General features: G+C 39.9%; 3 protein-coding genes across 10 annotated transcripts; 1 reads left to right on the top strand and 2 right to left on the bottom strand.

Moving 5' to 3' along the window:
• Positions 1-17,788: 17,788 nt before the first annotated feature.
• C1H3orf38 (chromosome 1 C3orf38 homolog) lies at positions 17,789-24,841 on the bottom strand. 2 transcript variants are annotated; one of them, XM_085239720.1, is made up of 4 exons: positions 24,591-24,841; positions 22,880-23,100; positions 19,044-19,256; positions 17,789-18,077 (listed from the first exon to the last, which is right to left on the bottom strand). In XM_085239720.1, exons 1-4 carry the CDS (start codon positions 24,721-24,723, stop codon positions 18,066-18,068), a joined length of 579 nt encoding a protein of 192 aa, XP_085095846.1. In that variant the 5' UTR covers positions 24,724-24,841; the 3' UTR covers positions 17,789-18,065. The 2 variants fall into 2 exon arrangements, with proteins under 2 accessions (XP_085095846.1, XP_010719171.2); XM_010720869.4 differs by having other exon boundaries at positions 17,789-19,256.
• Positions 24,842-25,073: 232 nt separating this feature from the next.
• ZNF654 (zinc finger protein 654) lies at positions 25,074-63,889 on the bottom strand. Of its 2 annotated transcripts, XM_085239675.1 has the most exons (9): positions 63,677-63,889; positions 54,255-54,400; positions 45,901-45,982; positions 43,212-43,347; positions 38,892-39,094; positions 37,999-38,138; positions 33,098-33,239; positions 29,474-31,772; positions 25,074-29,048 (listed from the first exon to the last, which is right to left on the bottom strand). In XM_085239675.1, exons 1-9 carry the CDS (start codon positions 63,806-63,808, stop codon positions 29,041-29,043), a joined length of 3,288 nt encoding a protein of 1,095 aa, XP_085095801.1. In that variant the 5' UTR covers positions 63,809-63,889; the 3' UTR covers positions 25,074-29,040. The 2 variants fall into 2 exon arrangements, with proteins under 2 accessions (XP_085095801.1, XP_085095807.1); XM_085239681.1 differs by lacking the exons at positions 45,901-45,982; positions 54,255-54,400; positions 63,677-63,889 and adding an exon at positions 43,526-45,297.
• Positions 63,890-64,227: 338 nt separating this feature from the next.
• On the top strand, positions 64,228-70,935 carry CGGBP1 (CGG triplet repeat binding protein 1). Of its 6 annotated transcripts, none has more exons than XM_085239819.1 (2): positions 64,228-64,354; positions 66,709-70,935. In XM_085239819.1, the coding sequence occupies exon 2, from the start codon at positions 66,738-66,740 to the stop codon at positions 67,239-67,241; it is 504 nt and encodes a 167-aa protein (XP_085095945.1). In that variant the 5' UTR covers positions 64,228-64,354; positions 66,709-66,737; the 3' UTR covers positions 67,242-70,935. The 6 variants fall into 6 exon arrangements, with proteins under 6 accessions (XP_085095945.1, XP_085095919.1, XP_085095935.1 ...); XM_085239793.1 differs by having other exon boundaries at positions 64,307-64,445; XM_085239809.1 differs by lacking the exon at positions 64,228-64,354 and adding an exon at positions 64,464-64,604.
• Positions 70,936-71,761: the final 826 nt, after the last annotated feature.

Genomic DNA, 71,761 nt, shown 5'->3' with positions numbered 1-71,761 from the left:
TCATTGCCCTATATTGACTTGGCTACAGGGGCAGAGGGGCAGAAGAAAACAGAGTCTTTCAAATACAATAATAGTGATTTTCAGTTAGTGGATTCTCTTCTGCTTTGGGCTCAGATATCAGCCAAAGAAACTACAAGCACTGATCTACTGACCTCTAACAGCCATCAATAACAGCTAGGATCATGTAAATTCTTTCTCATGGAACAAAACACTCAAAATACAACTACTAAACCCACAGCACCCTGTATCACTATATAACAAAAATAATACAGGTGTTGGTATTTCAGTATATTGCTACCTCAGTGAGACCAAACTAACAGTTACTGTTTCCATTGCATCAGTGCCCAAGAAGCCTAAGCCACTGGACACTTGTTAATTATATTTTACAGCCAAAGAAGATAAAAACACTTAGTTCAGCTGATGTTTATTTGACAGATTCAGAACTGAGGGGTCAACTCTGCAGTGCCTAACTAGGCAGATTAAAAAGATATCAGTGAATTATAGAATCATTAAGGTAGGAAAACCATCTAATCCAATCACCACCATCCATGCCCACTAACTATGTCCTAGAGTGTCACATCCACAGAGTTCTTAAACTTCTCCAGGGATGGTGACTCTACCACTTCCCTGTGCAGCCTGTACCACTGCCTACTACCCCTTCTCAGAAGAAATGTTTCCTAACATCCAACCTGAACCTCCCCCAGAACGACTTGAGGCCATAATCTCTCATCCTATAGTTAGTTACGCAGGAGAAGAAGCCAACTTCCACTTCATCACATCCTTTCAGGCAGTTGTAGAGAACAGTAAGGTCTCCCTCACCCTCCTCTTCTCCAGACTAAATAATCCCACTTCCCTCAGCCGCTCCTCACTCCTTGTTTTCTGACCAGGAATTGCAGCACTGTAACCCTTCCAGACATGGAAGGCTATCCTGCACTTTTGGTTTGACTCCTCACACACCCTTCTTTGCCCATGAACACGAAGACATACAGAGGCTGTGGGAAAAGTTCCTTTCCCCAGCAGAAGGCTTGTTGTATTTGAGAGTCCCACATCTGATTTTTCCAAAGAGGAATATTTCCTTCTCCATCTCTCCTCCCTGGAAATAGTGTCAATCATCCACATTTTCCCCCAGAAGAGATGAAAGCTCAACACGTTCCCGTCAGCACGGCGCATCTGAAAACAATGTTATCCATGGTTCATTGCTTTACTTTGACACATTTAGGATTTTTCCCCACAGATGTAAATTTTCTTTAGGGGCAGGGAAAGACACCATGATTTCCAAGATTGTATAAATGTTTGTTTAAATCTGTTTGCTACAAACAGAAGGCAGTTCTCCTATTACCATTTGTATGCCACCCTTATCCCAATGTCTAATTTACACTGCTAAATTCACATTGCCATGATATATCAGTAAAAACAAAGCCCAGAACCTAGCTAAGATGATCAGTGTCAATGCTCTTATGGGCAACATATAACCCTGAAGGGGATTTCACTCATGTATACAAAAAGCTATATTCCATCTACTGTAAAAAATACATGCACAAATACATGCACTTCAGTCACTGTTTTCACAGTTTTAAGCAGAAAAGAAGTAGATGGAGACTAGACTAGTAGATGAAGGATTCTAACTATTCTGTTAGCATGCAAGATGCAACTCTGACTTCTCTCACCTTTCTCTTGCGCAGTGAAGTGCTTCCCAGTCCTTTTCCTATTTAAAACACAGATTGTCTTGATCTTGAGCAATACCACTAATAATTTAAGTTACAAAGGAGTAGGGAAACTAAAGGATGAGAGCATAGGGAGAGAGAGAGCCAAGACACTACAAATGCACTTCTCATAGATCATACACAAGAGACATTAAGGTTTTAGAAAGGTCAGCAGCCGTATAAATGCACAAGCATAAGAAGAGGCTATATTTATTTCCAAACAAAGCACATAGTCAAGAATGCCTCATACCCAGCAATATTGTGACAATAGCAGAAAACTAAGCATTCACTAGCTAATGAATGCAGAGCTTTATTGAATTAAAAAGCCCCACAGCAGCCTTTACCTCCATTACTCCCAGGTAGGCATTTCCCCAGGGTCTCAAACTCAGACAATTTTAAAGACAATTTTAAACACAGAATTCTGAGTTTAGAATACATTAGAATCAAGTAAGACTTCAAGACCAAGTTTCTGCCTGTAGTTTTTAATAATTTCAAGAGTACCTTACCTCAGTGTCACTAGCCACTGTTCAGATACCGTTTTTTTCCCCTGCAGATAGGGGAAGAACAAAATTACTACATCTGCTCATCACCAGGCCTCTTCCCGAAGGGAAGAGCTTTACCATGACAGTGAAGACCAGCTCAGCAAGAAACACATTCAGCACTCCAACAAATATGGTCATCAGCTCACTAAGCCATCCCTTGAAGTTTTATTTCAACTCCTTGCTACAGAGAAGTTCTAATCAGACTTTCTACCTCTGAAATGACCACATAGGCTCTTTCTAATGTCAGTGCTTTTCCCCGGCCATGACTTCAGCCACTACAGCCATCCTGATAACCAGACCCACCACACACTCAAAAGTCCGATGAGCATAGAAGAAGCACAAAGGGGTCAGTTCAGTCTGCACTAGTAGTTATAAGGTGTCATGATTTAATCATTTTTGGTTATTGGTATTCCACATCATAATATCATGTAGTGCATTAACTCCAGTTCCAGGCATCTGTCCCAGAAGAACTACATACCTCAGAGGACCTTTCGTTCAGAGAGGAGGTATAACCCCTGGCAAGGTCACGAGACCTTCTCTTTTTCCCCTTTTTGGCTCTCCTCCTTGCTCCTCGACCCCACCGCAGTCTCACCTCAGCATTAGTGTAAGGCCTTCGGATACTCTCTCTCATTATATTTGATTTATTAGCTTCAATTCTAATTATACTGTATTATAGTGTGTTATCTTGCATTCTGATATCTTATTTAGTAAATTAGTTTGTTTCTCCTCAGATCGTTGCCTCTGTTTTTAATTATTCGGAGTCCCCTGTTTCCTCTTCTCCAGAGGCGTGGATTCATAAATTCCTCCGCCCCGCTAGTCACAGAACTGGGCCGAACCAGCCTGTAAACCATTGACACAAGGGCTCTGCAGAAACATTCCCACCATAAGCTTCTCCTCCCCCAGTCTGGATTCAATTCATGCAAACCATGTAGGACAAGATTTTATACCACTTGAAGTGAGACATGTATCATGGGACAAGGGTGTTGGAAAGTTCAACCCACAAATGTCCCCTACTCTGTAATTTTCACCTATGCCCTCAGTCATCATTCCCTGCTATAAAACAGTGCAGAAATAACCCTGGCGCCCTTCATAAGGGGCCTCACTCACTGTTTCAGCCTTCTTTCCACCGTTGCAGAGGGCATGCTGGGGGACAGGCAGGCTCCATCCGCTGTTTGGCCTTCTGTTCAAATGGCGCAGCTTCTGATGAACTCAAAGTAAGTATCCAGAAAAACACTTTCTACTCTGTGAGAAAAAAAGAACTTGAACTTGACTGCTACTTAATTTTTGTATTATACCCCCATCATTCACTGCTATTGATATCAGCTGTGATTAAAAAGACGTGACTGCATAAACCAAAACATTCTTCAAAATAATAATTAGTAGATTAGCATATACATGTAACTTTGCACTTCACAAGCATTAACTAACTGGTGTTTCTTAAACTTCTTTCACCTGTCTTTAGCTCCTTTCCATTTTCCCTCCTCATTTGCTCTGTCCTTGTTTGCAGGGACACTTTTTCCCTCCCAGCTGTACTATGCCCTTCCAAGCTACACCTTCCTCCCCAGTTGCTCCTTCTTTCTCCCTTTCCTTCTTTTTACCCTCAGGCAAACTTGTTCCAATTAAAAAAAGAAGAAAAACAGCTGAAGGAGGCCCAAATACCCTCAATGAACAGCAAGAATTAGCAGAAGAGATATTTGCATCCTTTCAACAAGGCGAGTAACAGAGAGGAGGGGAAACACAAATGACAGAGAATAGATCAGGCCGTCAGCCTGCAAGTGAGGACAGCAGAGAGCTATAAGAAAGAAAGAGTTTGGGGAATAGAGGAGAAGAGCTGTGCCTACAGCGTTTGCCTTTTCTTATCACCAAGGTTTCAGGTGCGGTGAGTTCTCTTGTTACTCAGTGCCCATGGAGACTACAGAGCCTGTAGCAAAGACCCAAAACTGATGCTGACAAACATTTAAAGTGCAACCAAATTTAATAGCTCAGGTTGCATTCTCTATCAGTTTCCAGACATCCAGAGAATTTAAATGAGAATATTTTTTATTCAAGAAGGAAGGAAAGGAAACTCTAAAATATATGCCCTTTTTTTTTCTTTTTAAAGGCTGAATTTATTTTCTGTTCAGTACAAGTTTAAAAGAAAATAGACATTTCAAGGAGAGATAAAAATCAATCTAAAGGCAAAACATACACAAAATCAGACTTTTATAAATTGCTTATGAACAAATATTTTGAAAATTTCTCAGAAAAATGAAGTTCTCAAAAAAGCCTGTTGGGTAAGATGAGGAAGGGCCTCTGCTGCACCAGCTCACATTTGAGAACCCGATGTAAGGGACTGTACAATAGAACAGAGGAATCCACAGAGAGCAGAGCTCAGCCATCCATACCAGACCCCAGAGCCTCTGAGGAGGTCTAGAAGGAAGTGGGTCCCCCTTAGCTTCCCTTTAATTATGCTGCAGCACTTCCACATATTCAGGTGTGCTGTGGCCAGGCGCAGGGGCCAGCATAGATTGCATTTCTTCCCTTGATACATAAGTTCACGTTTTCAAGAAAAGATTCAGGGCTTCTGTGATGTGCTGAAGACACATAAGGCAGGCTTTTCCTTGTGCTCATAGCACAGGCTCCTACTGCTTGATTCCTGGCTGTAAGGCCTTCCCTGAGTGTACCAGAGAAGCACATCAAAAGCCCTCCCACTCTTCTGCTGGAACATATTTCTGGAGATGCCTGTGCCACATGGTAGCACTAACTGAAAGTGACGCGTGAGGCGTCACTCTGAGAAGGACTTCTGTCCTGCTGGTGATGGTAAACAAAAATGGTACTGTGGTCAGACTGGCTCAATAAATTACGTGCAGCGGAGGTAATGCAGGTGTTCTTTCTTGGCCAGGGCTTTGCGTGGAGCAGACAAGGGACTCAAGTAGCAACTCCAAGGCAGAGAAATTTGAGATTAGTGGTTGTGCCTTCAGCAGAAAACTGATTATTTGGAATTAATGCTAATAAATCTAGCTTTCTTTTCTGACACACACCCCCCTCCACCACCCCTTCCACAAAGGCTTCCCTGCGTGCTGCCGACCGATTGCAGCAGCCGACACAAAACGAAGCTCTCTCTTTTTCTACGTGTCACGTACACCCAACTGGTGCACAAAACCCCAGTGTCTTTTGCCACGGCTGACATGCCAGTCAGCACCAGCAATCTTCACTTGGCAAGAATTTCCATGTGAAAGGAATATTCTGAAGAAAGCCTGTGGGTTGGAGCCAAGGTGAAGGCTCCTTGCTCCTCTGGCAAACGCTCCTTTTCCAGTGTGAAAGCACAAGGCTCTGCCCCACAGCTGCGTTCCCATGGATGTGCCCCAGGTTGAAGCTTGTCATCTTCGCAGCAGGGCTTTGCAGAGGGATGTGGAGTGCCAACAGCACCAATGTTGTTTCTCTGGGGAAAAAAAAAAAAAAAAAAAAAACCCACAAACTTGTGTTTGAGGCTTCAGGCAGTAACTTCTCTGCAGTGGAGCACACATTGCTTTGCAGCACAGCAGATCTTGAGGGGAGGCAGCACCTGGCAGCCACAGGTGGGTCAGCCCAGCAGTGGAGAAAGATGTGATGGCAGAGCTGGGAGTCAGGTCCAGATGGGTTAAGATGTAAAGTGAGTTGTCCACTTTTAATAGTTATCCACTGGATTGAGCTGCCAAGGGTTGGAGCCGGGCTTTTTGGTTGGTTAGTTATGCTTAAAATTCCCAGGTGAAGAGTCACTGCCCATCTCTGTGCCAGTCACTGCACATGGAGGGAAAGCAAACCTGAGAGAGGCTCAGCGAGCTGCAGACATCCTTCAGTGGGGTAAGCTCTTTGAAAGAACAACACTGCTGAGACAGTTTCAGCAGCAGTATCAGCAGTGAACAGCCTGGGCCATTATTTGGGTATGGGTGCTTGTCCCGACCCATGTCACAGGTTCTGCACGAGGGGGAGATACTGCTTGCATCCTCCTCTGCTCTGTGTCATAACTTGGGGAAGCAGCGCAGCCAGGGGCAGCTCTAAGAGCACTTGCCCTCACGTGGGGATGGATAACACCCTCTGCCATTTCCTGCCCTTCTTATACACGGAACAGAACTCGGCTGAATCAATAACCATAGGTGGTGGATGTTGTAATTACACTGCAGATATAATGTATTGTTCCATATGTTAACTGCAATTTTTTTTTTAATTTTTTTTTTCTGTAGGGTGAGAGAACATTATACTCCTCGTACATTTTTCTGTCCACAGCAGCTCCTCGCCTGAGCTTACCTCGCACACCGGGGTTGGGCTCTGTCGGAAGCTTCCGTAGAGCGGCGCCGTGCGGCAATGGCAGCGCGGTGGCGGTGTCACAGGCCCCGGTGATGGCGGCCCGGCCGCGGGACAACACCGCCGCTCGGCGCCCGCTGCCGGCACTGCCCGCGCCGCGCCTTCACAGAATGATCCGGCCGCCAGCCGAGGGAGGGCTTCCCTTCCCCAGCTCAGCGCCTGCTGCTGACGGGCTCTGAGCTGCCCCTTGTGCAAGGGGTTATCGAAAGCTTTCTGCAGGTAGCTCCGTGCCCATTCTGGGAGCGAACTTCTGCCGTGCAGCACGTTATTCTGTGGTGGTAAGCGACGAGCTGTGCATGGTAGCTCATCCATTCTGGGAGAGGTTGTGAGGTGCACTTTTTCTGGAAGCTGGTTTGGCCTAGCAGCTACATTGCTCACATGGACTGAAGGACCAGACTTCTGCCTTAATGGTTTTTAACTAAAAGAGGGGAGATGTTAAAGAGACGAGGTTAGATGTTAGGAGGGCATTCTTTACTCAAAGAGCAGTGAGTCCATGGCACAGCTGCCCAGAGAAGCTGTGGGTGCCCCGTCCCTGTAGGCATTCATGGCCAAGCTGGATGAGGCCCTCGACAGCCTGATGCGGTGGGGGGCAGCCCTGCCCATGGCAGAGGGTTGGGGTTGGATGGGCTTTAAGGTCCCTTCCAAGCCAAACCATTTCATGATTCTACATTTAACAAGTACAATCAAGATTTTTTCACTAAGGGATTTCTGTAGGTAGGGCTTTTTCTTACTTATGAAGTAGTGTAGATGAATGATCCCATCACACCATATACACTGTGATTTCTGCCCTCACAATATCTGCCAAATAGAAGGCAGTCAGTTACAAATACACACACCTCACTCGGATACACGTGAGGGCAAGGTTCTCCCCACCATCCTATAAGTCCACATCGTATGTCTTTTCCCATTAGCAATCAGCCCAGCAGAGTGCCAGCACAGTTAGCAGATGGCTGGCTGAGGAGATGGCTTGGTGCCCTACACCCTGGGATCCCCCACACCCTGCTCACTCCAGCCTAACAGCCAGGGGAATCCCAAGGGTTCTTCATCCCCGTGGCCTCCTGAACTGCTTCATGTCCTGTCCCTCACCTGCTGAGATCGGCTGCTTTCAGAAAAGAAGAAAAAAAAAAAAAAGAAAGAAAGAAAGAAAGAAAAGAAAAGCAAGTAAAAAAGAAGAAGAAAAATGAACTCTGGGAATAACAAAGAGCTCAGAAAGCTTTCAAGTACAAAAATAAATAAATAAAGAGCGGGAGGGAGGGAGAACCGCATGCTTCTTCTGATTAATTCCCCTCCTTCCCACCCCAAAAGACTGTGCGGTAAATAAAATGGAGTGCAGCTCTGACAGACACAAACCTGGACTGTCTGTTTATAGACAGCATGAGTGCCAATGTTCCAGAGGGACCGCGCAAGGCGAATCTGTCAGTGAACTGGAGCACATGTTCTGGAGTGTGAAGGTACATGCTTCACATTAAAAACAAATCCCTCAGAATGTGCAGACTACCCTAAATCTACATCTGTCACACTAGTTATTTCTATTACGTTCTTAAAATTCATCCTGAATTTTATTTTCCACATCTTGCAAGTGTTAGATCTGCAAAACTGTGTTATAACCACAGCTGTTGTGAAGCAGGGCTCTGAAAAAGTGTCTAGCTGAAGACAGGCCAGGATCCTCGTCTTTACCTCTCAGTATTTTTCCAATCATCTCTGGGAGTTGCTCTCTTTAAGAAAGCCATCCCTCCTGCCTGCCAGCACAGCACCTACCATACGATGGGGTGACAGGAGGGGGCTCCAGTTCCACCATCATTTTCTCCCCAGTACCAACCCACTGCTCCCAATTACTTTGACCCCAGGAGCCACGTTCAATGCCACCAAAGACACAGCCATTAGAATGAGCTTCAAGAAACAGAAAGAAGCCTGATGTCACCAGGCAAATGGCTACATTATTTCTTGATATCCTTTTGTCACCAGCACCAACTGCTGACAAAAGGGAGCGGGTTGGAGGACTGTTTATCCCTCGTGGCAATTTACAGTGTAAATTTCGTGTCAGGTCTTTGATCACACCAGAATTCATTCATCTGTGTTACCAGGCAAATACAACAAGAGGAACATGTCCAATTATCAAAGATGTTTTAGTATCATCTAATAACCCTACACACTAATTCTTTTCTTAATGAGTTACAGCTACCTCCATGCAGTCACACATGCCAGATTGCAGTTTAGTTTTCCAAGCCTCATTTTTCAGGCATGAGATTTTTATAAAAGCTTTCCTCCCAACACCACCACACATTTTCTGTCTAAATAGGATTGTTGCAAGCTTGTCTCTACAGTCTGACAGCAAATTAAAACACTTTTTTTCCCTTCTCTGCACAAATATGAAAGCAAGCTGGACCAGAGCAAAGCCAAAGCCTTCTGTAGCTGAGAGCTACAGAAGACAGTTTTGTCCTTCTGATCCCAGTTTTACTTGGAGCTGTGGAAGAAGGGACCTTTCTTCTCTGCCCTTACTCACCAGTGGAGCTGGGAACTGCCCTCTCCTCTGGCTGGGTTTCAGATTGAAATGGAACAAAACATTTGAGCTCGATGCTCCCATTTTAGCTCAGCACTCCTAGATCACAGCTCTTCCAACAGCACTTCACCTGAAAAGTGTCCATTTCCTCAGAAAACAGTCCAGCCCTCAACCTCCCTCCAGCCAGGGCTGCCCAAAGGCGCCAGTGCTCATCAGCCAGGTGCAGCCTGCATCTCTACAGGACCCCACCATGAGGCAACGCCTAGTAAAGACATAAAAAAGACACCTCCCGACACATACACTGTTCTTTGCTCCTGTGAGTGACCAGAACCCACACAGCACAGGGTTTGAGTTTTCCCCACACAGCAGTGGCACAGCAGCGGCCCAACCTTGCCACTGCAGCCTGTGAGGATGGACTCCTTGTAATATCTTCTGAAAGACCTGGTCACACAGACAGCACCAAGTGATTGCACTCCAGCATTCAAACAGGCATTTGTGGTTTGGCACACTCCCCCACAAAGCAGCTTCCTTTCAGTGGGAAAGCTCTTGCAGGCCACCAAACCCACCTATCAGGGGTGCACTGAAGAAAGGTAGGCTAAAGCACTGTGAGACACACAGCTGAGGGTGGTGGGAAATTACAAAAAGAAAGTGACACAAGTGATGCCCTATTTCATTTGAGAAGATGGAAGGGAACTTCTGGCTGTACGTTAAATATCAGAGGAAAAGCATTTGGACGCAGCATTTGACTTAACAGCCAAGCCAGCAACCACCAGCTCTATGTGAAAGCCAACTTATTTCCTCTTCTGTTCACCTCAGGTTGTGCGATATATCTCGAGAATAAAAAGTAAAAGATCCCCCAGTGAGCTTGCATAGTTTGTTGAGGACATTGCCCCGTGTGCACTCAGCAGCTGAGATATTCCATGGAGTGCAAAAGCTCAGGGATAGAAAAGTAGACAGCAAGCAAGTCCATAAGAAAACAAAAGACAAACAGAACAGCAAGCTGCATGTATACCTAAATAAAAGAATGACCTCAAGAAAACGAGAATTCGAAATTAAAATATATTAAGCACCATACATTAGGGGGCACAAAGTTCATCTGATAACTTCTACATGTAGAGGTCAAACTGCACCCTGAAAAAAAAAAATTACAAAGCAAAGTTCAACCCAGCAGCCCTTCACTTTCTGGGATCTGAAGCTGTACCTTTCGTCTAATTTTACTTTTGTTCAAAGACTGCAACACTGCTGAGAGCAGCTCTCTGCAGACAGCAGTACCTACAGTGCTCACCTCTGTACCTGGCAAGTCAACCTAACCTAGTTAGGATTTGCCAGGTTAAAAATAGAAATTGAAGACTTAGGAGCAGCAGGTGACTTGAACAACTACTGCCATTCATACAAAAGAACACTCCTTACAGGTGAGAGGAATTTTTTTTCCCCAAACAACATCCAGGACAGATATCCAAGGCATTTTCTTGCAGAAATGAACTACAGCCCGTGGTGCAACAAGGGAAATTCCATGCTCCTGGTGCTGCCCTATGCACCCAGTGCACATCAGCAGGAGATGCAGAGTTGTTCTTTCTTCACAGGGAGCACAAAGTTAGATCTGAGAGGCAGAAAGTTTCTTCAAACACACCTAAACACTGAGCATGGGACACAGTGGAGGTGTTAAAGTTTTGTCAAGGAGTGTATCACTTGCTTATGGTGACACTGGGAGCAGAAAGGTCTGTGAGTGAGGCAGAAAGCTCAGGATTTCCAGGCAAAAGGATTAATCCATCCTTCTTTTGTAGTGAAAACTTTCTCAGGTTGAACAAAAAAAATATACTCTATGGGGAGAAAACTTGGAAATGTACACAGTATGCTAGCGAAAGGGGTGAAAGCAAGAAGACTATGGCAGTAAAGGTAATTTTCTTTTAAGCCACATGTTTTTAAGCCTTTTCCTAATTAGTAGTGCTTTACTTAGTGTAAGTAGGCAGAAAAATGCAAGCACTCTGATCCTCTCTGGCCTTCCATAGGGTGGTTCATGAGGCGAAAGGACATGAGAAGTGCTTTCCAAAATACAGCACTGATTTAGGGCACTCTGTGCACAAATGCATACAACGCACAGCTGCCCCAAAACACCGCCCAGGTGACCATATCATCTTTATGCAAATGCAGCACAGCATAGTTATTGATTAAACCTCCAAAAGAGCGGACTGCTCCTGCTGTTCAAGACACAGGAAATCAGTGTGTTTCTTCGTGCATTTCAAAATACACATGAACAGGATTCAGCACATACCAAGAAAGTTAAGGAGACTTGTGTTGTGCAGACTTTCTACGTTTCTACCAGCTTGTGTCTCAGGCTCAGCAGCACCAACACCAGTTGTCACATAGAATAAGGCCTGCAGGCAGCCAAGGCACCCCCCCACTGCACCCCAGGTCACTTGTACTTAAAAGAGTAGAAATTGCCAGGGCTGGCTGCATCCTGGGAGATGCTGTAGGAGACATGATTGCAGACACCATTGGACACATGCTCAGAAGGAGGAGCTCCGTGCCGAAGGGGGCACAGCTGAGGGACCATGACCTACAGACAGACAGCCAAATCAGGGGTTGCAGCAAGTAGGAAGGGGACAGAAATGGTGTTTGACTGAACCTGACCCTAAGGAAGGGAGAGAAGGAAAGGGAGTCCTTTACCTGCTTTTTGTTTGTTTTCTTTCCTCTCAACTTATTTCTCTCAAATAAGTGATATGAACTTTGCATTAGCTGGTAGTATATTCATCTATATACAAATTCCTCAAATTGAAGCAGTCCGCAAAACACAAAACTAACTCACATTTGTCCTCACCTTGGAAGACTCCCAGCTTCTTTTCTTCTATTGCTTGTGAATCTTTTACAGAGGTGCGATTCTAACAGACACAGAACTACATAACATCAGCTGCTGACAAAGCAGGTTTGCAGTGTTTCAGCCTGTTCCTATATACCACCTTAGTAGTCAGTGCCCAAGGTGAAAACAAGTTATATCAGTCTCCACTGCTCCCCTCCAGCTGAGGCATAAAGGGTGTGCACATTGCATGATCCTTGCTGAAACTGGGGCTGATGAGGATTTACCTACCTTTGCAATAGGAAGTAAAGAGAACTTATAGACCTTGCAGTTTGGTCTCTATCAGTCTGTCCCAGCTGTGATAATGTGTGCCACAGATGAGCATTTAAAGCATTTCTTGCATTTGGAGTTTCTAATTGCAGAAGAAGAAGAAAAAAGGCTATTCATCTAGGCTTTTTCAGATGCATGTCTTCTAACAAGTAATTGAAGACAAAGCGTTTTCTTTTAATAAATTTCCACAATGAAAACACCGGAGTAAAATCCTAAAGTTCAGCTCAATACATCACACTAATCTTCAGAATGGGATTTTCTCACCACTAATCTTGTTAGAGCTAGAGTACTATGTAACTACATCTAAACCCATAATTGCTGAAGAGATATTAAAGGATCAATTTATTTCAATAAAAAATGCAAACTTTGAGAAGAATTCATTAATACCCAAAATCTGGCCATGCAATAAATAATACTAATGAACTGAGAAAAGGGAATAGATGAACAAGAACTGACATGATGTCTTATGCTTATTGCTGTTAAAGAAGAACTGACAATTACTGCATATGAAATGTAATTCTAGTGAGGGAATGTTATGAAGTGAGAGAAAGACTTTTTAAATATACATACACGCACATTTTAAAAATGTATTATGTTGGAAACTAATTTAATTTAGTCCTAAGAAGGCTATAATACCATTTTCAACACCATTAAGCTGTGTTTACATTAGCAAACAGTGCTGTGCAACAGGAGCATGAAACAGCTGTTGCTGAGACGCCGGCAGCGTACAAAGTACTCATATATGTGGGGGCTTGCTGCCAGCTAACTCCATGCTGGTCCTATGGACTGAATGCTTCACAGTGAGCAGCACACCTCAGGTGCAGTGCTGGAGCATGCCTCTACTTTGGCTTCATGCAAAAGGGAACTGGAATACATGCTTCAAGCATGCTTTATAATGAGAATGAAAATTTGCTGATTGTGTGCGTGGCCGCAGTCGTGATATTTGCTTCTAAAGCAGCCACCTGACTTGAACTAAAATGCTTCCTACATGAAGTACTAAGTGCTGTAAATGGTTTGCTTTAGGATAGCAACTGTGAGAATCGGCAGAAATGTAAATGCAAAACTCATCCACATTATCTAGATGACTGTGGGTAAATGGAGGGTATCTAAAATAACCTTCTAGGTACAAATTGGCCATGATAGCTGTCAAGACAAAATGCAAAAACATTTTTCTATATGCTTGTGAGCTTCTGCAGCTTCACTAAGTTCAAATACATGATCTGTTATCTTGGAATTACAATATGGTAATTTTAATTGCTCACTTGGAGTTAGCCAGGATGCTTGAACACAAGCTTGAAATATTTTTAATATATTTCCAGTGCAAACTGAAACAAATTCCATCATGTGTTCACTGCTTCTTAATTACAAGTGGCATTTCATAGAAGGATTTCTTGGTGCCTCACTAGTGACGCAAAGAACAGATACGCATCGTGGTGGGATCTGCACTGGCCACAAGGCGTTTCCTTGTGAGAGATTGACCTGGTCACTTCCCTTGGCCACATCTTTGAGGAATAACTTGAGAGAAGGAGCTGCAAATACGGCTGTAATAAGTAGGCCAATGATCTATTGTTACAGGAGCTTCTTCCCTAACCTCCCCTCTCATTTATTTCAGTAGTTGAAAGCATCCTCAGCATCTCTTCAAACTAGTCACAATCACAGAATCATCATAGAATCACAGAATGGCTTGGGTTGGAAGGGACCTCAAGGATCATCAAGTTTCAACTATCCTGCCACATGCAGGGCCGCCAACCTCCCCATTTAATACTAGACCAGGCTGCCTAGGGCCCCATCCAAACTGGTCTTGAACACCTCCAGGGATAGGGCATCCACAACCTCTCTGAGCAAAATACCCGAAGACCAAAAATACCTGCCAAGACAGATAAGGTACTGAGATCTTATCAAGAATGAAAGGTAAAGAAAGTAAGTGGGAAAAGTGTAGAAGACATATTAAAGGAAGAGGAAAAACGAGACTGATCACCTCTCCTGGTTAAGAAATACAAGTCTACTCACTCATTCCTCACATGAAGGCTGCTCCTGCCCATTTTTAAACATCGTAACTGGTTTTCTTTTTGAGGTTCTTAGGCAATCCATCAGGCATGTAGTGGGGTTCGTAAGCTCATGAGGGAGAAAGCTCTGAGATAAGAGATATGAGCCTTTCTTTTGTTTTGTTAAATTGCAGTCAAGTTACTAAAAAATGCTATTTCCTTTCTCTTGCTAGTCTCTTATGGAAATTGGCAAAGCCCCAAAACCTAATCTAGATGAGAAGCTTTGGCTTTTACAGGTTTTAAAATGAGTAATTTACTGCTGCACATGCACCATGATGCTATTCCCCCTGCAAGTAAGCTCTCACAGCGCAGAGAATTGGCAGGTGTGCACGAGTTACATGTCTCTTGCTCTTTGCACCAGATGCCTGCCTCTCCCAGAGCTGAGTCCAACCAGACAAAATACAGAAGAGGAATCTGTCTTCAGGCTGTATTCCAATCTCCCTTTCTCTTGCAGCTACATAAACCTGCCTGGCCAGTTCAGCAACTGCCTACATGAAAAACAGCTATGGCTGCTTTAACGACTAAAGACAGTGAATTTCTAGGTGCTTTTTACTTCAGTTTTACAACTGAAGCCAATACAGCTTGAACCATCACCTCTTCACAAAAATAAGATCTTTACAGACTACCTCTGAATGAGAGTGATCTTCCTTCCCTTGGCTCCAAGAGGTGATTAAGATTTGCAGTCACAGGCAATATTAAGAAACAGCAGCTGTGCTGCCTTCACAATCCCAGGCACTCGAGGAAGACATTCTAAAACAAACAAACAACAAAAACCCAGTATAACAGATGCAAAAAAAAAAAAAAAAAAAGCATGTTAAGTCAACTGAAATCTTATTGCCAGGAAGTCTTATCACCATAACATTTCCCTCCCCAGCTGTAGAACAACAGGTTTCCTGAGTATCACAACTTGACATTGCTGATGAGCTGAATGCTTCAAAACTGCCTTTTATCAAGGGTCAACGAGTTGCCTTCAAGCCTTCTCTTTGGTCAAGGCAACCGAGTCCCAGCTAATGTCCGGCATCTAAAACACCAAAACAGATAGGGATAAAACAGGCACTGTTCAGAGGAGTTCCTCTCCTCTCACTACAGCAAACCTTAAGTGGCTGTGCCTGCATCGCTGCACAGATTGCAAGTACTAACTACAGGCAAACAATGAATCTGCCACCAGATGTCACCAAAATGCTATTATACCTGCTGCAAAAAGCCCAACTGAATCAAGCCTATGGATTTCCTGGAGATAGGGCAAGAATTACAGCACTGTTTATTAACCCAACAGTTGTAAGAGGTCATTCCTTTCTAGTACTAGCAGCTGTGAATGAGCTTGAAAAAGAGGATCCTTGCAATTAACTGGCATTACTGTGCATTCCAAATTTATTTGTGTAACATACATGCTATTAACCTTTGCAGAGAGTCTGAAATTCACATCAGTCACGAGTTGAAACTCAAACTGAGGAGTTTAACACTAGCAGAAATTCTGTCAGTGTAAATAAAATCCTGCTCTTTAATGTTTTCCCTTTCTCCATTAACAAGGCACTCTGTCATCACAGCTGCTTGACTCTTTTCCTCCAGCCTTCCTGGACACAGGCCCATATAAATAGCCTTATTTACCTGCATTCTGTCAGTCTTTACTGATGGACAGACTAAATGAATTTACCTCTCACCTTTTACTGGATATACAGTTCCTACTCTTAACAGTGTTAGATTTGTCAACTTCTCTGTAATGATGTCAGCATTATAGAGAAGGTGGGATGATCGCATGTTGGGTTGGAGAATCCGACTCAAAACAAGAGCCTGACACTTTAAAATTAAATTTATCTGGAAAAAATTGTTTACAGCAGTTCATGTTAATGTTAAGCTGCGGGAGAAATAACACATTTAACTTAGGATTTTTATTTAGTTTTCTGAAAAAGAAAGTTTCCGCTTTCTCTTTTTACAGAGCTTGATTGCCTTACAGAGGTCACCTCTCCAGTTTTTCATGCATAACAGTCTGAAGTGTCTGCTTCAGTTCAGATTTAAAAGATCAAGAAATCAGTCACAAGCTAAAAAATGTTGCAGCATGTGATGCCTGAAGACTGATAGAAGAAAACAGTTAAGTTCCAAGTAATGTCATGCTGGCAAAACAGCAGCGTTTGCACATGTGATTTTAGACCTCTATACTGACTACTACATACAGTTGTGTCTCCTTCCCAGATGGAAAGCCTGAACCATCATTCCAAAACTGGTATCCTTTTTCCAAGTGAAGGCAAAGTGCATTTAGAAGGGATAGAGCATGCTTCTGTAAGAGCAAAAACAGGCTTGGGAGAAAAAAAAGAAGGTGTATCATAGGATAAAAAGTCACAGTTAACAACTGCAAAGCCACAATTACTTAACATTGCCCAAGTGTCAGTGCCTACCAGATACTCAGGGTGGTGAGACTGTAAAGAGCAGACACTGTACGGTTTCCTGTGCATTTTGTGGCAGCAACCTGGGATAACCACTGCAGTCTAATCAAGATCATACCAGCTTGATCGCCAACCACAAGAGCATTCAGCTGTACCACCAGGTCATCAGTAAACTGCACATCACCTATTCCACTCTGCTACAGAATAGGAATTTACACAGTTGTCTGATCACTCATTTAATTCCAGAGTTCAGGTTGACACTAAAAAAGGAAATCCTCTGTTCCTTTCCTGTGGGCACTGGTGTGGCCAGCCTTGTCACACAGCTGATCAGCCAGAAGAGTCACTGAGGATGCTAGTTTTAGCTGGGACCAGTCCTTACTCCCTCTTGTTCAGAGGAAGCACGATCAGTAATGCTGACAGAAGAAGGAAGCAAGGACACTTACCTGAGCAGAAGAGGACAGCTCACATCATCAAATCTACTTAAAGCAGTAATGAACACCACAGCCTTTATCACGTTCATATTTAATATACTGACTATAGTTATTGTGCCAGCTAGAAACTACAATTCTGCAAAAGACCAAAGATGATGTTTTAGTACAGATCTTCATACTGAATTTTGAAGAAGTGCCCATTTAGGCCTCTGGGTTGGCTTCAGTTCTCATCTTGCAAAGAACGCAAATCTCAACACATGAGGAAACCATTTCTTCCAAACTTTAATTTTAGGCTGATGTTTATTTATTATAAATTAGTAGCTGAGTAAGTCATACCTCAGCTGTTTATTGGGGAAGAACATTCCAACACTGTATTTGAACTTTTGCTTAGAAAATAAATCATTTCAGATTTTTTGTTTGTAAGTTGGTGTTAAAAACAACTTTAGATGCAGACTGTAAAAATCAGTTCTGGGTATTTCTTGGTATATCGCATATCTCAATCTTCCTGCTTCCCCTCATCCACCCAGAATTTCACCACTTGTCTTCTTTGATAAACACATCAAAAACACAAGAAGTATTCTCAGGCTACACGGAACATTTCCATTTTCACTACTTGTACTGGTGAAACTATAAAATAAAAGCAAAACTCCTAAATAAGTCAAATAAGATTCACCATGAATCACTTAAGAAAAAGGAAAAAAAAATAATTGTAAAAAGCAGTCAAATTCTACAATGGCAATAATTTCAGTAGTACTTAGATTCTTTATTTACTTTATATCATCACTTGTTGTAAATTCCCATTGTCTGGACAATATAATAAAGCAGCTAGGAGTAGACAGAAATTCCAATTTTGAGAAAACGTATAAAAATTACAATTATTATATTAGAAACTCTGTTGCAAGCATACACAAAATAATTATCAAAGCATTTGCTTCAGACACTAAGTCTGTAAGTCATAAAATCAACCATTTGATCCAAGAGAGGCAGTGCTAGAAACAGATGCCTGGGAAACCATCTCAGTGGTGGAACTGTAAAACGAAAGAAAATAGAGGATATAAATTTCAACAATGCTAACCTCTGCATTGTCCTGGTGAGCTACTACTACTACAGGCTAGAAAAGAAATCACATTCAGAATGAACAGGCAGCATCTCCATTTGCTTCATTCCGCCTGTTCCCTCCAAAAATTCCCAAATCAGCAGATGGTTTTCTTGGGACTTTTAAAAGACCATTCAGACATTCACCAGTCCCCATTTCAAAAAGGCAGAAGTAAGGACGTCCTCTTATAACACAGACAGGATTTTAAAATGGTTTCCTGAAAAGAAGCAACTTGTAGCTTGTGATCTCAAGATTATCCAACTTGACATAAAACTTCCCATCATCAAACGTACCTGCATTCTGTAAGTAACTCCATTCCCAACTATAGTTACAAAGTCTACAGTAATATTTTATTTTAAAAGTTTAAACCTTTGTTAGCTGTCTGAAAGGTATCCCAACCAATGAATACTTTAGACTCTGTACTTCCATTTGTCATCAAGCAACTCTGACTCAAGAAAGAGACAAAATCACATTGCTGCAATCATTTCAACCTTCAACTAAGCACTGTAAGTCAGTCACTCAATTTTGAAAGCGTTGCCCCATATTTGTGAGGTTCAAGCACTGCCAGTTTTTTCCCATCGTACCACTCTTGCAATTGATTTGACTCGTATTTGATGGTGGGTTTTTCAATCTGCATTCCAGGCTCCAGAGCATTCTGTCCAACTATTTTAAGATCCACAATTTTTATTTTCCAGGTATTCCCTCTAATTGGACACCTAATGAGTCCAAAAATTTGTTCAAAGATACCCAAACAGACATTGCCTCTATGTACTGTGCCAGCCACTGCTACCAATACTAACCCATGTCGAGACATGGCACATTTCAGTCCATCAGCAGTCAAGTTAGGGTTGAATAGAAGATATTCTTCTTTAACCAATGAGAGCAGACGAAGGCTCACCATTTCTGCGCCATCATATTCTTCCACGTTTTTTTCTACTGTGTTGTAACAGAACTTCATTTTGGCATTCTCCCAGAAATGCTGTGGTCCCCACGTTTCTTCAGATTTTACTCCCAAAGGATGCTGAGAATTCAGGAGTTCAAAGAACCATTGGCAGAATTCTCGTCCTAGATTATGAACATCATCCTGTGACTTCTGCCTCTTTTCATGACTCTGCAATTAAGAATAACATTTTCTTAGTACTATTTAGTCTTACCACGCGAGTTTACCAGTTTGAACAGTCCAAAGTCATTTAAATTCTTACTTTAAACATCATAAATCTTCAAGTACTCTGAGACAGAGTAGCTGAAGAAAACAACAAAGAAAAAAAAAATTAATTCTTAAGATAGTAATCACCTATTGGATAGAGAATCAGAGTAGGTTCTTTGAAATGTAGTTCCATGAGTCTGCTATTTGTAATCCAAGAGGGAAATCCTAGCTCTACCAGGAGGTTGCGAGGTGCTGGAACAGGCTGCCCAGAGAGGTTGTGGATGCCCCATCCCTGAAGGTGTTCAAGGCCAGGTTGGATGGGGCCCTGGGCAGCCTGGTCTAGTATTAAATGGGGAGGTTGGCGGCCCTGCATGTGGCAGGAGGGTTGGAGATTCATGATCCTTGAGGTCCCTTCCAACCCTGGCCATTCTGTGATTCTATGATACCACAAAAAGGGCAGGAGAAATTTTTTTGAACCACCTCCGTAAAACTAGGATTCTCACACAGTGCAAAAAGTACTTGGGCAAGTATGTTTTTGCTGGCCTTTGCACTTTGAAAAGAAAGATACAGAAAAACAAGGATACAGATCCATCCCTAAAAGCAGATCTCATATTAAAGCATATCAATTTACTAAAAATTAAAGTTAGCAAATACACTGATTTTTTTTTTTTTTCCGCTCTCATGTTGCCTTCAGGCTCTTGTTTCTTCCTAACTTTCAAGCTTGTGAATTGTGGAGCTCTCTGCACCTTCAGACAACTGATAAGAACAAATACTTTTGGAGAAGTCACCTTTTGAAAAGGCACATCCTACTACGTGAAACTGACAGAATATTTCTGATTTGTGGCCAGCAGCAATACTTCTGATTTAGCACGGCCAGCAGAGTTTGCTAACAAAACACACGAACAATTTGGGAAGAACCAAAATTCAAAGAATTAATGTGTTACAGAACTTTCTCAGCACCAGATTCACACGCCTGAATTTAGCTTTGCGTGGTACTAGGACTGCCAAAATCATCCAAAATGTGTTTGGTCACTTTCATAAGTCATGTTTGTAGTCTTCAGTATGTTTCCAATAGAAAAAAAACCCAAATCAAAGAAAACCATGGCTTATTTTCTGCTCTTGATGGCTGCTCTTCGAAGCAAACAAACAAACAAACAAAAGCAGAAGTCTTTGTGAATCTCAGTTACTTTTCTAATAGTAAAATGGATCACTTAAACATACAGGAGGGCTGCAGGGACTTTCAAACAATATACCTGCTCTGGGAATTAAGGCAACTCCATTCAGTCTGTCATAAAATTCTTTGTTTGACATGGAGTCTGTTAAGAAAGTATTTCGAAGTAGTGATTTAAACATTGCCAGCAGACAGCAAAACCTTCAACAAATAACCTGTAAAGGTTCAAAGACTCCTGACTTGCTTAGAAGCCTCAGGGAAGAACAGACTAGTGAAAGAATGTATGAAGCTACTCAAAATACACCTTCCTCCAGTTCCCTAAGGATCATGAACAAGCTGTGTGCTATCCTTTACCTTGTTTTACAGAATGCAACCGTCCAAAAATTCATCTAAGCCATAAGGATAAAAAAATACTTCATAATAATATCCGAGTTTAACGTTGAGTTGCTGAAAGTGACAGTCAAGCAATGGGCGTAAAATTTTGAAGCAAAATTCTCAAACCTGAGTATCAATTAGGAATCCAAACCAGAAGAGGGCGGCAAACCACTCCAGGAGTTCTGTCAGTATTTAGTGTATTTTTTTTTAACACCATTATGGGTGTACACGCAGAAAAGTAAAAATGAAGTGTGAGCAGATAGGCAACAAATTGGTTACCAATTAAATATTTAAGTTTTAAGTTGATTATAAAAACAGTTCTTTCTAAAGGAAAGGCAACAATTCAATGTTCAAGTACGGTTCCAAAAATCTATTTAATTCCTACAAATATGCAGTTCACTTACTCTCTTCTCTCTTTTACAACAGACAACATTTTTTAGTTAGGAAAAATCATTCAAATTTCCTAATGTAGAGACACATGACCTCCAAGTGTAAGGTGGAAAGGAACTAAATGCAAAGTTGTTTTGTAGGCTTTGTCAATCAGTCTGATCCTAGAATTAAGTATGAAAGGTTTGGAGGCTTCTATATAGAAATCCTGTAACTGTCAAACAAGAAACTATAACTTAACTTCTAATTCTGTTATGTAAGTTTCTGCTACTCACGTCTTCAACACAATGAGGACCAAAAGGATTAAGGGGGAAAGAAAAAGGCAAAGATGTTTCAGATCCATTCCAACCCAAGCCTTTCTATGATTCTATCATATGTATACAATAAGTAAAATACTTGAACTTCTCTTTCTTCATGAATGTTTTCAAGTGCTTTGGAGAAATTCATTTACTACCTTCAATCACAAAACTTTGCCATAGATGAATACTTGGAAGTGTTCTTGCAGAAGCAAAATTTTCTTTCCAAACACGCGCATAAAACATTGTTTTAAAAGCAATTTTCAGCTAAATCTTCATTTTAATCAGCTAACCCCAAAGGAAAGCTCCCTGCATTGAATTATCAACAGCTACAGAGCTCCAACAGTCCAGCTGGTGGGGCTGTTGCTCATTATGTCACTGACATACAGTACTTGAGAGAGCAAGGCTATTGAAAACTGCATGGTAAAGATCCAGGAATAATAAAACCATGAAATTTCATTGCACCACAGAGAGTTGGCAAATGTGGTAATTTGAACTTCAAATTAACTTGAGTGTTACTAAAATTGAAGGCAAAATGGCACAGAACTGGCACTGCTACAAACTTTACATTTCCGTGACACAAAATTCTCAAAAATGCACTCTATATTAACTGCAAGTCCTAAGAAGAAGCACTGCTTACAGACAATGCTGTTTTGATCACACTGCCTCTGCCTCTACTAACATATCTAGAACCCTTTCTAGCAAGCTCTTACAAATGCTAATCTTTGCCATGGCTGGCAGAAGACTAAAAATCCATCACATTAAAAATTGACAAGAGACTGTGCAGAGTTTCCACACCACTAACAGTGCTTTGAGTTATCCTCAAATCTACCTGCCAACATCCCCTGTTTTTAACTTGCAGTTCAACTTAAAAGCGTGAAGAATACTTGAAGGGAGCACATAAACAGGAGGGGCAACGGCTGTTTACAAGGGTGGATAGTGATAGGACAAGAGGGAATGGTTTTAAATTAAGTCAGGGGAGGTTTAGGTTAGATATTAGGAGGAAGTTTTTCACTCAGAAGGTGGTGACTCACTGGAACAGGTTGCCCAAGGAGGCTGTGGATGCCCCATCCCTGGAGGCATTCAAGGCCAGGCTGGATGTGGCTCTGGGCAGCCTGGTCTGGTGGTTGGTGACCCTGCACACAGCAGGGGGGTTGAAACTAGATGATCTTTGTGGTCCTTTTCAACCCAGGCCATTCTATGATTCTATATTCTATGAAGAACCCACACATTACAGTTCAAATGCACTCATACTATGCTCTTCTCAAATACATGCAAAAAGCCTCACTTTGGACCTGCATTTGAGCACTGGCATTTCTCGTTCTGTATCCTCAGGTCTTTCAGAATGTAGCACTCACCTCTACATGTGTTGTGCTGTCCCCTGACTCTGAGACACATGATGTGAGCTTCCCACCCCAGTACTGCCTTACACAGGCAATGAGTTGATGTTTCTCGGAGGAAGGTGGCACTGCAATTCCTTGTACTGACAAATACTTGAAAATTATTTCTCGATATACTTTTCTTCGTTTCAGAAGTTCTTCTGCACTTTGGCTGTAAACCAAGATGGCCTGAATGGCCTCTGCAAGTGAAGAAATAGAGATCAACAGTTATAACACAATTAAAACACAAACCTCTGCTATTTCTTAAGCTCTTGATTGGTACCTCTCAACATAGCCTAATGCTAAATGAAACACAAATTGCTACAAATTTGTTTGTAAACTGAAATCCAAAGTAACTAGATACAAGTCATGTTACACAAGGATACCAACAACCAGTACTGGTTTTACTGAAGACCTACCGACCTTGTAATCCCCGCTACCAGTATCATAACCATTTGGAGCTGTGTATTATTTAAGTTTGATGAAAACGATGCATCTTTCTCTTCCAAATGAAACTACCAGTATTTTTCAGGTAGGTTGAGATATTCAGCTCCAGGTGCCTTTAGAAGTATAAGGATTCCTGTTCACAACGCATTTCACCCACCATCCCCGAGACACAGCTTCCCATAACTTCAAAATAGGTTGATTAGATTCTAATGTGGCAGAGTGTTTAGGGCTTGCTGCTTCATGCCAGCATACTGCACCATTACTCAGCAGAAGCTCCATTTCATTTTCCATTTGAAAAATTCTAGGATATTTTGAAATAAGCCTGTCTTCTTGAAAGCAAGATCACATAGAGAAAGAAGAACCAGGCAAATCTTTTCAGGGTCTTCTAAACATGCAATTTGAGTCTTAATTTCCGCATCAAATGAGTAGTTTATGTGACCTGGCCAGAAAATACTGCTATTTTGAAGTACACTTCAAATGCTTCCTGGTAATGGACAATTGACAGAAAATAGGTCATCTCTGATTTCTCCTACGTTGAAAAACAATTCTGTACCACAAGTTTATACTTTTTAGACGCTGCAAAGTAGTTTGAGAAAGGGTGGGAAGGGGAAGGGGGACGGGTCTGGAAGAAAAGGGAATTATATCAGTTTTGTCTCCATACAAACCATATTAGGAAGCTCACACTCATAAGAAAGCATCATGCATAGCAATACAATGACAGTGCACCAAAATGCAGCATTCAAACGCTCAGCTGCAAGGTTCTGCGGCAGAATTTGGAACTCAAGATGAAACGTATTCTTACAGTCGTTGTTGGCAGCCAGTTCTCACCCAAACCGAGACTGGATTCTCAGCAGCTTATATATCAACAAACGCTAAGTTCAAACACGAAATGGAGCATAGCTGAAGAACCGACTGACTGCCTCTTTTATCTAAAATCATTAGTTAAAAATAAATAAATAAATAAAACAAATTAAGAAGGCTGGAGAAAACCTGCAAGCAAGGACGCAGCCCCCGAGGCGCTCCAAGCGAACCAGTGACAGCCGCGTTCCGCAGGGCCCGGGCCCGTTCCGCCTCCGCCGCTGCGCCGGGCGCTGCCGCCGGCCAGAGGCCAAAGTGAACGCACGGGCACAGGGATCGCAACCCTCGCCGCCGCGCTCAGGCACGGGGCCAGGCGCCCGTTTCCCCGCCCCGGGATGGACGCGAGAGGGCAGGAAGGCTGCCCGCCGCAAGGGAATCCGCACACCTTGGCGGTTCTCCGGATGTATCAGACGGTTAGTGACGGTGTCCGTCAGCGCCATCAGCTCCTCGGTCTCGAGAAACTCCAGTATGTCGCGGCAGCCGGCTTGCTCCCGCTCGCTCAGCCCCAGCGATGCCATCGTCCGGCCCGGCCGCCGGGCTGGAGCCGCTCCCCAGCCGAAGCTCAAGCAACGGCGCGCCCTAGCGACATGGATTTCCGGTACGGGGCTCCACGCAGTCCCCCTGCGGAGCAGCGTCCGTTAGGCCACAGACACCGGGCGGAAACAGCGGCCGGTACTCAGGTTCCGCCCCGGCTCACAAGCAGAGCTCAGGCTCCTCGGCCAGCCGCCGGCAATGAATTTACCAAGTGGCTTACATATTCGCAGTGGGGCTGGTGCCTAATAATGTTCAGAATGAGCTCGAAGCTTTTGCTGCTCGACCAGATATTCCAGTGGTATTTACAGAGCAGATCCCCAAAAGACAAGATCGCTTTCTATCAACAACAAAGACAACGTTTTATTGAACAAATCTATGTACAGTACAAAAAGTTTTTTAAAATGAAACACTACTGTTGATTTATTGCAGTTTGATGGCTCAGTTTTTAATTTGTACTCTCATATAAAATGCAAAGTAAAATAATTTAACATTCAACAAGGAAGCACAAATTTCCTTTCTTGCTGAACCTGTAACAGATTTTACAAATTAACAGAGTCCCAAAATGCATACGCTGCATTTAATCAGAAAGGTGTTATACAGTACCAAATAAATTAAGAAAATAGTAACACTACCACCCCCTTTGAGTCTTCTGTCCATACCACCGGTGTTAAACAAAAAAAGAAATGAGTACAGCTGAACCTTCAGTGTGATATTAAAAAAATCACAGAGTTTAATATTATAAATTATCCAAACTATACAATTTATATAGTTTCAATGAATATGGCTAAATAACCAAAGTACCAGTGACCTTTCCCCCACAGATATGACCACTTTCAATAATTATATCTTTTGTGAAAAGTGCCCACCAAGTGGCAACTCTCTGAGAATTAGAGCTTACATGACCTTTACAGTGAACCGTCATCAGGTTACTGTATTTCTTACAGTAAAAGTTTAAATCCAAATTGAAGCCACTTGAAGAAACATTATTAAAACCTGATTATCAGCAATAAAATGCACAAATTTTGATCCAGTAAAGCTCCTACGTTCATGTGTAACTTGAGGCAATTTCCGTAAGTGTCCATGCTAGCATTACACATGTACTCCTGCATTTACTGACTCAAAGCAATACATCCTGATGAATTATTTCCCATTACACGTTTAATGCCTGGGACTAAACCTTTCAATTCTAGACTCAGAACCTTTTTCAGTCCTAAAAGTTGCAGGTTTAGTACAGGATAATACTCAACATACTAAGGAATCCTAAGGAAGCATGTAGAATCCCACACACATTAAAAGATCTTTTTGCTCGTAACTGAATACTGCAACTATCTGAGAATACCAACAGGTATTAGAGAACAGTCTGAAGAAAATACAGTGTCTTCTGAAGTAAAATCATCACTTAAAACAAAAAATTTACCACCCACTTGCCACTTCAAGTCAATTTAAGATATTTCTGATAGGCATTAGGTGATAGCTAATGCTCACCTACGTAAGAATTCAGTCTTCCAGTTCTCCCATGTGAATATTGTTAACACGTGGTATAAACAAATGGTGGTGTCCAAGAAAAGCATCTTTGAACAAAAATGAGTTTAATACAGGTACAAAAAATTATGGTCACAGTTTATGCACGTACATAGATGCATTTATCTACACACTTTAACCCAAAAGAAAAAAATACAAGTTTCAATCATTTTTTTTAAAGCATATGCAAACACACGGAGCTCCAGGAAAATGTAAAATGCACCAAAGATTAAAAGTACACTTCAAGGACTTTACACAAACATTTGTCACATCTATTGATTGAGTTCCCAGGTTTTAAAACTGCAATAGTTTAAAATCATCTTTTTTCCCCCCCCAAATACACGTTAGCAAATTTAACAGATGTTAAGCAAAGAAAGGGGAGTCTGGGAACATTCAAGATGCTAACTGGGTCCTTAAAAATTACTCGTAGTTGGTAGCTTGAAGCAAAAAAATAGAAATGTGAAAGTGCATTTTGCTGATAACAGTTCCTTTTGTTTGAAGTTTTTAAATGTATTTATATATGTAAATATTCATATAGACTGTGTGTATGCAATATATATGAATGACACTTTAAGCCATTTTCTGCAAATGCAAAAAAAATTCTTTGGTGCCTCAAATGTCATAAAGATCTCTCAAAGTGGGCCAGCCATTGATATCAATGTAATGTACACATCTGTGATCATAATTTTATACCCTTTTATGTTAATCCAACATAAAGGAAAGGCAAACAAAACCACTAGAATTAAAAAAAAAAAAAAAAAAAAAAAGATTGTGTTCTTTTTACCTCTCAGGAAGGAAAGATGAAGCAAAATTAATTAATGCAAATATCTGGAACTTCACAAAGGATTATTAGCAGAGGCATTACTGAACTATAAAGTTCCAGAACTATTTAACAGCTTATTTTACAGTGAAACCTTTAAGTTTGCAAGTGTGAGCCATTACTATAATGAACAAATCTTTTATTTACCTCTGGGTTTTTTTTACTCATTAATTTTTATGCATCTCAATTTAAGCAAGCTGATCGTCTTACTAAGTGATACAGATGTTGTGGTGAACTATTCATGAAGCAAACTAGCTGAGCAGGAACAGCTGGTCTTCGCTGTCCTACATTTCTGTGCTGATTTCATTTGTACACTCCATTTTTCATCAATGGACCTTCTGTGACTATAATCACACATTTTCAGCTAACACAGAATATGACTTCAAAAATAACTTTTATGGCAAGATATTGTAAGACAGTTATTAGAGGATAAATTAACACATTAATTAGACAATGTGCATGTTTGCCACACCTCTGGAGATCAAAGACCGTAACAGCATCTTTTTGGTTTCATACAATCAAAGTGATTTGGAATGGAACATAAAGATCATCCAGTCTAACTCATGCTTCCAAACATCCTGCCTTTCTTTGGGATCTAGACAGGTGAAAGACTCAAAATTCTCACCTTCACAAACTTTGTGATTGTTTTTATGAACAGTCAGTTGCTGGATAAAGTGCTTAACATTAACTTAGCTCCTTCACTAACTTCTGGGAAAGACTATCTCCTCAAGAGATGCTGCTAGATACGGTTGTACTGTATCTTGAGGCTGAGTTGATGCACATTTTCTCCCTTTACTTGCTGTCTAAAGAATTTATTACAATATTGAGTTGTGACCTACCACCATTAGGTAATACCACATGTGTGAAATAAGCTCTTCCTGCTCTTTTTCCTAACTTGACACATATCCCCTGGTTTCATCTGTCATTGTTTCTTTTTTTTAAAACAAAGAAATAAAATTTAAAAAAAAAAAAAAAAAAACAGGAAAACTTTTCAAGTTCTCTTCAGTCATATCAACAACTGAAAGATCCCTGTATTTGCATAAAATCAATTAAACTATCCTCTGCAGTGCAAGTCTACCCCTCTGCACACTCCGCATTTGTTTCATTCTGCTTCTGTTAATATTCAAACAACTTGTGCATTTACTGTTTGTATTGGCCTTCCTGTATGTAAAACAGATGTTTTATGGGACAACCTACATGTATTTTAACCACAGACTTGTAAAGGCCTTCTCCTGCATGCATTTGATTTCTGCTCTGCAGAACTTAATATCACACCAACGCACTTTTTGCTTTCAAGAGTTGGGTTTTCTTTTTGCTGTTAGAGCTTTCCATCCATCTTAATTTTTTTCTCCATTATTCTTTTTGGATTCCAAGTACTAGTTTATTAAATAAGCTCCACACCTTTTAGCAGATAATGGAATCACATACTCGAACTCTTAAAAAAAGAACATTTAGTTCCTCTATACATTTCTTATACACTTCATCATAAAGTGACACATTCTTGAACAACTTCTTCTTAGCTGAGTGGATGAAGAGCCTCTAACCATATTTTATAACTAAAGCAGCTTACACAACCAGCTGTTTTTATTTATATAAGGCAATTAATGCCTCTGCTTTCTCTTCCTGTTCAGCTGTATGCAATGTTTTCCTTAGACCTTTGTGCTAGAAAGACCGTGCTGCTAGGCTTCAATCACGTATTTGGAATGGATGTGGCTTTTTGGATAACTGGTACTTTGGGGATTTTGTAGTAACCTTTCTGGATTCAAAAGCTGCAGAGCTCCCATTTTTCCTCTGTGAGTTCTGTCTAGAAAATGTGCTTTGTCTTTATCAAGGTCATGTTTTCTTTAGTAATTTGAGAATGCGTTATGATTTAAGGCCAACTGGGAAACAAACTCCTGCTTCTTCATGTAGTGTTTTGTTACACCACTCCTCATTTGATACATTTTCCCACAACGTTGAATCAGGCACCTGCAAAATAGAATAGATAGGTTAATCCTCATTTCATTCTCAGTGTAAATCACTGCTCCATTTGGAACATCGCTCACATTTTCCTACATGTGTGGTTTCAAACCTGCAAAAAAAAAAAAGTCAGACTGAAATTCTCTTGTTTTTTAATAGATCTTTTCTGTAAGACATGTCTACCAATTTTCATCACCTCTTTTTATTGTAGACAACGCATCTAATTTGAACTTCCAATTTAGTGCAATATTATGTTTCAAAGTTCAGGTCTCTATTGATGTGAGTGACTTCCTCTCTTTAAATTCTATCATACTACAATTGCTTACAAGTAGTATGTGTCATTCCTGGTCCATCAGACAGCCTGTTTACAAGAACCACTATCTATTTGGTATTTGCCTCCACACAAACAGATCCAGAAGAACTGTAAGACTTACTTTCATCATCTGAGTCGAATCCAAAGAGCGTCTGACATTTCTTTTGTGCAAGATGAGCCTCAAGTGCTTCTGAATTACAGTAGATGGTCAAGCAGTTGCCGCATCTAAATCTTTCTGTTGTTTTACTACAACATTTATCTTGTTCTGAATGAGCATCTACTTTATCAGTCAACAATTTTCTACGTTTTGGCATGCTAATGTATCGTTCATCAAGATAACTTGGAGGCAAGGGTCTAACATATGGTTTTGTTAAGATGACACCATATGAAGTGTTTTCTGTTGTCTGATTTGGTTTAGAAGGTAGTTGCGAGGCAGCAGCGTTATTCTGTGGCATATCGTGAGAATTCTGTAAAACTGGTAACACTGACCCATTCTCTGTCCTTGTTTCATCTACCACTCTGTCCAAAGGTGTTTCTGATGACTTTGATGATGTTTGATTTGGGTCACTGTGCCCATTGACTAGTTGGTCACTAACATTACAGTTTTCAGAATTTGGCTGTAACACAGGTGTCTTTTGGTCTATCAAAACCGTCGCAGTGCCCTCAGATGAATTTTCATTTCCATTCTGCATTACATTATTTGCTTTCTTCTCGATACTTTGAATATATGTCTTTGGTTCTGTAGAATCCTTCCTTGACTTCCAAGTTGGAATTGGTAGATCTACAGTTTCTTTTTCATTAACAGATTCATCATCATCATGGCAACTACCAAGTTCTGAAGGGTCATCTGAAGAATCCTTTTCACTGGCATCTTCTGAACATTCTGATGTTTTACTTAAGTAATGCTGAGCCTCATGTTCATACAGCAAAGGGAGCTCCTCAAATAGCTCACAGCACTCTGCAAAATTGCACTGAGCTTTAAAAACATTATGACTTTTTGTATGCTCTGCTAGCTCAGTTGACAGCTTAAATCTCTGATTACAATTGAAGTGTAAACAAAAGTAAACATTTGGATACACATGTCTCTTCAGGTGGTCTATAAAATGTTGGGAATCGGCAAATTTTCTCTGACAGAACCGACATTTTCCTTTATTCCATTTCATTATATGTTGCTGAACCTTCAAATCAGTTGGATGAGCTTTTCTTGCATGTTTATTGAGAAATCGGATCTTTTTAAACACTCTAGCACAACCATTAGCAGGGCACTTCAAGCTTCCTTCTTGATCCATAGCATCTATATATTTTTGAGGAGAGAAAGCTCCATTCACTTTATGCAGAATAGGTGACTCTTTACTGGAGTTCTCATCATCTTCAGGCAAGCTTTCTGTACTTAAAGCATCAGGAGCATTATTAAAGCAGCTGTCACAACTACTATTTTCAGTAACATCATCCTGGTCACTTAGATGGTTTTCCACTGCATTGAATACCTGTTTAGCCTTCTCCTGTTCTATGTCTGCATTTGCAACTATTGCAATCTCTCGTTCATCCTCTTTAGAACCAACAGAACTCCCATTTTCAAGAGAGGGACAAACATCAGAACGTTCTAGTTCATTACAAACCGGAGCCTGCTTACTGGCCTCAAGAACTGCAGCAAGATGTTGCCTTTCTATCTTTCTGACGTGATTCCTTAAGTGCTTTAGCATAAGTCCTTTTTGCCTGAATTTTCTGTTGCAAAGTACACAGGAAAAACTGCCCTTCTTCTGGTGAGCTTGTGCATGTTTCACAATGTGATCACCAAAGAATTCCTTGTTGCATATCACACAGCGGTGTCTTGGTAAAGTATTATCTAACATTTTAGATGCTTCGAGAGCTTCATGGTTCTTTTTGGCATTACCTTTGGACTGGGCTTCAGAGAGGTCTTCAGGGTCAAGCTCCCCATTGCTTACATCTGTTGAACAGACTTGTTCCTCACTCATAGCCCTATACTCTGTTATCTTCTCTACATTTGCAGTAGAGTTTTCCAGTGTACTTTCACTTAAGCCAGCAAAAGCTTTATCCTCCAGTAATGCTAAACAATTCTGCTTGATCATCAAGAAATTCCAAAACTCAGGATCAAAAAACAAACCTTTTTTCAAAATAGGAAGCAATTCAAAACGTACACGGTTTTGAACGGAACTAGCGCATTCATTATATTCTTCATCTGCACATTTATATAAATGTTCAACGGTGTAGTAAGATTCCAAAGTGCGCTCAAGAAAAAAGATCGAAAGCGCACAAATTCTGAGGATCTCCAAGTCATTTGGCAGAAAGTGAGCAATTGCTTTGTAAATAAGACTTTTCATAGTGGGATCTTCACGGAGGTCCAACTGTAGGGCGCACCCACATATCTCAACACATATCTGAAGACCATCCTCACCGACCTGCAGAAAGGAAACAATTATATATAGCACCATAATTCTCCTTATGGGCTTATTGAAGTCTACAGATTGAAAGTCAAATCTAAAGAAGTCTGACCTATGGTCTGAGTGTGAGGGGGAACTAGAATAAACAGTGCCCAAATATCAACAGCAGAGTGTAAAATGTAAAATATTGCCTTTGATTTTCAACAGTGACCACCAAGAAAGCTGTAACAGCCCATACTCAAGCATTTTACAGGCCTGAATTTTCAGAATTGACAAGATATCCTTCCAATTTGCAGAATTCCCTTTCCACACTTTAGGATGGGGGTCCCCCCCAAGCTTACAATTACAAGGGATGGTCAGAAACATACTACCTAACATACGGCATACTAGTAAGAAGAGTTTCAGTAAGCTTAATATCCACCCATGCATACATGTGTGTTAAAATATATTTATTTATATCTGGGCTATTTAAAAAAAAATGCAACATTCTAAAACTACTACATCAAATTATTCATGTCACTAGAAGTATTTTAGAACACAAACTATGATTAAAATCTTGAACAACAGCAAATAATTGCATTCAGAATTACAGACCATTAACCCTGACAAAATAATTTATAATTCATTTATGCAAATGTTTAGGGAACAGAATATAGAGCTCTGTTCAATCAAGTAAATGTTAAAAAGCAACGTGTTTAGAATCAGCTGGCACTCCTGTGCACAAAGGGTTGCACATTACATTTTCTCTTTTTTTTTTTTTGCAGATGTTCATAAAGAAGAGCAGAAAACACGTGAAGCAAGAAATACAGCATATCTTTCTGAAGCAAAATTATGTTTTCTCCCATCTTAGTCTAGCTTTTCTTTCATTTCTTCTGCGTTAAGCATTAGTTTACATATGGTTAGAAATTGTGGAAGGATTCAGAACTTAACAAGAGTGAAAAGATACAATGGCATAGAAGTCCTATTTCCTTACTAAAAGGAAAAAAAAAACACAAAAAGTGGGGAAAAAAACAGCCGCCACCCATCTTTCACATTTATTCCATGTATTTATAAGCAGTTTCCCCATATGTTTATATAGAACGCCATTCCTCAAATTTTCTGCAGTCAAAAGGAAGGAAAACTTACTTGACACAATTCAGTCAGAAAGAAGTTATGAAAACACACAATAGATCAAAAACAAAATTGATGTTGACACATTTGAGAACCTCATAAAGCTTTTAATTCTATGCCCTTCTCTGCCCCTTCTTCCCATTCTACAGAAACATCAACATTACTTCTGTTTACCTGTAACACAAAGTATGGAAGGAAAGAGTAAAGAAGTAAACAAAAAAAACTGAACTTACTTCATCCTTAATGACTTTCATGAAAGGGAAAATTACTCTGACATTTGTAGCAATTCTTAAAAGTTGGTAGCACTGGTCAACAAATACTTGTTTTGAGGGGTTAGATTTAAGCTGCAGTTTACTCCAAATGAAGATCAGGTCCCTATAAGCACAGAACACAATATTTTGATTATGTTGAGTATTAAAGAAGCCTATCAACAAGTATGACAGGTTACAAAGAGCAATGAGTTGCATACTCTGCAACCAAATTTGTATTTGAGGAGTTAAAACCAATCTAATTAACACAACTATATACAAAGTGCACAATGGAAAACGGAACTTAATTACTTTGTTAAAGCATTCAGGGTATCTCCTATCACTCAGTCAATTAAGCATGCAACAAAATATTAATGTATTCAGTATAGTATCAGAGAACTGCACGGTATAATCAGATGCTACAGAACTTAGCCCTTAACACCACAAGCAGCAAACATCAAGCTGCACAGTCTGTTTTCAGATTAAATTATGTTCACTGCAACAATCAGGAGTCCTTCAGGAAAACGAGTGGAATGCAAAATGTGGAAAACAAGACTATTGTCAAAATGTAGTCAGTAACATAGACTGTTGACAAGAAATGCTTTCTTCAGTTATTTACAGTACGTTTTCTTTTTTGTCTGCTGTCATCATCAGTCTTCCTAACCAATAGCAGCTACAGAAAAATAACAGGCTCCATCACTATTGACACATCTCTATACTCAAGTCAAACAATATTTCTAACTGATACAAGGAAATGTAGAACACAGTGCTAGACCCTACAGCAGAGCCCTTACACAAGTAATGTGTTCAGTATATAAAACAGAACTCTACAACCTGTAACAAATTCTATGCTTTTAATTCGGAAACTTCTACAATCAAATCTAACTCTTAGTTATATGAAAATTTGGCACCTCAAAGATTTTACACAGGACCTGATGCAGATAAGACTACACAGAAAGTCCCATCGTAACATTATGATGAAAAAAGGCAAGCAACTGACTTTCATCTTCTGAAGGAAGATAACTTATTTCTTCCATCAGCCTCCTACCTCAAAAGATGCAAACAGTCAAAACAAAACTGACAAAATCCTTGGCCGATATTCAAGAGTCCATAGTGTATGCCAGATATAAATCAGACACTTAAGTTTATCTTAGAGAGGTCAACATCTGCCTGAAGAGAAGTGACATGACAGAACTGACTATGTCAGAACTAACTTTGTTTTTAAATTTAGGACAGCTCTATAATTCTGTTTGACACGTTAAGCGTTAATTGAGCCAGATATGAGATCTTGAATACTTGCTTTCATCAGAAAACAGGAAGACTGAAGTCAAAAAGATAAGGCTTACACAGGGGAAAACAGTGAAAAGGGAGTACTACAAACAGCTCTAACAACAAAATTAGCCTTAGAGGTTTTCTAAAGATACAGGCTGTTCACCTTTGCCTCTACCTGGCTGGAAATTTAAGTTTTTAGTCTTTTTCCAAACTTTATACAGAAGTTTAAAAATAGTGTATTTGGGGACCAAGTCATACATTAAAAAAAATAAAATAAAAAAAAAATAAATAAATCAGTTAAGTCTCAACCATAAGTACCAGAAAGAAAGAACATTTTTGCTAAGGATTCTGTTTAGTAATTAAACTCTCTGTTTATTAATGTTGAATAGAATAGCAGATACTGCTCTTGACTTTTCTCTGCTTTGATTCATACCAATTCACAGTAAGCCATTTCAACATTAAACCCAGGAAAAACTCAGAATTGCTTTTCAGATAGACTAGTGGTTTAGAATTGTTCAGACAAATGTGAATGCCTGACACAAGAAAAGAACTGGAGAACAGAGAAAACTGAAAGAAAGAACAGCTCCATAGGTTAAGAGCAAGTCATTATATCAGTTTTACCACTGTTTGGCTAGATTGTGATAAGGAATATTTTAGACTTATTCCTGTGTAGACATGGAGGCTTCTCCTTCTCAGGCACATTTCTGACTTTCATAATTATTGTGGATTAAAGCAGTCTTGAACTTCTGATTGGACTCCATTTCACCTACTTATATACTTTTCATATCAAGTTTAATTAACACTGAAGTCAACAGCATAGAAGATATTTCTTTGGCACTGACCACAACACAAACAATGTTACAAAGTAGGCAAGGGTATGTTTTTTTTTTTATTTGCTTGTATACTACATGCATAATATAGCATAAACACTTGATGACATTCTCAAAACTTTTTGGTAAGATAACCTAGTTTGTTCTACTGCCCATGCCTAAGCTGTTATTGATATGCCTAGAGCAATTTCAATTGTTTTAAGTTCAGAGAGCAACTGGGTATTCCAGACAGTCAACCCACCATGTTATAACAAAAGCACTGAGTGTTCCCATAGTGACGTAAGAGGAAGGTTGAGCCTGCCCTACTTCAGCTAATCTAAAACATTTTCCACTGTTGATAAGTGGAAAGTCTGTCTTTCCTTGAGTATAAATTGCATATTTTACCAAAATGTACATGCTGAACAGTTACCCAAATCACTAAAACTGCCTAAGGGCCAAAGACTTAATGAACATGTGGAAAAGAGTTACTTGACTTAACGAACATTAATTACTTGTAAACAGCCAAAACATTTAAAGACTGGTTGGCAGAGAATGCAGGCCATTCTGCTATTCCTATCCAAACAAAATTCTGTCTTCCTGAAGACAGATCACTTTTTGATACGAGAAAGCCAATCATGTCATTACAGACTGATCTCTGATCAACAAATCATATACATGTACATGAATAATTCTAAGTAAGACCTATCCAGTTTTGTTTTTTCTTTCTGAGCAGCTTACATGTAGGCTTTCACTTCAGAAAAACAACGATAATTCAGATAATCTCAATATAGACAACAGTATACAGAGCTGTTCAAAGTCCATCTTTGTCTGAGATAATATGAAAACTAATGGTTTCAGCTCAAAGATCATACAGAGTACTTCACAAGAAGCAACTGCACATACCTGCTATTTACAGCTTTCTAATCTATTTTGGTATCTTATCTTTGCTAGCAGTGATTGCTCTTAGATCTGCAAGGCCTTCAATTCCTAACAAGGTAAAATGACTTGCGCTGTGCTTGAAGACATGAATATCTTTCTCTGGGGAAAACACATGATGTGGGTTAACCTGACTCCAATTTTTTCCAAAACTTGAACAACAGTTCAGTCACGCTTAACTGCTTCACAAGCTTTGTCCCAGTTTACATTATCCATTAAGTACTAAGCAGATTTCTCTATTTGGTATGCAATCATTATGGCTCAACATCTGTAGAGAATCAAAGAGTTATTCTGCCCGAATAGATACAACTGCTCTAAACTCACTGTAAGATCACCATGTTTTATATTCTGAACAGAAGATTAAAATACTAGAAGAAGCTAGAATTGATTTATTGATAAACCTTTTTAACAGTACTGTAGCTTATTCTGGTTAGGAATTTCATTATTGTTATCCACTTTACCCAAAGTAAGGACCAACATTTTGTTTTGCATTTCCAAAACTGACGTTGTAAAATCTGAAAATGAGCTAGGTAGGAGCAAGGCTAATGTGTTTGTTCTGACAGCAGAAGGCATAAAAATCAAGTTTAATGTCAATATTTACAGTGCATTTCTTAAAAGACTGAATTCCTGAAGCTGAAAGCATTAACCATGTAACTCATAAGTTACATTCAAAAATTTCCTAATAAGAAAGAATTCAGAAAATGTAGCATTTGGGCAGCAATCAGCAATACTGGATTACATTTTAGACTTTAGCACCGGGTTCAGACAAGCTACATGCTTATTTTAAATTGAAATTCACCTGTCCTACAGGGCTAGTAACTGCCAGCTTTTTCTGAACAGGACAAAAAATGCCACAGAATAACTAGGTATTGCCAGTATATTATGAATTTGCGTCAACGAATTTCTGAAGGTTTTGATTCAATGTTATCTACTACTTATCCAGTAGCTAAAGTAAAATTATCGAAGTGACATTTGTTTAATCATGTCTGATCTTCATTACTTCTGCTAGAAAAAAAAGACATTTTACTTCTCAGTTCCCCTACCTCTGAAGCATGGAAATTCTTTATAAGTTCTAGACTGCATATTAAAATTTGTATGCAAATCAATCACCTTCTTTGATTCAAATCAACAGATTAAGCCTTTTTGTTCCAAGTACATAATCAGAAAAATTAAGCACACGTTATTAAGTCACACAGACATTACTTCAGGTAAAGAAATTGTTCAAACTAAGCATAGGGATTACCTTCCCCAGACATCTTTCAGTTCTGGGAATGATAAAATTTCTTTTGACCCTTCTTTAGAAAACTCTTAGTAGCAACAAAAGGATTCAACTATCAAGCTGTAGTAGTGAATACAAAGACATTCTTACTTAAGTCTTTCTTAGGGAATTATATTACATTATGGCTTTGTTTTTGAGGTGAAAGATTACATAATCCATAGCACATTTTCAGAATCATATATTCTCTTGTTAGATACAATTTTGACATACTACAATTTGGTTATTGTAAGCTTTAACTGGCATCTAACCAGCTGGACAGGAAAATATCTGCATTGCCATTAGGCTGAATATTATTGCACTTTGCAATAATAAACACCATATTTATAGGTAATTGCAGCCAGAAGAATCTGAAGGCTCATCTTTCTGTTCTCTTGAAGCAGTTAAGTATTACATACTAGGTAGAATACCATTGTACAGGACTGCATGAAAAGGTAACAGGAATAACAGAAGTACAAGAAATATCCACAAGTCAAGTTAGAATGTTTTTATCTGGTATTTTAAACTTGAGCTATACATCAAAGTCAGACGAATTTCATTTTGGCAATAAGCACTTATCTGCTGAGCTGCTTCACCAGAAATAAAGTATTTACCATATACAATACATGTCCCCATTTTGGAGCTGTGGGACTAGGAACGATTCACATAGTTGTAAGGCTAAGGTAGTCTTCCCTTCTTTTTCGGTGTTGCAGATGATCTCAATTCCACTCTTGCAATCAGTCCTCAACAAGTGCTATATAATTAAAATAAAATCAATTTAGATAAATTTGCTAACATAAAACAAAAACCTATCAGACCTTGCTGTAATAAAGAAGCCACTAAAAGCTGCAGGAACTATTATTTTTTTTTTTTTTAATAGCTTTTCTGTAAGCCTGAGAATAGAGACCGGAGAGATTTAGAGCTGTTTCATATTTCTTAGAATAATGCAAGTCAGAATTTATCAGAGAAATTAAAAACTACACAAAAGCTTTTTTTGCGTGATGGTAGGTTGGTTTTTTTCCCTTAAAAAAAAAAAGTTAAGCATTGTTTTCCAGAAAATGCTCTCAGTGGTACGAGTACAACCACATTCAACTAGAGGGTGTCATTTCACATATTGGGGCAACATTAAAGAAACTTTAAGGCTAACAAAGCTGTATAGTGCACAAAACACCAGACCAAGAATGCTCATCAAGTGGTTTTGATGAAATAATAGTCAACTGTAAAATAACAGTCAATACACTGAAGTTGCATAACGTTAGTGACTTAAGATAAATAGGGAATATATATAAGTAAACTTGACTAAAAAATGGCATTTAGGTCAACAAGATTTCTAGGCACTTACATTTATCCTCTTGAAGCTTAAACCAGCTCTAAGTTAAGCAACGCCAGTGTAATTGCTGATTTTATGACATTTCTTTCTACAAAAATAAAGAGTTCCATATGCTCCTTTTGACACTCTGTGCATAACAACTATCACTTCATTAAAAAAAATACTGACAAACAATACCTCCTGGAATAGCTGATCTTCTAATGGTGACATGTAAAGACAGGTGAAAAGAGCTTGATGGAAATACAGATCTTTACTGATATCTGGATGATTTATGCAAGATTTTATAAGAGCCATTGCCTCGGGGATGCGTTCACAGGCAATAAGGTATCTGGCACGTAGTTCAAAGAACAGTGGATTTTCAGAGCTTAAATATTTGTTAACTGTACAGAAAAGAAAGATTTAAAGGTAATTAGAACATAAAGTCCAAACACCAAATATACTTAAATTTATTTCTCTTTTTAACAGTGCAATGTCAATAAAAAAATACAAAGAAAAAACTCTGTTAAAGAAGCTATCAAATATTTAAGTAAATGCTATCATCAAGAATCTATCCTTTTACTTGGAAACAGAAATCATTTTTATTACAACAATTGTTTTTGTTTTGACTATAACAGATCAACTCCAATTGCTAACACCGATTAGTAGAACATATACAATTCAGCAGCAGATACAAACATTTTCAAGAAAAAAAATTCTTTCCTTTCTGAGCACTGGAATTGGCTTATTGTCTGAAATATGGGATCTACATCACTTTCAACACTAACTATAAATATTTAAAACAACTTGGGATACTCAATAGCCATTAAAATGTAGGAGCTTAGAGTATGGAAAAAATTATCTGCAATTCACATACTTTAAACCTTTGGTTTTGCTTAGAGAAGTAGAATATAAACCCTTCCTTTCTCTAAATACACTGCTTTAAAAAGAAATTAAATTAAATCTGAAATGTATGTAATATGTTTTAATTAACACCTAAATGCTGATACTTTTAAATAGCTTTGATCTCTAGAAATTGCTTTTTTATACTTAGAAGCTGACATTGAAGCTAGAATTTCAACAATGTCAACTGAAACAAACATTTAATTAACTGGAAAATAATAAATTAATAAGACATTAATTTTTCTATAATTAGTTTCCTATTTTAAAAGATCATACAGATTCTAGCATTAAAAGTTAAAATGCCACTCAAGCATACAGAAGTTATAGGTTTGTTTTTATTCTGAGAATTGTTTGCATCTTCCCAAGCAAAGGCACCCTGAGATGTCAACTGTGTGCTATTCTTAATATATTAGAAATTATGGCCTAATCTTGCATTCTCAGCAGCCCCCTTATCAAAGAGAAAGAGTCAGAAAAGTCAATTTTTAGTGCATAGCCTGTAATACTACAGTATTTCATAACTTAAAAAAAAAACCAAACACTACTAGTTTCAAGTAATTTAAGGATAACACATGGAAAGTTTATACCTTAAAAAGAACCTGCATGAGGAAAGTTATAAGCAATCTAAAGGGACAAAGGGACAAGAGATTTAAAAAAATATATAGGTAAGTGGTTACTGAAAACCACTATCTAAACAGCCAAGAGAAGATATTTCCCAAAATAAAATATTACCTGTGCAACAAGCTTTCATTTACACTGAATTATTTTTTAAAGGATCCTTGGTTTGAAAAATACACTTTATGCTCAGAAACAGGATTTCTCTGCCATTTGTATTTTATGAAAGCTAATGCCACTAAGCGCAAGTGACCATTTAAGGCACGCAATCTGACGTGATGCAAAGTTTTAGATCAGATTTCTTAATAGTTATACTCTAAGCTCCACCATAATAGATCTTATTCCCACTACCCATTAGCACTTTTGGTTACAAACATTATAAAGATGAAGGTGGAAAGAAAAGCCACTGTCTAAGGGTGGTTATATAACTGCAGGGAACAATGATCATACAGAATAATCCTTAAGGCCACGCAAAAGCATCTCTTTTTTGGACTTCATATACTTCAGATAACAAATCCAATTATCAGTTTCATATACAAACATTATCCCACAGATTATTGAATATTCCCATCAAAATATCTTAATCCAGAGACATTTAGCTTATGTTATCTGGTAATTTTAAGAAAATGTTGTATGTATAACTGGCCATAACTTCCTTTTCCTTCAAGTAAGTAAAGAATGCAGACTACAGTACTGCTTGTTATATCATTCTCAGTTTCTATGAGATAAATCCTTAGCTCAGAATGCTCCTCCACTTTGTGAGAATTCCACTTCTGACACGAATTCCCAATGACTAAGATCTGCTGTACACTCTAACACTGCTTTTAAACAGACTGAGCTCCCACTAAACAACTGACAGGGCTCTGCTCCCCTCCCTGTTGTGGAATGCCCTCTTTTTACAAGAGGACATTTACAATGCCTCTACCACTCCAAAGCAATAGACTACTGTTAACTACATTAGCATTTAGACATGCCTGCAGCACGTTAAGAACAGCTTGAAGACAACATCATCTATTCTTGTCCAGGCAGCATGTGCAGTACTTTGCTTTAGAGCAACAGATGCCAGCCATCAGCTTAGAAAATAATTAACTGCTTTCATCTGAACGTTCCTCTGTCTACAGTATTCTCTTTCAGAAGTTCACATTAGGTTCTCTTATTCTCTCTCATCCATCAGAAGTTTATTGCTCCCAAGGTTCAAGAAAATTACAACTCAAATCAAACCCTGCTATTTTTATTTAAAGCAAAAGACTGCTTTCCTTTGCAGCCATTTCAGGATATAGTACAACACCTTCAACACCTCCAAGTACACTACAATGCATGTAAGGACAGGCACAGAAAGGTTTGTCTTGGCCTAACCTTGTGTGTGCAACTAACGAGTCCAGGGCAAGATTATGTAGTTTGCACAGTACGTGTTTATTCGTCCATCTGACTTTCCTAAGTAATGGTTGATGATTCAGCCTTTTCATCAACTGGCAGCTTTCTTCATTTAAAATAGTGATCCCCGAGGGAATTATATAGCCAAACATCAAAACATACATCAAATACTGCCAGCCTATAAAGCAGCACAGAGTATTTGCTTTGTGTAAGAATTCACAAGAATCAGATTTTAGAGAAAGTGAGACCAAAAAATAACCTTTTAAAAGATAATATCTAAAATAAAGTGTTTGTGGTAACAGATGAGAAGAGGATATCAGAAGATACAAGGAGAAAGAATACCTCAGCAGAGGGTAAGGAGATGTAGCCTGCAACAAAAGGAAATAAAATGATCATCTAATGATGAAAGGCTGTCTCATTCTTATTCTGCCAGGCAAAGCTAAGGAAAAATCCTTGAACTGTTACTCATCATACATAGGTGTCATGCTGATCAAGGAAATCAGTAAGAAAAAGGATTAAAATAATTCTTTGCTAGACAGATGAATATTGAACAAAATATTTCAAATTGCTATCAAATCTTACATGCTTTCATTCTTCCCTGAGATGTTCTATGTATGTATGTTAATCTTTTAGGATTACAACCTTTTCTTCCATTTGACACCTAGCTTCAGATTTTGACCATCAAAGCTTCTAATCAGTCATGAGACACAGAATAAAATAAGTGCTTACTTTACAAGAGACAGAACAACAATCAAAGACTGCCCAGTTTATCAGATTAATTTGCCATCAAACCACTTTCTGTAGTTAAGACAGCAGCTCACTGAACTGTCCTGACTTTGCAGTTCTCTTCTTACCTCTATGGAACATACATGTTTTTTATAAAAAAAGGCAATTAATTTGAATCATTCATTGCATCACAGTAACAAAAGAACTGCATCTTCCATTGCTGGCAAATGAAAACAACTTTCAAGAGGTCCTCCTGTTAGCAAAAACATTATCTAAGAGGCTAGTAAAGTCTTTCTAGTAAAGACTTTCACTGTAGACAGGACACATGCCATTTTTACCTTTATGGTTACAAAAAAAAAAAAAAAAAAAAAAAAAAAAAAAAAAACCACAACAATTCTTTCCTCTAAACCCAACACTGTTGCATATGCTACCATAAACAGAAAGCAGCTACAAGATGTAGTCAGAAGTTCCACTACTAATAGAGCCAAGAAAGCCTCCAAACCTTACAACTTAATAGAAAAAATGAAATGATTTAGGGTACTATGAAACAAAATTACACATCAGGACCTCCCCTGATCATGACACTTCAGAAGCCTCACTGAAGTCAAGTTTGTCTTTATGCGCTTTCAAGGTTAGAACACACCTGGACTTCATAAACACATTTTATAAGTGACTGCTCACTAGTCTCCTGTATCTGATGAACTTGATCTCTACACTATTGAACTAGACTGAAACTATTACTGCAGAAACTTAGTTTCCTTTCAAAAAAAAAAAAAAAAAAAGACATAGATTTTAGTACAGAAAAAAAATTGTGCGCGATGCCAGCAGGCAACGTCTAACCCTAATACCAAAAAGGCATGACTTAATTTTTTCTTAATGCTGGAAAATATGTGGTAAATTGAGTACCTAACTCCTGTGATACAGGCTTTGCTTTAAGAATTGCTTGTAATACCGGGTCCTCCCAAGGTCCACCATCTCGAATTATTCGAGTCACTAATTCCAGGTTTATATTTCTGTATTTATTTAGAAGGTTCTGACATTCCTATAAGTAAAAAGAAAACACAATTGTAAAAATGAAAAGCATTGTCTAAAAATACAGTTAGGCCACCCAAAAAGATACAAAGCTAGAAAACCCAATCATGTTCCAATACTTCCTCAGACAAAGTCTACAAGGTCTTATACTGATGAGGTCTACACAAAGACCTAAAGCAACAACTTACATTCTGTAAGACTGTGGAAGCCAGAATATTTTCTGATGTCACTAAGCAAGAGTCTCCCATTCGTATAAAAATGAAAACTGCTTTGGTTGAATTAGAGATATCAGCATGCTGTGGGAAAAGTCTTCACCTGATGCTAGTCTGCACAGATTTAGACACACTGACACTGCACCTGTGACACAGGGATGGAGCATAAACTCTTCTAAGGCTTTAAGAGAAAAACTGAATTAAGATATGTGAAACATCAGTCCTCAAGCACCCATTTTTATCCAGATTTCTGTTTAAGAAAAATCATGCTTGCCAAAAATAATATGGTCTGGTTTAACAATCCTTGATTTTCACATATAACAAAATTTCCTCCTATTGTTAGTAACTGGCAAAAGTGTCAACAAGATTAGAATTCTACTGTTCATTAACAATAACACGAAAAAAGTATATAATTTTGAAATCAAAGCAAAAAGGTGTCTTTTTTTGTCAAAGAGTTAAGATGACTATAATTATGCAACTAAAGAATAGCTTCTACAAACTATACAATTATCTTCTCCACATTCTTTTTCCTGTAAATTCTTTTAGTTTCAGCTCCTCACTGCTTTTTTTTTTTTTTTTATATTCAGATGAATATGTATGACTGCATAAGAATGACTAAGTAACTGAAACAGTGGCTTTCATGACTCGTTTGATTATACAAAGGCTGCTCCAAAAGTAATGTCTCCTTCTTTACTATGCTGGCCCGCAACGTCAGCGGTAGATGTTGGTGGTATGGCAATGGAGGTTGAACCCTCCCAACAATATTCCTTTACACTTTGTTGCTGTGCGACAGATGGCAGCAAAGGACCAGTCCAACAAACTGGACAGCGGATGAAGCAAAAGTGTGTCACTGAATCCCTCCATGCAGGAAAAAAATGGCACCCACTAACATTCATTGACACTTGTTGAACATTCATGGAGACGAAACAGTGGATGTCATCACAGTGAGGTGACGGATGGTGCATTTCAGCAGTGGTGATAGCAACATGAAAGACAAGTCACATTCTAGATGATCACACAGATATTTTTTTTTATTTAAAACAGAAGCGCGGCATGCAGGCTCCTGTACATCTGTGACAAAATGCCTAGCTAAAGGTGGTGCCAAATTTAAAAGATAGCACTTTGTAGCTGTGAATTTGCTCTGTCAACTAGTGCTACTGTGCTCTTTGCAGCTGTTGTAGTTTCCATGCAAATAAATAGGAGGCATTACTTTCAGAGCGATCTACATACAACAGATTCAAAAATTCTTCAAGTAAAGATCCATTTAAAAACATTCATTGCTTAAAATTCAAATTAAATCAGAAATTATAATACAAAAGCCCAACAAATAAATTTCTATATATCACACTGCTAAATTCTTTCTTGTTCATAGACCGTTTTTGAAAAGCCCTTATGACTGCACTACCAAAGTGCATCATTACTCTCATGCAAAATCCCTGTCCACTCCCGGGGCTGCTAAGCCACTTCTTGACCCCATTGTTCCACTAATTCTAATCAAGGATAATTTATAATTGCTGCTGTTTTGATAACTTAGCTAAGTAGAGCTGGCATTAATTTGTACCAGCGATGAAAGAAGAGGTATTAGCATAAAAATTACAAGAGGATAGTTATTTCTCAAACTACAATTTCCTGATCAGTATTAACAAAAGAAGCAACCCTGTCTTCCACCCTTTCAATTTTTTTCATGATTAGCACAAGTGCTTTCTTTCCCATGCACTGAAGTCAACTCTCAAAGCCCATACAGGGCCCAGAGAAAAACACATTATTGGGCAGGAAAAAAAAAAGTGGGGGGGTGGGGAGGGGGAATTGGGAGGACTAAATTTTAAATCCAGAAACATTTCTCTTATACAGCTGTAAGTAGCCATAAAAAAAATTGCCTCAGGCTAGTCAAGAATATAGCCATTTTATACAGTGCCATACACTAACCTGAGAAGTTCACTGAAATACAGCTTCAATTTCAAATTTGCTGTTTAAAACTGCTGAGGGAACCTTGAGGTTTCATGTCACAGACTGGCGTGAAACACTAGATGACATTAAGGTGTACTTTGACACAAACAAGTTCCCTTCTATGTAAGAAAAGCATAGAACATGTCTTCAAACAAAAGACAGGCATTAAAAAGACTTAGTCCAGAAAGATTCAAATAGCAATATGATAACAAATTAAGAATAAGTGACTTTTCCTTCAAATATCTTTTTAATTTGTTTTCACAGCTTTTTTTTTTTTTTTTTTTTAAACTACCATGGCATTTTTCCTTCAGGTCATATATTCACAAAAAAACCACCCAACCAAGAAACTGTCATAACAGGTATTAAAATAGTATTAAAAGTTTATATAAAGTAGGCAACACTACCTGGATTGAACCTAAAATATCCTTCAAAGGATCTTCATAGAACTCATCTTTTCCAAAGAACAGCAGCAATTCAAAAAAACTCCTAAAAAACAGAAGTAGTACAAAGTCAAGCAAACTAAAAGTGTTCATTCAAGAAACTAGTGTAAGTTTACTATTTTCCATAGCACTAAAACGAAACAGCATTTTCGTAAGTTTAGGGTTCTTGCCAGCACTAAAGAGTCATTGTAAAAAATGTTTGGCTAATACCTACACTTTCTAGACACTATTTATGTTTCAATAACTCCACAATGGTCTGATACCCTGCACTGGATTTTAGCAGTTAAGATTCCACATCCCAAACACATTCTGCATCAGCCATCACGTCACAAATATAATACATTAATAGCTAAAGATAAGCTATTTTACAAACATGAATCAACAGTAGAAGCAAAAAATACTTAAAACGTTAAAATCTTTCCTCATTACTGCATTCAGTCTTTGGTTGCAATATCTGTTTAAACAAAAAGAAAGATATTCACCAACTGTTGGACAAGGAACTATTTTGTATAACTATTAAATTCACTGCAATTATTCCTAAATTTTAGTGACTCTTATTAGTTCAATACATTTGAAAGTATACCCTCAACACTTTTCATTTTTAATATGGCAGATCCAAAAGAAGTTAAAGAACAGATTTAAAGCAAAGTTTCCCCTGATGTTCAGAAATGCTGTGGATCAAAGAATCTTAATATTAACACAAAAAGAGCTTTCTAAAAATTTCAAGACTCCAATGGGAATTTTTATGAAAATAATGGAAAAGTGTCACAAAGTGAGGCAGCCTTTAGATTGTACTGCAGCAAAGTTTATCACTAGCTAGGAAAAAACATGTCAAAAACAGACCTAGAAAACGTGAAAAACAAATTCATTAAGTTCAGAGATGGGACGTATCTCCAAGCCTTTGAATCTCAGTTGAGATATGGAATGGGAAAAGAAAAAAAAAAAGCTCAATACCCAAATAAGTACTTTATTTAGAAACACAGTATCTCATTTCACATTGATAACATTTTTGCTGCATACTGACTCTTAGGAAAGGTCAAACTTGAGTCATGTCATGATCGAGACAGTAGGCCAACTGGATCTTAAATAATATTTGGTTATGACAAAACTACTTACAGCAAATGACATAGGCATCAGATTTAATTTGTTTTAACTGTTTTAACTGATTTAAAGAGAATAAGACGACAAAAAAACACCATGGGAAACTAATACTGAAGAAGTGCAATGTACAATTTTATTCTGTATCGACACATCTGCATGACAGTCACAGAATCATATAATGGCTTGAATTTAAAGGGACCTCAAAGCTAATTTAGTTCCAACACCCCGCCATAGGCAGGGCTGCCCGCCACCAGCCCAGTCTGCCCAGGGCCACATCCAACCTGGACCTGAATGCCTTCAGGGATGGGGCACCACAGCTCCTCTGGGCAGCTGTGCCAGCACCTCACCAAGCTCACAGAAGAGAATTTCATCCTAATATCCGATCTAAACCTACCCTCTTCTACCTCAAAACTATTATCCCTTTTCCTAACAAGACACTCCCTAATGAAGAGGCCCTCCCTGTCTTTCCTACAGGTCCTGGAAGGCCGCTATGATGCCTGCTTGGAGATCTGTATTCTCCACCTCTTCACAGGAGAGGTGCTCCAGACTTCAGATCATCTTCATGGCCTCCTCTGAACCTAAACTAACAGGTCTAAATTCTTCCTGACCAGCTTCAATCAAGCATGCCTGGGAAGAATCGCTGCAAGCCTTCTACATGTGGATTGCAGACTAACTGCCTACGTAAATACAAATAGCTGTTGCCAAGGTCTTCTTTTCTCTGCTGCCTCTGCTATTTCAACAGGTGAGGACAGTAGAGTGATGGGGCAGTTAACAAGCAATTCCCAGTGAGTGACTGTGGCTTTTGGGAGAAGATGCTATCCTCTCACAAGCTAGCCCCTGAACTAGCTTGGGGTCTGGTGATTGCTGTTGGTGCAGCAAAGGCAACCAGTAGGGCCACACAAGTCTCAAGTCTTCTAAGTTATGGGCACAATTTTCAGACACTGCCACATCCAACTTTGTCCCCTGCACAACTCTCTGTTGGATAAAAGCAATCCAACTGCTGATTGGGAGTACAGGTGATGCTTTTCTCTATCCCTTCAGTGGCAGTGAGGATTACTGAGAGGACTAGGAAAACCCACCTGATATATACATGGCTGAGAGGCTGGTGTCACTGTAGGAAATGTGGTTTTTTCAACCATTGGTTTACTTGGCACATGGCCCAATGGCTGCTAGTGGTGTCCATCTAGGTCACAGGGGGAAAAGAACCCTGTCCCAGGAGCTGTCAGGACTCACTGACAAGGGCTTTAAACTAGGTTTGAAGGCGAAAGGGAGTGACAGCAAGCTTGCCCACAGCAAGGTGCAAGTTACCATAGTTAAGTTAGAGGGACAAGATGTTAGCAGGAGCCCTCAACCCACTGCATTTTACAATGAATGTACTAGGCAGCAAGCTGGTGGGGCTCATCACCAGTGCTTTAAACTAGATGTGGTGGGGGAAGGGGATGTACTGCTGAGGAACAGAGAAGGGACAGGGAAGAACATTGTTGGTTTAGGAAGCAGCAAGGGAAAACCTCAGATTTTTCCCAGAGATTTTTGGCAGGGCTCTTTTAAGAAGATAATGAGGCCGAAAACTCAGCTGAAGTGCCTCTGCACCAAAGCAAAAGGAAGAGGAAACCACGCTGCAATTGGAAAACGATGATCTTATTGCTATTATCATAAAAATACAGTGGCATGACTCACAACTGGAATAATATGATTTAGGGCTATGAGACTTTTAGAATGCAAAGGTGAGGTAGAAGAGGTGGGGGAGTTGCCCTCTATGTTAAGAAGTGGATAGACTATGAAGAGCTGCCCCTGAGAAGAAGTCATGAACAGGTTGAGAACTTGGGGGTTAAACTTAGGGACGGAACCAATAAAGGGCATCTGGTGCTTGGGGTCTACTATAGCAGCCTTACTGAGGGGAGCCTGTCGATGAGACCTTTTTGCTTCAGCTACAAGAGGTGTCACACTCACAGGCTCTCATCCAGGGATTTCAACCACTCAAATATTTGCTGGGAAAAGAATACCGTAAGTTGCAAGCAGTCCAGGAGACTCCTGAAGCTCATTAACAACTTTCTGGTTCAAGTATTGGACTGCTGGACCTGGTGCTCACCAATGCAGAAGAGATCATAAAAGATGTTATGACTGGAGGCAGCCTGGGCTGCAGCAACCACGTCCTGGTTGAGTTCGTGATCTTGAAGAACCTGGCAAAGAGTGGAGTCAGGATCCTCATCTTCAGGAGAGCACACTTCAAGCTCTTTAAGTGCTCATCTCTGCTGGATGAGATACCCTAGGAAACCATCCTAAGGGACAGAGGAACAGAACAGAGCTGGCAGCACTTTAAGGATGCCTTTTTGATTGCACAAGAGCTCTCCATCGACCAGAATAAGAAATTGGGCAGACAAGGAAGGAAACCAGCACGGTTAAGCACGGACCTGTTAGTCACACTAAGAGAAAAAAAAAAGTGTAAGTGGAAGCAGTGGAAGCAAAGTTGGAATGGGGAAAACCAAGGTGCAGATGGAACTGAATTTGGCAAGGGATGTGAAAAACAAAGAGGGATTCTTCAGATACATTATGCAGAAGGGACAGGCAAAGGAGAGCATATACCCCCTGATAAACAAAAAGGGAGAGCTAGCCTCCTCAGAAACAGAGAAGAATAAAATACATAACAAGTTCCTTGCCTCAGCCTTCACAGCCAGTCAGGCTTCTCATGCCTCATATGCCCCTGAACTTCTAAACAGGGACTGGGGAAGCAAAATCCATCCTGGACTTAGTCCATTCTTAGACCAAGATCACCTCATGAGGCTGAATGTGTAGAAGCCTGTAGGGTCAGATGACACTCATCCCAAGGTTCTGAAAGAACTGGCTGATGCAGTTGTCAAGCAGCTCTATCATATTTGAAAAATCATGACTGCCAGGCAAAGTCCCTGGTGACTGGAAAAAGGGAAACATCACTCCCATCAAGAAAAGGAAAAAGGAAAATCTGGAGAACTACATGCCAGCAAGCCTTACATGTGTGCCTGGGAAGATCACAGAACAGATCCTCCCGGAAAAGATGTTAAGGCATATTTGAGATGTGGAGGTGATATAAGACAGCCAGCACAGCTTCATCAAGGGCAGACTGTGCCTGACCAATCTGGTGATTTTCTATGATGGAGTGATAGCATTGGTAGACAAAGGAAAGGCAACTGATGTCATCTACCTGGACTTGTGCAAGCCTTTGACATGGTCCCACACCACATCCTTATCTGTGAATTGGAGATATGGATTAGAAGGCTGGAACTCTAGGCAGATAGACAATTGGTTGGATAGTCCAGAGGGTTGTTATCAACAGCTCTATGTCCAGGTGGTAGCTGATGACAAGTGGTTTGTCTTGAGAAAAGTACTCTTAAATCTTAATCCCACTGTCTTGCTAGCGTCTTAAAGCGTAACCTCAGCAAGTTTGCTGATGACACCAAGCCGAGTCATGCAGTTGACACAACAGAAGGAAGGGATGCCATCTGGAGGGATTTGGACATGCTCAAAAAGTGGGCAAATGAAAATCTAATGAGGTTCAACAAGTCCAAGTTTGAGGTGTCCCACACTGACCAAAACAATCTCAGATAAGATTAGAGACTGGAAGAAGAACTCATTGAGAGCAGCCTTGCAGAGAAGGAGTTGGGGATCCTGATGAGTGAAAAGCCGGACAATGAGCCAGCAGTGTGCTCTTGCAGCCCAGAAGGCCCTAAGTATCCTGGGCTGCATCAAAAGAGGAGTGGCCAGCAGGGAGAGAACGGTGACTTTCCCCGCTTATCTGTCGCTCTGAGGCCCGACCTGGAGCACTGTATCCAAGCCTGAGGCTCCAATACAAGAAGGATGTAGGCCTGCTAGAATAGGTCCAGTGCAGGCCACAGAGATGTTCAAAGGTCTGGAGCACCTCCCCTATGAAGAAAGGTTAAGGGAGTTGGGCTTGTTTAGCTTGGAGCAGACAAGGATCCAGGGAGACCTCACTGCAGCCTTCCAGTACTTGAAGGGAGCTTACAAGTAGGAAGGGGATCGACTTTTTACATGGTCTGATAGGACAAGGCAGAATGACTTTAAACTATATATATATTTATATTAGATGTTACTAAAAATTTTTTTACTTAAGGCCAGGTTGGATGGAATACTGGGCAGTCTGATCTTGTAGTTGGCAAACATGTTCGTGGCAGGGGGATTGGAAGTAGACAATCTTTAAGGTCCCCCCCAACCTAAGCAATTCTACGATTTGTAAAAGGAACAATGCTAGCATTAGGACCAGAATCTTATCAGAAGTTCATATATGCCTGACCAAAGAAAGAAATGAACAAACACTGCAACATTCATCTCTCTAGATACTTACATAAGCAGCAGATGGATACTACTACTTATGTAATTAGTAACTCTCAGTAAATGCCTTTTTTCAGCTCACTTATGTTCTTTGGAGTAGTGAAGCCACACAGCACAGTATCCCTCTAGAGAAAAGATCCATAGCTCCATATCAGTATGAAAAACTCTCTCCTCATACATGGTTCCTGCTTGCCAACCTCATTTGGTGCTCCCCCTGCACTTGTCACTTCTTTACAACCTCAAGTGCCCCAGCTTAATTCTTGATCCTTATGTGGGATTTATTCCACTCCTTAGCATTTGCTGTCTTGCTTCGGAGCTTTTCTGGTCCTTCCTTCTGCACCACCTTTTGAGATAGGAATGGGCAGGTACACCAAAGCAGCACGGACCATTAAAGATGCTGTGATGCACTATGATTCTGAGCCCTTAGCTCTCTGCTTTGTTCCATCTTATTAGCCTCCTAACACTTTGCATTGTTGAGCACTGTGATGCACACTGAAGTGACATTTTCATTAAAACATTCAGCGTGGTAACAGTCTCGCTCCATGGCTGTAATTGTCAGTTTGAAGCCCACCACACTGAACATTTTGATTGCTTTGTTGTGTGGTTTTTGGTTTGTTTGTTTGTTTTGCTTTCTTTTGTTTCTCTTCATTTTCCCCCAAGTACCACTGCACCCTTGTCTAAACTGAATTTCGTCACTTCCTATCATAAATCCTGTCTACAGTTATTTACATTTTGTTCTTTATGATACTGGGGAAAAAGTATCACAACCAAATGGAGCTGTCTCACTGATTGAAACAGTTTACAATCATATCAGTAGCAAGACTGTTGGACACTTGGTTGAGAAGAGTCCTCCAAACCCTAACCTAAAGTTAGCCCACGTTCCTCTGCTTCTACTGAAGCTCTGCTGATATGATGGAATAAAAAACAAGAGACCAGTAAATGAGCAAAGGGAGCCTGGCTATAATGCAGTGAGATAAGCAATGTGCCAGAGCATGGAGCAAGGGTGCTTCTTCTGTCTCTGCTCAGTGCTGCCTTACTTTAATTTAAAACCATTCCCATTTGTCTTATCCCTATCAGATCACATATAAAGTTGCTCTCCACTTTTTGCTCCCTTTAAAGAATAAAGGCCATAGTAAGATCTCCACAAATGTCTTCTGTTGTCCAGGTAGAATAATCACAGCTCCCTCATCCTTGTTTCATAGCAGGGTTGCTCCAAACTGATAAAGGAAACCATTGAGCTGTTTATGTTTCCTAATTAATAGTCTCCATTTTGTTAAAATTACTATACACAATTCCATTCTGGTTGTGATATCTTAAAACACAGTCTGCAAAATGGTACATCCATATTTATATGCATAATAATGGTGCTTCTTACTTTACCTCATCACTTATTAAATATTACTGGAATCAGAAGTTTGCCTAAGAACATTAACAACATTATTAGAAAATGCAAATACAGACCCTGTTTCATTTATGATGAATTTGTGCATGGCTAATACATACAAGAAACGACTGGCACTAATGCTAGGAGTTTATCATCTGGTCACCCACAAAGTCTCACTCAAATATGACAACATAGGCAGATTCTTGTTCTCTAAAACCTAGGACTTGAATAACTAAGATTTGATTAAGATTTCCCAGCTAATTGCACTACTAAGTCCCAGAATCCCTGATATTGTCAAACAGATTCAGAAGACAAACCACACATAAGGTCATTATTCAGTATTCTAAAGTTGAAAGAAATGTAAGTAAATCCAGCCCCAAAAATCAAGACAGATCATCAGGAATAGCCACCATCCAAAATACAACAAATTTCTGAGTTTCTCATTCCCAATTCCCTCCAAACTCTGCTATCTGAAAGTATTAAGAAGCACAATTTGACCTTCGCGAAATGAGTTCTTCCTAAAAACTAATGAAAAAGAGAAGTCACCATCTTTTGATTCAACTGCTAAGTCATTTTCTGAGCATTCCAGTTTTAGAAATGGTAATATTTTGATTCCATAAATAATCTACTATCAAATAGTTCCCTCCCAAAAAACTAAGTCTCTTGAGTGAAGTTTCACAACACTTGAAGATAGCAGATATTCTGACAAGCATACAGAATAAAGCTTTAAGTTTTACTTAACTATTACCAATAGTTAACAGTAAACAGTTCCACCAGACTGATAAGTAAACTGATAAAGGTTACAAAAACAATCGCCTCAGAAGACTAGACAAAGCACAAGTGAGTCATTCCCAAATAAATTTCTGAACTGAGACACAGAGCTATATTTGAAAATGTTGCTCAACAAGAAAGCTGGACAGATAAATCTGCTCCAAGCAAACTGAACCAGCAGACAGAGCTAACTCTCAGATTTTGATCTCCCTCTGCTGATGAGAAAAATCAAGTATACAGGATCTCAGCTAAGTACAAGAAAGTCACTTAAAGTATCGAGAGTTTTTTTGTTGTAGGTTTTTTTTTTTTTTAAATCTTCTGTCCAGCACTGCAGTTTCTGAGATCTGAAAAGTTCCATTTCTTTTTCTTTCTTCCTACTTATCATTACCCTCACACTTTCAGTCTTCACGTGGGAAAAAATCAGCACTGCATACAGAAAACCACACAGCAAGATATACGTTTGAGTATTCTGCAGTTCTCTGTCAAATTGAACATGCACATAACAGGCCAAAAATCATAGCAAATCATTCCTATAGGTATTTTCAGAACTTGAACATAAAATCCATTTTAAAATGCATTACTTTCTTAAACAGTATAAGAAATTTGTCTTAAATACTTAGCTTATTACATCAACCTTAAAAGCACTGAGGATCTCTGAAAACCCACTGGCTATTATCAAAGTACAGCACTAACATTCTACATTGTAAGGGAAATAGTAAGAAAAATATGATGTACTTACAAAGCTAGGCTACTCAATACGTATTGTACGTGCTCACATTCAGCTGGGAATGATACACAGGCAGATGTGAAACAACAGAGAGCTGTCTGAAGCACCTGAAGCTGAGGCAGAGGAACCTGCCATCTTCCAGCATAGTCTTCAACAACCTAATGACAAAAACATTGAAAGCCATATTACAAACCAAAAACATCCTCTTTAATCATGAAACTATAAATAGTTTGTACTGTACCTGCTTCATCTCCCCTCCTTCCTTAGAAGTAGGGTTAATAACAAAAAAAAAACAAAAACAAAAACACCTCAATCCACAGAAATAGAATCCTGACCACCTGCAGTTATCAGCTAAAGAAGTAGTAACTTCATTACTTACATTATAACACTAAGAATACTTAATGCATCATTTACAAAGAGTAAGGCCAAGAAAACCATCTATCTTATATAGTAACATGGTAGTTACAGTACTACTACTATGTTACCACAGTACTACATAGGAGATACATTTAAACATAAGCTTGTATTTTGCAAGTGAATACAAATTACGGAATCTGTAGCAATTCAGACAGCCTACTCTAAACAAACAGAGAGGAAAACAACCACCCTGCGTTCTTCCAGCCTTCCCCTTAGCAGAGAAGGGCAGAAATACTCTCTCTTACACAATCAAACAAATAAATTTGCCCCTTTTATGTGTATGACAGAGCTTGAAGCTAACTATACCTTCATCTACGGTTATGAAACTACACTACCTAGAAAGGAAAGAGATGATGAAAATAGGTGCTTTTAGGAAGACATGTATCCAACCATTTACTGGTCATGCAATTGATCCTACTTGTGTTATTAAATGCAGGAATCCCCATATTTCTGACATTACCTATTCCCACATCAGGTGGCTTAACTAAGACAACACCACTTGAAATTTCTACAGCATTATCAACACATGAAATTCCACCCAATCGCTTTCATACAGTCTCTGTACAAAAGACAGCATTTAGTTTAGCACAGCATTAGAACACAGATTGGCAAAGGCTGTAGTTTGGTCATTGTGCTGCTGTCCTATAGAAAGTAGGAGTTAAAGGGCTTTGGGTCTTTTCTACTCCTTAATCAATAGCTAAGATGTGAGTCATGTGCAACACTGAGCAGACAGAAAAAGCGTATTTCTTCCACGCTTTGGTACATTGCTCATCTCACTGCATTACAGCCAGGCTCCCTTTGCTCATTTACTGGTCTCTCGTTTTTCCCATCACAACAGCACAGCTTCAGTAGAAGCAGAAGGATGTGGACTAGCTTTAGGTTAAGGTACAGCACACCCTTTTCTAGCTTAACTTAACCGCTATCTCCTACATTTGTAGGAAGTGAGAAGCTGGTGGGGAACCACAGTGCCATCAATTAGAGAGAAAAGGCTGAAGCACTCCTTAGCATACACGAGGAACAAGCAGACTCTAAGAAAGCTGTGAAGTGCCAGCCCTCATTACACACCAGGGCAGCTTTACTCAAGAGCCAGTACGGTTAGCAAAGCACAGTTTAAAACAAAAAAAAATCAAATATAACCTTCTGTAGGTTTTCTTTTAGACTTGAAGTCTGTGACCCTCTTTCAGACCTGTCCACTGCCCCTTCAGCTAAATAAAAGAGTTCAAAGTCAAGATGATTAGCCTGAGATTTTAGCACCAAAGCTACACACCTAATTTAATTTAAGGCTCTACAATATGAACAGGCCAGCAACCCATTTCTGACAGTTTGCTTATACCTGCTCCCAAACAAAGTAGCTATTGACAATGGGAGCAATGTTATTTCTTGTTGTTATTTTAATTTTCAATAACAACAGTGGAGACTGGTTTATATTTTGAAATGGTATTCTGCCTTTCTACCAAAACCATTTTAATAATCCCTATTTCAGAAGCAGTTAGTTTAATGCAGCAAACATCTAGGTCAATTGGAAGAGAATAACTGACTCGTGGATAAATACTCTTCCTGTTACAAGGAATAATAAGCACTTCAGAAAATTGTACTGACATCACCTATTGTGATCTCTCTGAAATACTTCTAAGCAGGCCCCTTGCATGAGAAATAACAAATCCTTATAAAAATCAAAGCAGACCAAGAAAACAGACTCTACTGGTTTTAGTCTCTATGAAGTAAAAGAAAATAATGATAAAAGTTTCAATTCCCACCAGGGTGTTCTACAGCACTGTAACCTGACAGCCGTAGTACTGACATGTTTGTAAATTATTTCAATCAGTGAGACAGCCACATTTGGTTATGGTACTACTTTTTCCCCCAGTATGGTAAAGGACAACCTGTAAATAAACATAGGAAGGATTTATGACAGGGAGTGATGAAATTCAGCTTAGACAAGGGAGCAGTGGTTCTTGGGTGTAGCAATTGGACAGATCAGTACAATGGGAAAGACGTTACAACAGAGGCATGATGACAGAAGGATCAGCACAATAGAAAGGTGCTATAAGGGAAGGGAAGAAGATTGCTCACCTGTTTCAGAAGATCCTAGGTTTGCAGGGGAAAGCATCACCAAGGAAGGGTCTCCAGAAAGAGATCCTTCCCCCAGCAGTCAGCCCTTACATGGGGTCTAAGGGAGGTGCAGCCAGGCTCCACCCCTTTTGGTCACCCAGCTGCACTGCCTTCACCTGTGCTCCCAGGGCTGACTCAGACCTTTCCCCAGATGATCAACTTGTGGTTCAGGCCGTGACTTAACAGTTCCCATACGTTGGGGAAAAAATGAAAACAAGTCAAAAAGAAAAAAAAAAAAAAAGAAAAAAAAACAATCAAAGCAGAGAGCTAAGGGCTCAGAATCACAGTACATCACAGCATCTTTAATGGTCCGTGCTGTTTTGGTGTACCTGCCCGTTCCCATCTCAAAAGGTGGTGCAGAAGGAAGGACCAGAAAAGCTCCGAAGCAAGACAGCAAATGCTAAGGAGTGGAATAAATCCCACATAAGGATCAAGAATTAAGCTGGAGCACTTGAGGTTGTAAAGAAGTGACAAGTGCAGGGGGAGCACCAAATGAGGTTGGCAAGCAGGAACCATGTATGAGGAGAGAGTTTTTCCACTGTGATGTGGAGCTATGGATCTCTTCTCTGAAGGGATACTGTGTGTGCTGGTGGCTTCACTACTCCAAGGAGACATAAGTGAGCTGAAGAAAGGCATCTATTAAGAGTTCAGCTCTAAAAGAGTGTTATTAAAGCACAAGTAATATTAGACTTAGTGTTCTATCTGTCAGAAAAGAAACAATCAAAACTTTTTTTTTTATTCTATTCAGTTGATGGCCTGTATGTTGTCATGTATCCCACATACCATCAAAATAAATGCATCCTTATGAAACCAGATTCAATTACTCAAATAGAATAGAAAAGATCTTAAGATTTCAAGGCTATATAAGTCACTATTTAAGATATCATAGAAAAATCATTTCAAATCAGTATCTAAAAAATGGATGTAAGCAATGGCTTTACAGCAATTCACATGAATATTATATACGGAATAACCAAACATAATCACACTTGTGGCAAAAGAAAAAAACATCACCAAGCAACAGCATGACACATCCTGTAAGACAAGTTTCTGCCAAAGTTCTATCTTTAAAGCTAAATGCTTTCCCCCGCTCACAGCTACTGAAATTTCATGTATTTGGCTGAGTTTGCTTTGAGTATGAACAAGACCTAAGGCAGAGCTCCATATACTCTTTGGTCAACTAAATGTAATGAGTAAGTTTCCAGATGTATTTACAGTCTAGTACTTGCACTACAGTGAAAAACTATTAATCCTACCAAAGTAAATTTGACCACTAGTGGCACTGCAGTTAACGTACCTGTTAAAGATATTACTTGATGATTGAAATATTTTTATTGGAAAGATGTAACATTTCTTCGTATCTTTCAGTGAGTCTCCCCTAGAGTGAAAACCAACTAATTTATAGAAATAGTTTTATTATATATGGAAGGGACAACTGACTACATGTGAACTCAAGGCAGGAATACCTAAGTTCAGGTTACAAATGGCATCAGCAAAATACAACCTAAGGTGACTCTCAAGTAAAGCACAAATATTTAATTCTGTCATCTGAAGATCTGCAACCAAAAAAAGATTATGGTGATGATGATACTTATCTGCCCTTTTTATTATTTGAAAAGGCCTAAATAGCAAGCAGCCTATAATCTACCAGACACACTAAGCTACAGAAGTATCTTTCCAACATTCTTCTTTTTAAGTGTGCAAAGGTGCAATTTAAAAGTTACAAGGATCTTGACAGACTTTTCCATGCAAAACTCGAAAGCTTATTTTTCATACAAAAGCTAAACTTTGAGACAAGGTGTTAAGAGCTGAAAAAGCACCAGTATAAATAAACTTGCAATGAAGTCATACAGATTTCCAGAGAAGTGAAAGGAGAAAAACACAACCACGACCCTGGAAAGTATGCAAATACAAAGAAATGAAAGCAAGAGAACACCACTGAAATCCCAGAAATCTAACCGTCTCCCAAAAGCTGACAGAAGGGGTTAATATGTACAGTGAGAATGTGATTTCTCAAGATAAAGCAGACACTAACATTAAAGAGAACAGAATATGAATAGAGGACTAGGTGTGCGAATTAGAAAAGACTTCATGTTAACGGCAAGACCAGAGCACTGACTGACTCCTTCAGTCTACAGATACAATCTGCAAATGAAGAATCTGCTAATCAACTACTATTGTGAATTCCCCCTAAGAGTTGACAGAAAACAGCCAGGTATCCTACAGGTACCACAGTGGCTTATCAAGTTTCCCATCAAGTGTCAAAGGAAAGTGTCACTACCAAACCCTTGGTACCATTCTCTGCAGGCTGAACTGAAAGCTTGCAATTGCCATTCAGCTTTGCAGGAAACAGTGCTTATCGCTCTTAATTTGCAAGGACTTCTTTTCAAGCCTGAATCTCCCTTGAATATCAAGCAGCGCAAAGCTAAGCGCCGGTAACTGGTAGCAAATTGAATCTGCTTCTTTTCACTAGCCAAGTGGAGAAAGATCCAGCAAAAAATAAAATAAAATAAAATAAAACAAACAAACAAAAAAGCCACACAGGAACAAGCTAATTTGCAAATGTAAATAGCTTAAATGTCTAGGTATTCCTTGACTTACAGGTAAAGTCATCTATTACAAACTGCATTACTTTCCCTTTAAAAGTTTTCATTTAGTTGGTAATTTCATATTTTAAAAAAAAACACGAACACCTAAAAACGCCAATCAAATAAAGGAAATGAGACTGTAAAAGGTGCTCTCAAAGCCATCAACAAGTATCAAGCATTTTCATTCAATAAACTACAAATATACATATCTATTAAGACACCAGAAGTCACTGCAAGAGAAAAAAGTTGGTTCAAAACTACAAATTATTCCTTTCAAGAGAGAAAAAAGCTTCCAACAGAAGCACCCATGTGACCAAGATTTTTGTAGCTCATCTTTAAAGAAGTGTACGAATACCAAACACGTAGCCCAATAGTGAGAAAAGTAGTAAAAGACAAGTTTGGCATGACCTAAAATTTCTCTGTTTTGTACAGAATATAAAAGGAACTGAACAAACATTGACTTGAAGATTTAAGTGCAAATCAAAGGCAAGCAGTTTCAAATTTGTGCACATCACAAAGAGCATGAGAACGCATCAATCCCCAAATGAGAAGAACTATCAAAGATGTGTAGATTTTTCAACCTTCATTTATACAAAGCAATACATACACCAAAGCATGAACAGATAATTAACACCTAAACCACACACTACTGGATTTTTACTTTTATTTTTCTACTAAAATAGATCTAGGAGCCATCATCACCTCTAGTGTTAGTTACTAAGTTTTATTTCTTAGCTTCCTAATACAAAAACCCAAGAATTATTTTCCTAGCAGTGACTGAGGATACCACTGATTAACAAAAGCAGGAAGTTTTTTTCAGGAAGTCAGATCGCACTGGAAGGCCGTAAACTGATGCCACAACAAGAGAAGATCAAGAAGTGTTTAGCTCTAGCAGTATTACTTTAGATCAGAATTATCCCGTGCTTGAGTCCGTACTGAGTAACATAAAAATAACACCCAGTACAGTTATGCAGCCGTGTGGACAACTACAGAAATGCTGGAGGTAACTTGTAATTTTTGATAGTACTTAATGATACGAGAAAAGACTGAAAAGAATAAAAAAAATTCAAGGCAGTTGATAAAACTATACCCACTTCAAATGCAACAAAGTAAGCTATACTCACTTTTCATCTCCCTATTAAGGTTTGTTTTCAAATCAAATTCACTCTTCTAATTATAGAACCACTTCCTTTACAGCTAAGATCTGAACTACTTTGTCTGCTCCTCATTACTGGCATGCACTCACATGGGAACCTCCCAGGGACACCCTGAAAAATCTCAAAACAATTTCAAATTCTGTATGTGACACAACAAGCCAAAGCTCAGGAAGCTCCTGCAGATGTTCAGACCGAGGGGGTTCTATTAGATACTATCTTTCAATTTAAAACTACAAATAGTCACAGATGCCTTTTCTCCTGCTTGCCAAAGTTGGGAAGAGTAGACTTGTTTTTTTTCCCAACACGTAAGTGATTTCAATGCACAGTGAACTTAACAAATGTGAAGCAATGTCAAATCAGCAATTTTAGAAAGAAACACAGATACATAAACTAGACACTTACTTCACCTTCCATCTGTCTCTTTTCATTCCCAGCCACAGTAATCTTGATTTTATTTCCCCATGTTATCAACCTCAAATAATCATCTAAAACAATATTTTATTCCAGCTTGCCTTGGAAGGTTCGGGATGTAATGGTGCCATTACAAGACAACAGATCCCAAAAAATACTTTGCAGTCATCACACTCTGACTTGATCTCACATCACTAAATCATGATTATGCATGAATTGACAAAAATGACATGACAGCCCAGTCATCTTTTGCAACCATTCTTTAGTCTACTGACTAAAAGCTAAGTTCAGCTGCAATACTCCAGGCCTCCAGCATCCTGACCCTGTTTCCAACCCTCTTTTAACTTCTTAACAGAATTCTAGAATAAAAGACATGCACATCAATGCTTCTTAAGGTCCTTACCAGTCTCTTGCCCTAAAAACAGTCAAGAGGTCTTTGCTTCCATCTATGGTAAATGGCTCAACAGGCTAAAAAGGGTTTAGGCCTTGCTTCACTTTTGCTGCAGCTCTTAATGAGGAATGTGGATGTGCACACACTTCAGCCAACAACATAACTACATGCAATCTAACATATCCCTGTATTATAATATTCTGAAGGACAAATAGGTGTTTCATTCAGATAGTTCAAAAGTATGGCACTATTGTTAAGCAACTCTCTCTACAACTGCTGTTCAACTTTTGACACAAAAAAAGAGGAACACGGTAGGGAAACCAGGACATTCAAAAGTGCCAAAAAAACACAGAGAAGCAAAGCTATGTTATCAGTGTGGGATGGAACGAGGTGGAGAGGCTTGATTTGTACAATAGCCAGAAGATCTGGCTTCAGAAGCTCTAGATGGAAAAGTAGAAAGCAATACAGTCTGACAAAAAGTAGAGCCAGAGAAAAAAAAAAAACACTAATAGAGGAATACATGAAAAATGTATGACACGCCTAACAAATTGACACAGTATTTAAGTAAGAAATTATCTTTTATAACAGACATTCCAAGAAAGAGGTGATCTAAACTTTATGTGTACACTGATACTTTCTGAAGAAATGGCAATATGCTTCATCATTTCACCAGCAAGGCTGTGGGCCTCTGAACCTCTGTTTGCACAGGTATGGATGCACTGGGACAACTGCACCACTGCAGGCCTAACTGTAAACAAGCTACTGCAGAGCACTCAGCTTCATCTGGTGTCACACTACAAAAGGTCACTGGTTCTTTCTACCAGTACACCACACCAACTACATCTTGTGTCTGTATAATTAACTCAGTAGAAGCGTTCTTTATTAAAATTTGCTTGAACAAAACATATGAGTCTGTACTTTGAGTCAGCACACAACTGCTGATCACCAGGCCAAATTTACACTACAAAAGTGCCTAGAGACAAAACGTTAACATATTATCTCACTTTCAACAGCGTTATTTAAACCATGCATTATTTTAAAATATTAAAGAAACAGAATCCTTTGTGTACTCTAAACCTTGGCTGCTCATGAGGAGAGTTCATAAACTAAAAGCAAAGCAAAGTGGGGAAGAAAGCTTGGCAATTTTTCTACACAAAAGAAACTCCAGGAGAAGTCAAGGTCAAACGATTTAGACACTCAACCATTGATAACTGTGATACAATCATTTTGCAGGAAAACTCCTTCTCTGGTCTCATCCTGTTCTGTTCCCTACTCATTCCTAGCTTTGTATGGGGTAAGGATTGGTGTTAATGTCAAGTATAGCTCCACCTTCACTCCCTTATTATCATCAGTTCAACAGATAGTAAGTGCAGCTAAAACATTTTAAAGATAGAACTTTCAGTCCTGACTGAAGATTGAAGGACTTGTTTGAGTGGGATTCAATCAAATATAGCTGTCTGTTCTTCCAGCTGTGGCTTATTCCATACTTCTAAGGCCAATCATGTCTCTTGACTGCCTTCAAAGATCTTTACAGAGACATACTAAGTTTATACAGGTTACCAAACAGAAGCAAATATAAAAGCTTGTAGATAAACCCAAGCAGCAACCTATGGGTTCACTGAGCAGCACTATTCGAGCTATTTTCAAACACATACTGTAACGAACAACGTGTAAAACAAGTGTCAGGAAGCACTAAGAAAACTCTCGTTGAAATGGAGTACTATGTAAATGGAACAAGACCAGCAGAGCAGTGAGGTAAGCAACCAAGAAGTTCATAAAATGAAGTAATTACATTGAAAAAAAAAAAAAAAAAAAAAAAAAGCCTAGGCTGCGTTTCTGAGAACTGCAAGCGCTGTGGTTGGGATATACCTACAACAACTCCCGCTTCAATCAACACCCGCTGGGCAGGGAAAGCAACCTGTTGGCTCTCATAACTTAGCAAAGCCGACAGAGGTTGCAAAGAGCGCTCAATTAATCGCAGAATTAATTTCTGCCCTGCGTGAAGATACGCTGCTTTCTGTGAAATAATTTAAAAAATTTTAAAAAAATTAAAAAAAAAAAAAAAAAGGAAAAGAAGTACGCGGATTTAATTCGGCCATCCTTAAAGACATAGCCCCAGGGCAGCCCCCTCCTCCCCCACCCACCCGGCGTCGTTCCTCCCGCCGCACGTGGCCCAGCCCCTCCGCCCTCCACGGGAGACACCTCCGCTCCGCTCCGCTTCGCTCCCCGCCACCGCTCGGTCAGAGCCCCGTTCCCGCCACATGAAGGGGGGTGCCGGGGGCCCCGAACCCCACCCGCCCCACAGCCGTCCGCGGGGGGGAGGGGCGAGAAGCGGCGGGGGGGCGGGGCGGCGCTCACCTGGCAGAAGCGGCGGCAGTAATACTGGCTGTGGAGCAGGGCCGGCAGGCCGGCGGGCGGGCCCGGCGCCGCCAGGGCCTCCAGCTCCTCGCTGAGCCGCTCCGACTCCTGGTCGCTTTCGTCTTCCGCCATGCTGCTCCGGCCGCCCTGCGCGTACCGAGCGCCCCCCTGCCCCCGCCCCGCCGCGCCGGAAGGGGCCGCCCCCGCCCCGCCGCCTCACGTCCGGCCACGCCCCCCCGCCGCGCGCCTATTGGGCCGGCCGGCGTGCCGCCCGACGGCCAGCGCGGAGACGACTCGCCGCTGACCCCTGACCTCTGGCTCCTCCCTTCCGCCCGGCCCCGCCGGAGCGTCTTATGATTGGGGCAAAAGTCTCCTCGTTACTTTACGCAGACCTTCTCATTGGCTGCTCTTGCCGCTCATCACACCGCCCTCCGCAGCTACTGGCCGAAGCGCCCGTCCACTAAACGCGGAGGTTGCCTTCGCGAGCTCCGATTGGTCTCGGTACGCCTCAATCACGACATTTACGCCCGCCCCCAACTCACGATTGGATTAGTGCGCCGTCCGTCTCCGCGCGGGGAGGAGACCGGCGCCAATCGGCACGGGCTTTCCTCCCGTCCGCCGCTGTCGGGCGGCGGTCGCTAGGCCGGTTGCTAGGTCCCGCCTACCGCGGCCGCCAGGGTGGGTAGCTGTGTCTGGCTGCGGCGCGGCGGCGGTGGGGAGCGTCCGGCGCAGGCCGGGCGGAGCGGGGGGAGACCGCACGCCCCAGCGGGTAACGGCGCTCGGCGGGGGGGCGGCGCCTCCGGGTCTGCGCACCGGGCCGGGCGGGGCGGCACGACCACACCTGTCTGCGTCTGGCCGGGCTGAGAGAGAACCTAGCGGCCTCCGGGAGGCGGGCGGCCCCGGGCCGACAGGGCGTGAGAGCGCTGGGGTAGGCGGGAGGCAGGGCCCGGCTCGCTGTCACCGCGCGGTGCCTTCCCGAGGCGAGGGGCGGAGGGCTCACGCGGGCTCGCGTCGTGTATTCGGGCTGCAGGCACTCCGCGTCGGCACGGGGACGCTGCCCCGGGAAACAGACGCGCCCGTCTCTGACTTTGCGGGCAGCTTCGCTTGGCAAAGACACGGCTACGCCTATCGGACCGCTGCAGACCTTCCTTCTCCTCACCTTACGTGCGCTCCGGAGTCGCCCGCAGATCCTGCGCACGTGCGGTGGTTCCGCCTCAGCGTGAGCTGTTAGCGGAGCTCGCTTATCAGCCCTCCCGCAGCCTCCCGGAGCCGTGCTTCGTCCCCGCGCTCGGCCAGCCGGCCTTGCTTCTGAGCAATCCCTGCCAGACCTTTGAGACTGGGAGAGAAACGTCCCGTGTTTTCAGAGCTTGTCCAGCTCGCGGAATTACTGCCTTCAATCCTGATAGAAGCTGTGTATGATTCGTTTTGACATTTCCAAGTCCTCAGCAACAAGTTGACGTTGGGATAAGACTTGTTGAAAGTTTGGTTTCGGGAGGCTTTCAGTTGCTTGTGAAACTCGTGGGGATAGAGAACCCATTAGGTAACAAACAGGAAAAAGTGCCATTGATCCCAACAGAAAATACCTCGCTCCGTAGGGTTGTGCAGGATCATTCAAGCCTGTAGTTCTGGAAAGTAGCAGATGATAGTTCAGAAAACGGACTGAGAAAGTATCTGACAGCAAGATTTTCATCTCCCATGTTCAAAAAGGATGTCAGCTCCTCATGTGGCAGTGTGTTTTTTGAAGACTAAAATTGTCAAGACTGAATTCTGTTTGATGGCTCTATTTCCAGAGCAAGTTAAAGGCATTCTGGGCAGCACAAGCTCTGTTCAGTCCTTAAAGTTGGACTGGCTTGCCTTACAGCTAGTTGGGAAATCCGTGGCTTTTAAAGGCAGATTTTTTTAAAAGTTACAACAGCAAACTGCATGTAACTAAGTAAATATAGAGACACATCTACAGTTACACAGATCTCTCTTTCTGTCTAGTAGTCAGCAGAGGTAATGCAATATTCCTGCAAGTCATTCATCCCCGTAAGTAAATATCCAGGCAACCTGTTAGATTTCCTCAAAATATTTGTGAATTGTCATTTTCCTCAAAAACAAACAAACAAAAAAAAAACACCCCAAAACCCTCAACCTGAACATAGGGAAGTTTTTCAGTCTTTTACATTGAAAATGTAACAACAGTAAGAGAAGTAGAGCCTGATTGATTTTAGTATGCTTGACTAGATTATTGCTTGCTTTGGTAATGTAATTTTAAAGTGATGCTAAAGACAACCCTGCTGTCTTCTCTGAGTAATCAGTTACCTTTCTGAGAGTAGTTGTCTCCATGGAAGAAAAATAAATTAAAAAAAAAAAAAACAACAGGCTTTTATTTTTAATTGAAACACATATATGCAGGTTTCTGTTCACATCAGGCTGCTTTTGTTTCACTTTCATTGCAATCACAAAAAAAAAATCTGACTCTAAGTTAAGGCACAGTCTAATAGCTGAGGTTTGAGGCAGGGATAAAAGTGAAAGGTGTTCCAAGTGAGTAATGAGTGCCAGCAAAGCTCAGATCACTTTATTGTTTAAGTCTATATAACTTGACAGTGATGGCCTTCTTGCCTGAGTTTTTTTCTAACACAGGTAATGCAGACTTTCAGGAAATCAAGAGAAAAATACTGACTCAACATAGCTAGTAAATTGTCAAATATGTTTAAAATAATAAGAAGACAAACTTTATCTTCAAGATTAAACTGTATTTGTGGGGGGAAAAAAAAAAAAACAACTTTGTGTGACTTTCAGTGATGAATAGATTGAAGGGTTCACCTGAGCTTTGCAGCTTAGAAACTAAAAAGTAGTTTACTGTGACCCACGAGGAACTTCCTTCTTCAAAGGAAAACTTCAAGCTGCAGAACCGTTCAGTAATAGTTTTGTTAATATATCTGACACGTGATTGGCTTTTAGATGGCAGTTAGCACCATGCTGGATGGTCAGCACTCAAGACGGTTCGATTGAAATCATTCCCGTGTCTCAATGGCATTTTTCTTCAGCTTTCAGGTAAAGCTCACCGAAGGCCACAATGGAACGGTTTGGAGTGAAGTCCGCTCCGTCACGTAACCGCTCGAAGACTGCTTTGTACGTAACTCCTCAGGATCGGGTAACTGAGTTTGGCAGCGAGCTGCATGAAGACGGCGGAAAACTCTTCTGCACTTCCTGCAACGTGGTTCTGAATCACGTCCGCAAATCGGCGATCAATGACCACCTCAAGTCCAAAACACATACAAAGCGGAAGGCGGAGTTTGAAGAACAGAACGTCAGGAAGAAGCAGAGGACTCTGACTGCCTCCCTTCAGTGCAACAGCACTGCTCAGACAGAGAAAACCAACGTCATCCAGGACTTTGTGAAAATGTGCCTGGAAGCTAATATTCCTCTTGAGAAGGCCGATCATCCTTCTGTGCGAGCCTTCCTGTCTCGCTATGTCAAGAATGGAAGTTCGATACCTAAGTCAGAGCAGCTAAGGAAAGCGTACCTGCCCGATGGGTACGACAATGAGAACCAACTCATCAATACTGAAGATCGCTGAGAAGAAAACTGTTTTAATCATCGTTGTGAAGTTTTACATATTGATGGTGTGGTTTATTTTTATATTCATGCATATATACAGTGTTACATATTGGTTTTACAAGCTATTTTGTATTGTAGAAATGACAATCTATTTGTGAACTAAGTGGTATGCTGGAGACTGTCGCTAACCCTGCTGTAGACTCGAGAGCTGCTTTGATGTAGGACTCACACTGAGTGCAGGGAACATGCCTGGCATACGTCCTGTCTGTGTTCAGTCCAGCTGTAACTGACGCTAAGAGAAAGGCACTTGGGTGGAGAACCTCCCTTACCTTAACTGTGCATCTGAATACACAGAGAAGAGGATGCAGTAGGAATTGTTCATTGTGTCAGTGGATTGCTTTGTCCAGAATCTTCTCCGTGAGTGACCAAGAAGTACTGCACATTAAAAATGGAAGAGGCTGTAAAATGGTTAGTTAACGTAAGTGATCTGCTGGGGAGGATGATTGCAATTTCCTAATCAAGTTGGCTTAGGTTTTAAAAGAGGAGACATTTTGCTTCTAGAATACTCTAACCCTATTTGATGCAACTGTGGATGCACTCATTATCTAGCCTAAAAGGTGGCCTTTTGTACCAACCTTTGAACTCCACTATTCTTATAAAGCCAAAAGTTCTGAAGATTTGCCATGTCTGTTTTTTTAAATCTCCGCATCCTTTTCTTGGTTTACTATGTTCCCTCCAGTTTCAGTGCCAAACTTTGAAAGCTAAGTGAACGAACTAATAATTACGTGTGGTTTACAGCACAGCTGCTAGCAAACAAATCTTACACTGGACCAAGATCATAGTAGTAGGGGGAATGAATGCCTATTTCTTACAGCAAGATAAAAGATGCTGAGTTTAAACTGGGGGTGGAGGAGGAACAAAACAGTGGAGTTGAGCAAGCTTCTCACAGTGTGCAGGGGAACAGGCTCCTCCGTCTCCCTGCAGGTCCTTTACTTCTCGCCTCAGCTTTTTAGTCAAAGGAGGTAAAATGATTAAAATACTTTTCAAAATAGTTACTGCAAAGGCTATTCAGTATTTGTAAGAATAGCTAGGAAAGCCTGTATACTTTGATGCTGTAATGGAATTACACACCTGGGGTGTATTTCTTATTCTGTGCCAAGATGCCACCTATTGAACTGACAAAAATTTAAACATAAGTTGAAGAAGTTCAGTAATGTTGCTCTCTCCCAAATCTAGTAAACTGTTACTAAGCTAATCCAAATTATTACGATAAATAGTCAATTTGATGCAAGTGCTTGCTCTGCAGTGTTTTTAACGGAATGGTGGAGCATTGTAAAAAGAGCTTGATTTTCTTTAGATGAATTTAAGGAGGTGTCAAGCATTTTCTAAGTTGCATAGAAATGCTCCGCTCAGCGGATATAATGATGCAAGCATGCTTTAACTCCCTCAAGTGGAGCCAGTTTTCTGTTCATCTTCCTTTCCTTGTAAAGTTTGACAATATCACATTATTTCTTTTATCAGGATATTTACAGCAATACTATGTATTTGCTAAAAGAGACTAAGTAACCTACTTATTTTGTTTCCGTGGCTAATTTCTAGAGGAGAGTCTCTTTTGCTGGATTAAAAGAGACTTGGTAACATACTTGGTAACAACTGCTTTTTTTGTGCAATTCCTGCAGAAATGCAGTTAGTGTTACAACAGTGTCTTCTAGCCTTCTGCTATGGGAAGTGCTTGAATAAATGGACAAAAGCGAAAAGCAGAAGGCATGTGCCAGTACGTGGGTACTCACTACAGTGCTGCACCATTGGTCTCTGTTGAAGCTAGTGGGATTTCATGCAGGTGTAGCAATCCTACAGTAATTGCTGGTGTAGGACTTCAGACAAATAACATAATAATGGTTTGGTTTTGTTTTACTTTAATCCTGTATATCAAAATTTGCTTTCCCAAATATCATTTACTACTGCAAGAGCTTGGGCTTTGCTTAAGCTTATAAACTGCCTTGGGCTAAAACTGTTTTATAAATCTTCTAAAGCCAAGTGAAAGGTACACCTGCCAAGAGACTTTTCTGTCCTGACCATAGCAGAATGTATGGGGTTTTTTTGTTTGTTTGTCATGGTTTTTCGGAGTGTTTTTTTGTTTGTTTGTTTTACAGCTGCTGTCCTGTTGCAGTGAAATGAAAAAACAAAACATATGGTAATATTAAGTATACTCTTGCACATCAAAGCAAAGAGAAAATCTTAAAAATGAAAGTTAGTGATAGCTACAACTTTTGTTTAAGAGCAGTCACACATTCGTTAAGGCAAAGCAGTATTATATCACCCTGTTTACTTTCTACTTAAGAAGTAGTCTATAAATTTAGGTTCTTTGCACAGAATTAATACAATTCTGTGACTATCTTTTGTGGCTTAAGTATCTAATATCAATTTATTTTTAATGCAGATTTACTACTACCCTTTCAGTGTAATCATACCTGTATACTGTAACCTGTAACTGACCTAAAACAAAAAGTTGACCATCAGGATTTTGAATGGAACTGGCTGAATTCCAACGCACAGCAATTTGTAAGACAATGATGTCTTAATAATAGGATTCTTATAACTTAAAAAAAAAAAAAGTTTTTTGAAACTTTATGAAATCAAAATCAACATTGCAACAGATACTTACAACAAGTTAAAACAATGGAAAAATAAAGCAATTCCAGTACCTAGAAAGAATAACAAGTGTGTATTTATGGACATAGCCCAAGTCACAAGCAAGACATTTACAGTTGTTTTCTTTTGAAGTAAAAATGGTTCCACTAAGTCTTGGAATCGAGTCCTGCAAGCAGTCAAGTTTGTACCATAATTTTGCTGTTGTGGCTATAGTTGAACAAAAATAACCTTGTTTTTAATTACCATTGATTTTAAGGAAGATTTACAGCAGAGGTTTCCTGGTAATTCTAAAACTAAGTAATAACAAATTCCTGGAACAGGGGCTCTGGTTGCGTTTAAGAGTCTCCATGGGGTTTTTTGTTTGTTTGTTTTGTTTGTTTTTCTGCAGGAACACTGCATTTTTTAGTAATATATTTGAAATTACATGTAATTTCAAAAAGAACATACTTTGATCATGTATGTACATTAGCTTAGCCAGTTCACAGCTAAAATGACTCTGAAATGCATTTTTTAGAACACTTTCAAAGAGTAAAATACTGGACGAAAGGAATACTCTCTGTTCTGTGAATTACATAGATAAACCATATTAGTTTCAGCTTGCATGTTCTTGAAAAACGTGAGTTCTAGTATTTTTGAGTATTTCAAGCCTTTAATTTGGCAGGTCCTTATAGGGAATGAAACACAGGATATAATGAAAAGGAAAGTGGTTTTTCAACTGAGAGAGAAACTTGGTTCTGCAAAGTATGGGATATTCTCATGATAGAAGGACTATTTTTAGTTTGAGCCCTTTTTATCAATTCTGTTGAACTGAACCGTGATGTGCTCTCCACTAAGTTTTGCAGCATCATGAGGGTTTTGGGGAGGAGAAAAAAAAAAAAAACAAGCTGGAAGTTTGGTAAGGGTTATCTCTATTGGTATTTACATATGAAGAGAGGCAAGACTCACCACTGTTGTGTTCACACTGTACTCACTGCTAACTTCTTGTGTAATTTGAGTGCTTGTTGTCTTTGTACAATTTTAAGATTGTATCTAACTTTCAAAATAAATTTTTTTAAAACAGAGATTCTCATTGTAAATAATGCTGTTAGTCTTCAATTCTTTTATCATTAAGGATTTTTTGCTTCTGGTGAATGGTCACAGAACTGGTTTCAATGAGATGACAAAATAACAATCAGACGCTGCAGTGAAGCTGAATCTGCCTGGGTTCAGTTTCCTGCAGTGCCACAGGACTTCCTGTTAGAACAGTAAGACCACAGTAAGTGATTTAAGTTTTTATATTAAAATACTATTGGAAGAGAAATACTTTACTTTGTAAAGTTTTCACTTGGTAATGGAAAAAAATGATCCTTTTTTAAAAAAATAAAGGAACTCCTTTTTCATAGAATTTATGCATTATCTCTTATTTCAACAAGAAAATAAAGAAGAAGTGGCAGTTGAAGTATAACATTAACGCAAAGCAATGGAAATGGATGGTGACAGAAAAAAATGTGAGGTAGAGCAGTGACATAGGCAACCCTTCAAGTAATATCACCGTATCTTGAAGTTATGTGACTGTTGGTAGATCTATACAATCCCAATGAAGTATGTTTCAAGACTATACAGAATTTCTGTTGCCAGGTATGTGATTTTTCTTCCCATTGTGTCAGAAATTCCTTGATCGTGCCTTCAGTTACAAGTGAATGCTAACCAAAGTAATTCTTGCGCATTCTGATGCTGCAGAAAGCAATCTGTAGATGTAGGGTCATATAGTTGCCTAATGCTTCAGATCTTTTCAGGAAGGGTTTCTGTAACCTGGAAGAATCCTTTTCTTCCAAACTTTCTGCAGAAAGGTCAAAGATAGACCCTTGTCTCCCTTACAGACTACATGAAATTCAAGCAGTAACATTC

This window comes from Meleagris gallopavo, chromosome 1, assembly GCF_905368555.1.
Source record: "Meleagris gallopavo chromosome 1, MGAL_WU_HG_1.1, whole genome shotgun sequence".
Lineage (NCBI taxonomy): Eukaryota > Metazoa > Chordata > Aves > Galliformes > Phasianidae > Meleagris > Meleagris gallopavo.
The sequence above is the reverse complement of the archived record's forward strand: the minus strand, read 5'-3'. Positions and strand labels throughout refer to the sequence as shown.

Bases quoted from the DNA above. Each gene is read 5' to 3' on its own strand.
- CGGBP1 (XM_085239819.1), top strand. From the start codon at position 66,738: ATGGAACGGTTTGGAGTGAAGTCCGCTCCGTCACGTAACCGCTCGAAG.
- ZNF654 (XM_085239675.1), bottom strand. From the start codon at position 63,808: ATGGCGGAAGACGAAAGCGACCAGGAGTCGGAGCGGCTCAGCGAGGAG. The intron at 45,983-54,254 runs GTAAGTACATCA...TCTGTTTTTTAG, and splicing joins GTATTGAGTAGCCTAGCTTT to GAGTTTTTTTGAATTGCTGC. The intron at 38,139-38,891 runs GTATTGTTTGTC...TTAATTATATAG, and splicing joins AAGATCAGCTATTCCAGGAG to CACTTGTTGAGGACTGATTG.
- C1H3orf38 (XM_010720869.4), bottom strand. From the start codon at position 24,723: ATGGCATCGCTGGGGCTGAGCGAGCGGGAGCAAGCCGGCTGCCGCGAC. The intron at 23,101-24,590 runs GTGTGCGGATTC...CTTCACTTGCAG, and splicing joins ACATCCGGAGAACCGCCAAG to AGGCCATTCAGGCCATCTTG. The intron at 19,257-22,879 runs GTGAGTGCTACA...TCTTAATTGCAG, and splicing joins ACAGCACAACACATGTAGAG to AGTCATGAAAAGAGGCAGAA.